This window comes from Arachis ipaensis, chromosome B9 (assembly GCF_059453495.1).
Source record: "Arachis ipaensis isolate K30076 ecotype BB chromosome B9, ASM5945349v1, whole genome shotgun sequence".
Taxonomy (NCBI): domain Eukaryota; kingdom Viridiplantae; phylum Streptophyta; class Magnoliopsida; order Fabales; family Fabaceae; genus Arachis; species Arachis ipaensis.
This window is the reverse complement of record NC_142444.1, coordinates 34059564-34130421: the sequence shown is the minus strand read 5'-3', so window position 1 is coordinate 34130421 and position 70858 is coordinate 34059564. Positions and strand designations below refer to the sequence as shown.

At 36.8% G+C, this 70858-nt stretch overlaps 4 protein-coding genes, 1 long non-coding RNA gene and 5 pseudogenes across 10 annotated transcripts; 5 read left to right on the top strand and 5 right to left on the bottom strand.

Moving 5' to 3' along the window:
* Positions 1–2786: 2786 nt before the first annotated feature.
* On the bottom strand, positions 2787–4960 carry LOC107615332 (pentatricopeptide repeat-containing protein At3g09040, mitochondrial pseudogene; annotated as a pseudogene).
* A 3657-nt stretch (positions 4961–8617) lies between these two features.
* On the bottom strand, positions 8618–11188 carry LOC107615333 (pentatricopeptide repeat-containing protein At3g09040, mitochondrial pseudogene; annotated as a pseudogene).
* A 6139-nt stretch (positions 11189–17327) lies between these two features.
* LOC110262413 (ABC transporter C family member 2-like) lies at positions 17328–25147 on the top strand (annotated as a pseudogene). Its single transcript, XR_015899645.1, has 19 exons — positions 17328–17497; positions 17584–17664; positions 18033–18057; positions 18192–18248; positions 18381–18446; positions 18711–18785; positions 19040–19147; positions 19506–19640; positions 19923–20029; positions 20125–20218; positions 20799–20966; positions 21214–21355; positions 21559–21759; positions 22368–22466; positions 22579–22730; positions 23255–23634; positions 23951–24131; positions 24340–24665; positions 24847–25147. The product of XR_015899645.1 is annotated as an ABC transporter C family member 2-like (transcript).
* A 967-nt stretch (positions 25148–26114) lies between these two features.
* On the top strand, positions 26115–27441 carry LOC110266816 (ABC transporter C family member 2-like; annotated as a pseudogene). Its single transcript, XR_015899326.1, has 3 exons — positions 26115–26254; positions 26387–26808; positions 27128–27441. The product of XR_015899326.1 is annotated as an ABC transporter C family member 2-like (transcript).
* Positions 27442–28344: 903 nt separating this feature from the next.
* Positions 28345–38860, top strand: LOC110262443 (ABC transporter C family member 2-like). 2 transcript variants are annotated; one of them, XM_021111554.2, is made up of 8 exons: positions 28345–28766; positions 29059–29161; positions 29266–29809; positions 31801–34814; positions 36970–37091; positions 37228–37473; positions 37606–38020; positions 38338–38745. In XM_021111554.2, the coding sequence occupies exons 4-8, from the start codon at positions 31859–31861 to the stop codon at positions 38433–38435; spliced, it is 3837 nt and encodes a 1278-aa protein (XP_020967213.1). In that variant the 5' UTR covers positions 28345–28766; positions 29059–29161; positions 29266–29809; positions 31801–31858; the 3' UTR covers positions 38436–38745. The 2 variants fall into 2 exon arrangements, with proteins under 2 accessions (XP_020967213.1, XP_088354343.1); XM_088498217.1 differs by lacking the exons at positions 28345–28766; positions 29059–29161; positions 29266–29809; positions 31801–34814 and adding an exon at positions 35655–36411 and having other exon boundaries at positions 38338–38860.
* A 9726-nt stretch (positions 38861–48586) lies between these two features.
* On the bottom strand, positions 48587–50560 carry LOC110266182 (uncharacterized). Of its 2 annotated transcripts, none has more exons than XR_015899837.1 (3): positions 50427–50560; positions 49188–49529; positions 48587–49092 (listed from the first exon to the last, which is right to left on the bottom strand). XR_015899837.1 is itself a non-coding variant. In XM_088499689.1 (3 exons), exons 1-3 carry the CDS (start codon positions 50491–50493, stop codon positions 48916–48918), a joined length of 543 nt encoding a protein of 180 aa, XP_088355815.1. In that variant the 5' UTR covers positions 50494–50560; the 3' UTR covers positions 48587–48915. The 2 variants fall into 2 exon arrangements, 1 of the variants encoding a protein (XP_088355815.1); XM_088499689.1 differs by having other exon boundaries at positions 49231–49529.
* On the top strand, positions 50046–54204 carry LOC107616509 (putative pentatricopeptide repeat-containing protein At1g17630). The gene is given in 6 exon segments (XM_088499688.1): positions 50046–51308; positions 51311–52242; positions 52245–52713; positions 52716–52998; positions 53136–53631; positions 53727–54204. Coding segments are annotated over 4 exon segments (2151 nt in total). The 5' UTR covers positions 50046–50665; the 3' UTR covers positions 52823–52998; positions 53136–53631; positions 53727–54204.
* A 370-nt stretch (positions 54205–54574) lies between these two features.
* Positions 54575–56385, bottom strand: LOC107616512 (uncharacterized). Its single transcript, XR_002353187.2, has 3 exons — positions 55799–56385; positions 55289–55372; positions 54575–54879 (listed from the first exon to the last, which is right to left on the bottom strand). It is a non-coding gene; the product is annotated as an uncharacterized LOC107616512 (long non-coding RNA).
* Positions 56386–57714: 1329 nt separating this feature from the next.
* LOC107616508 (putative boron transporter 2) lies at positions 57715–62222 on the top strand (annotated as a pseudogene). The gene is made up of 12 exons (XR_015899886.1): positions 57715–58131; positions 58275–58319; positions 58499–58625; positions 58938–59054; positions 59218–59383; positions 59523–59688; positions 59976–60149; positions 60292–60387; positions 60553–60687; positions 60878–61217; positions 61316–61563; positions 61723–62222. The product of XR_015899886.1 is annotated as a putative boron transporter 2 (transcript).
* Positions 62223–63203: 981 nt separating this feature from the next.
* LOC107616510 (uncharacterized) lies at positions 63204–66343 on the bottom strand. Its single transcript, XM_016318458.3, has 5 exons — positions 65963–66343; positions 64812–64887; positions 64653–64697; positions 63810–63907; positions 63204–63609 (listed from the first exon to the last, which is right to left on the bottom strand). Exons 2-5 carry the CDS (start codon positions 64863–64865, stop codon positions 63522–63524), a joined length of 285 nt encoding a protein of 94 aa, XP_016173944.1. The 5' UTR covers positions 64866–64887; positions 65963–66343; the 3' UTR covers positions 63204–63521.
* Positions 66344–70858: the final 4515 nt, after the last annotated feature.

Below are 70858 nucleotides of genomic sequence, written 5' to 3'. Positions count from 1 at the left end.
GTGCTCAATTGAGTGGATTTTATCAACTCTTTACCCACTTATTTATACTATTTGCATGGTTTTGCATTTGCCTTCCTAATTATGTGCTATGATTGAAAACATGCTTCTTTGGACTTATAATTGTTAATATTAATCCTCTCTTATTACCATTAGATGTCTTGATATGTGTGTTAAGTGTTTTCAGATATTATAAGGTAGGAATGGCTTGGAGGATGGGAAGAAAGCATGCAAAAGTGGAAGGAATGCAAAAAGTTGGAGAAATTGCTAAGCTGTCCAGCCTGACCTCTCTGCACTCAAACGGCTATAACTTTAGCTAAAGAGGTCCAAACAATGCGGTTTCAATTGTGTTGGAAAGCTAACATCCGGGGCTTCGATTTGATATATAATATGTTATAGTTCCCTTGACGCTAGACGACGCGACCGCGTGATTCATGCGGCCGCGTCGCAGTGACGAAAATCAGCGCATTAAAATTCGAAACCAGCGAATTCTGGACTGTTTCTGACCCAGTTTGTGGCCCAGAAAACACAGATTAGAGGGTATAAAGTGGGGAAATGCATCCATTCATAGAGAGGCTTACACATTCACAAATTTTAGGAGTAGATGTAGTTTTTTAGAGAGAGAGGTTCTCTCCTCTCTCTTAGGATTAGGATTTAGGACTTCTCTTAGTTTTAGGAATGACTCTCAATCCAGGTTCAATGTTCTTTTATTTATTTTTCCATGCATGTCTATGTCAGATTTAAGTTCTTTTGTTAATGCAATTTGAGGTATTTCAGTTTAATATTGCTTTCTTTTATTTACATGATTTTTGCTTCCCATCTGAAGGCATTCTTATTCCAATAGATTTACTTTTTCCCTTTTGGTCTTGGTTAAGAACTCAGTAACTCAGGAATTATCCAACTTAATAGCATAATTGTTAATTGTTATCTTGCCAATTGAGTTGAACTTCAATAATCCCAAGCTTTTCTTAGGAAATAAATAGGATTCGAAGATCAAACCAATTTGCCCCTTGACTTTCCTTTGCTTTAGTAAAGGTTAACTAAGTGGAATTAAGATTCAACTTTCATTGTTATTGATAAGGATAACTAAGTCTGGACTTCCAATTTCTTATACCTTGCCAAGAGATTTTATTATTATTATTTTATTTTACTTGTCATATAACATATTCCCACTTTACTTCCAAAACCCCCAATTTACAATCTTTATAACCAATAATAAGAACATACTTCCCTGCAATTCCTTGAGAAGACGACCCGAGGTTTAATACTCGGTTATCAATTTAAAAAGGGGTTTGTTACTTGTGACAACCAAAACGTTTGTACGAAGGGATTTCTGTCGGTTTAGAGACTATATCTACAACGCGACTGTTTTTATGACATTCTTTACTGGCAAAAATCCTAACGTCAGACGACGAAGGCGGCATGGGCCGTAGTGGCTGCACGACGGAACAGTTACTGGGTGGCTCCTCCAGCAACGCGTCTCCTCCCTCCTCCTCTCGGTGACAGAGGCGCGATTCATGGCTCTGTGGACGGGACGACCATGGCGGCGCGGATTGGGTAGCAGCAGCAGGTGATGGCGCGAGCAACTCTTCCCTCTCCCTTCCTTCTCTGTTTGGCGGTGCCAAGTTTCCCTTCTACTATCAATGGGTGTGGGATGCGCAGGGAAGAGGGTGAAGTGAGGCTGGAGCTGCTGTGTGTTTTGGTTTGAGGAAAGGGGGAGCATTTGTGTTGCTGCTGCTGGGTTGGGGGAGAATGTAACCGGGTCACGGGGTAGGGTTTCAGGATTAGGATTTCATTTTCAAAAATTAGGGTTAGGGACCTTCTGGTAATTTCACATAAAATTGAGAATAATATAATAATTAAAACCCACATTAAATCCAATACTAATTGCATATAGAAATTACTATTTGCTCACCAATTTTATAAATTATTTTCCATAAAATGCCCAAATCTAAAATTTAGAAATAATATAATTAATTTCTCTATTTTTCAAAATAACAGTATTAATATTTAAAATATTAATTATTTAATCCAAATCATATAGAAATCCTTATTATTTCACAACTACCAACTTTATAATTTAAATATAGAAAATAATCCAATAATTATAAAATTAGATAATAAATCATAACTTGTCTCAAATTCAATAAATCACAACTTGCCTTAATTATCTTTTATAAAATAATCTCTGAAATTAAGGCTATAAATAATTATATGATTTGAGACTTGATCATAATAAGAATTTTCAAAAGTTCTGGGTCTTACATTAGTCCATATAAAATGTTGTGTCACTAATTCACTATATGTTAATCTTATTATTTTAAAAGACTTAAATCATAACGCAAAAAATAAATTTTATAATCTTCCTTAAGGACTAAAGTAATAACATGGAAAGATAAACTTTGTAACTATTTCAAATCAATAGGTTAGGTACTGACAACAATTTTGAGGACGGTGACACTTACATTTTAGTAGTATCTTTTTAAATCATTACCATGCTTAGGTAATATTTATAATAGTTTTGTCCAATGATTTCACTTCCTCTTTGTCACAAACTATGCCGGCATAAATATAAGCATGTGGGGGCTTTGTTCACAAAATTTGGTGTGTCCCGTACTCCCTCATTGTATTATTTATTCCACAACTTGGATGTACCTTTTCTTAATATTTAATAAGAGACATTAGAGAAGAACAAAATAGAAGGAGACATCTTCAATAATAATATATATAAGATATGGCTCCTAATTATATTAAATCACCAATGTACATGTAGTGAGAAAACAAATAAATCAGTGCAACATCATAGTAACAAGGAGCTGTTGCTTCTTGCAGTGTGAGTCACAAATTATGTAGTCAGAAATTAAACCAGTCCACATAACAATGCTTTTAAGGTTCAAAAACTCTGAGAAAAGTAAGTTGGCATATGCAATCCTTGTTGAGTCCATATACATGCCCAATAAAGAGGTACCTAAGAACTCACAACCACATAAAAGACCCTTCTTAACTATAGCACAGTGGATCTGCAACCCTGGAATTACCTGAGAACCCTTACAAGCATCTATCAGGCTTGCAAATGTAATTTCAGATGGCTTGAGCCCCAATGCCAGCATCTCACTAAGAAGATTAATAGTTTCTTTTATATTTTTCAGGGCATATCCTAAAATCATAGCATTCATGGATACCACACTCCATTCAGGCATGCTAGAATAGATTTTTCATGCATCTACAATGGACCAGCATTTAGAATACATGTCAATAAGAGAACTTCCAACAAAAAGGTTTATTTCTAATCCCAACTTAACTGCCAGGCAATGGAACTACAATCCTGCTTCTAATAGCTTAGCATTTTCACAAGCGCTAAGTATGCTTGCCAAAGCTACCTCGTTAGGTACTATGCCATGTAACCTCATTCTGTTGAACATTTTGAAAGCATCAGTTTCCTCTTCTTCCTGCACATATCCAACAATAATGGCAATCCAAGAAATGTTATCTCGAGTTTTCATGTGCTCAAACTGTTTTCTAGGTTCCTTCAAAGCCCTAGTCTTGGCATACATATCCACCAATGCATTGTTCAGAAATAAATTGTTTGTAAAACTTCTCTTGATAACAACTGAATGCACCTAATGACCAATTCCTAAGCTTTCAAAATAAGCACATGAACTCAAAATGCTAGTGAAGGTAAATTCGTCCGGTTCAATGTTACGTCGTGTCATATCAAGGAATAGCTCCATTACATGATTGAAATAACCATTCTGTGCATAAACTCCTAGCATGGCATTCCAAGTGACCATATTTTTCTCAGACATGACATCAAATACTTGCTTTGCAGCATCTAACATTTCGCATTTCCTATACATACTGATCAAAGAACTTCCACATATATACTAGAACCCAAACCTTATTTGATAGCCTCTCCATGGACTAGTAACCCATAATCCAACGCAGCTAAGCTGGAAATCACACTAAGAACACTTGCCAGTGTGGACTTTAAGGACTTTATACCACACTTCCTCATTTCGAGAAAGAACTCAATAGCCTCCTTATGATGGCCCCTCTTAGCATGACCAGAGATCATCGCATTCCATGCCACAACATTGTTAGTGTGCATGTCTTGAAACAATTTACAGGTATCATCCAGCTTAACCAAATTCAGAAGATCATTGAGAACAGTCACAAAAACCACCGGGTCAGGAGAGCAGCCAGCTATCTGCATTTTGTCAAAAACCTGGAGGGCGTCCTGCGGTAGCCTGGCTCGAACATAACCGGAAATCAAAGCCGTCCAAGAAATAGTGTCCAAGTGGACTGCGGTGTCAAATATGGCGCTAGCATGGCGGAGAAAGCTGCATTTGGCATAGAGATCGATAAGAGCACCCTGGCAGAGCGGATTGAACTCAAAACCTGCCTTGATCACGCGGGAGTGAAGCAACCTGCCGAATTCAACATTTCTGAGCTTTGAACAAATAGAGAGAGCTATAGCGAGCATGAATTGGTCAGGCAACTGGCCAAAACGCATCATAGAAACTAAACAACGGAGTGCATTTTGGAATAACCCCTGCCTTGAGTACATGGAAATGATAGAATTATAAGCGAATAAATGTCTCTGACGAGGATGGAGCTGGTGGAAGAGCTTCTGAGCGAAAGGGTCATTGCCGGCAGCAGCGTACAGATCGATGGTGGCACTTGTGAGGAAGCCATCAAAGGAAATGTCGTGTTTGATGGCGTGTGCATGAACAACTTTGGCCATTTCCCCGTCGCCATGGTTGGGAATATTGTCGAACATTTGGTAGTCGTAATGGTGATGGGGATTTGTTTTAGTTTGTTGTAAGCGGAAGAAAATGCGGAGAAGGTCATCGTAGACTTGTGAGATGGAAGGAGGAGAATGGAAAGGGTAGTGCTGAACGGTTAGTGAATAAGGTCTTAAGAATAAGAAATCTTAGACTTGAGGTGCAACTGCAAGACGCATCGACAAACAAACAAAAGTACATTGTTAATGCTTCTATTGCATAGATGTGTATTGCGTGCTATGTAAATGAAAGAAAGAAATTGGGTAAGGGTCCTATTTAAAGAAAACTATTAGCGGCTAATCACATTTTAGTCCATATAAAATGTTGTGTCGCTAATTCACTATATGTTAATCTTATTATTTTAAAAGACTTAAATCATAACGCAAAAGACAAATTTTATAATCTTCCTTAAGGACTAAAGTAATAACATGGAAAGATAAACTTTGTAACTATTTCAAATCAATAGGTTAGGTATTGAGAATAATTTAAGGACTGTGACACTTACATTTCAGTAGTATCTTTTTAAGGAGTATCAAAAAAGGATGATACTAAAATAATTACAATAGAAGTAAAGTTAATCCCCTGTTTTATAGGCGCCAATGCAATTAGAACAATAATTTAGGCTTTAAAAAATATATTGAAAATGTGCATCTAATAACTTCAAAGTTCCACCAGACAATTTAAGCTTTAATTACAATTAATAACTTCAAACCTAAAGGTCAAAGAACTGAAAGAAGGAAGCTACTTCAAATGCAATTAGACCAAAAACTATAAAAAGCTTATAAAATTTATTCATGTTCAGTCTTTCCAAGTCCCACTTAAAATAAAAATTATTCCAATTTCCAAATGCAATTATTAGATAATGTAACCCTATTACAAGTACTTTATAAAATTTTTAATTTTGAGACATTACCATGCTTAGGTAATATTAGTAACAGTTTTGTCCAGTGATTCCACTTCCTCTTTGTGACAAACTCCGCTAGCATAAATATAAGTATATGGGACCTTGTTCACAAAATTTGGTGTGTCCCATACTCCCTTCCTATATTATTCCCCATTCTTAATATTTAATATGAGACATTAGGGAAGAATAAAATAGAAGGAGACATCTTCAATTATATATATATATATATATATATATATATATATATGGCTCCTAATTATATTAAATTACCATGTACATGTAGTGAGAAAACAAATAAATCAGTGCAACATCATAGCAACAAGGAGGTAAGGAACTGTTGCTTCTTGCAGTGTGAGTCACAAATTAATAAGATTCTAACTTATTTTATGTGGATTGTTAAAGTGTTAAAAGTCAAGAAAAATATAGATAGGAATAAAATTAGAGGAGCTTAATCCAGGTAACGTGAGAGCTTACTTTTTATTTATCAGGTTCTAACCAGAAACTTATATTCAAACACGTGAATACGCATAACAAATTGACAACAAATAGTTCATAAGTAATGCAAATAATAATATAATGCTTTCCATTTGCCAGTAAGCAGGAACAATGGAATATATGTACGATTTGTTGTTTGTCAGAATGCAAATCTGAGTTGATTGTTTAATTTTCTCTTACTGTGAAAAATTAAATTTAACCAATAAATAAAATTCTATCATCCTAGAATCTGTTGTCTCTTATGAGTGCTGTCAAATGCTTCAAAGAATGTTAAATTTTAGCATAATTAGGATGTGATATATCATCTGCAACAAATGAGTTTGTCTTTTATCCTACAACAATCCAGCTACACCCAGACATCTTTTGGATTTCTTTCTGTATCATAGTTCTCCTCAAGGATCTAGCTTCATTCCAATGTCTTGATGCAGCGTACATATTAGAAAGCAATACATATGGGAAAGAATTATCAGGTTTTAACTTAATAAGGTTATTAGCTGCTCACTCTCACCTTATGTCATCACCATGAATTCGGCAAGCTCCTAATAAATTGGCCCAAATCATAGCATTCAGTTCGATATTTAGATTGTCGATGAACTCTCCACCTTCTTTAAGATTACCCCAGCGACCAGGAACACCCACAATGCAAGCATAGTGATCAACCATGGGTTCAATGCCATAACAGTTCACCATGAGATAAAAAATTTGACGGCCCTTGATGAGCGGATAATTTATACGCTTTTTGACACTGTTTTTAGTATGTTTTTAGTAGGATCTAGTTACTTTTAGGGATGTTTTCATTAGTTTTTATGTTAAATTCACATTTCTGGACTTTACTATGAGTTTGTGTGTTTTTCTGTGATTTCAGGTATTTTCTGGCTGAAAGTGAGGGACTTGAGCAAAAATCAGATTCAGAGGTTGAAGAAGGACTGCTGATGCTGTTGGATTCTGACCTCCCTGCACTCAAAGTGGATTTTCTGGAGCTACAGAACTCAAAATGGCGCACTTCTAATTGCGTTGGAAAGTAGACATCCAGGGCTTTCCAGCAATATATAATAGTCCATACTTTGGCCAAGAATAGACAACGTAAACTGGCGTTCAACGCCAGCTTTCTGCCCAATTCTGGCGTCCAGCGCCAGAAAAGGATCCAAAACCAGAGTTGAACGCCCAAACTGGCACAAAAGCTGGCGTTCAACTCCAAGAAGGACCTCTACATGTGTAACACTCAAAGTCCAGCCCAAGCACACACCAAGTGGGCCCCGGAAGTGGATTTATGCATCAATTACTTACTCATGTAAACCCTAGTAGCTAGTTTATTATAAATAGGACCTTTTACTATTGTATTAGGCATCTTTTGAACCATCTTTGATCAGTGTAAACCATCTTGGAACGCATTGTTCTTAGACCATGGGGGCTGGCCATCTCGGCCATGCCTGGACCTTTCACTTATGTATTTTCAACGGTAGAGTTTCTACACTCCATAGATTAAGGTGTGGAGCTCTGCTGTTCCTCAAAGATTAATGCAAAGTACTTCTGTTTTCTATTCAATTCATCTTATTTCGCTTCTAAGATATCCATTCGCACCCAAGAACGTGATGAAGGTGATGATTATGTGTGACGCTCATCACCATTCTCCCCTATGAACACGTGCCTGACAAACACTTCCGTTCTACATGAAATAAGCTAGAATGAATATCTCTTAGATATCCTAACCAGAATCTTCGTGGCGCAAGCTAGAATGATGACGGCATTCAAGAATCCGAAAAGTCTAAACCTTGTCTGTGGTATTCCGAGTAGGATTCAATGATTGAATGACTGTGACGAGCTTCAAACTCGCGAGTGCTGGGCGTTAGTGACAGACGCAAAAGGAGGGTGAATCCTATTCCAGCATGATCGAGAACCGACAGATGAATAGCCGTGCCGTGACAGGGTGCGTGAGTATATTATTCACTGAGAGGAGGGGATGTAGCCACTGACAACGGTGATGCCCTTGCATAAAGCCAGCCATGGAAAGGAGTAAGACTGATTGGATGAAGATAGCAGGAAAGCAGAGGTTCAGAGGAACGAAAAGCATCTCCATTCGCTTATCTGAAATTCCTACCAATGATTTACATAAGTATCTCTATCCCTATTTTATTAATTAATATTCGAAAACACCATTATCAATTTATATCTGCCTGACTGAGATTTGCAAGGTGACCATAGCTTGCTTCATACCAACAATCTCCGTGGGATTCGACCCTTACTCACGTAAGGTATTACTTGGACGACCCAGTGCACTTGCTGGTTAGTTGTATCGAAGTTGTGAACCATGGTATTGGCACCATGTTCTTGGCGCCATTTCCAGGGAAAGAAAGAGCCATGAATTTTACATAATTAAAGTGTAATCACGATTACGCGTACCAAGTTGCTCACGTTGCCAGGGATTCGAGCCTAGATATCACAATTTCGTGCACCAGCCCTCGAAAACCCACCCTACATGGCTGCAAGCAGTGAGCACTCCAAAGAATGTGACATCATCTGGTGTAACACATGAGTGAGCCATCTCATTGAAGACCTTCAGAGCGCTTTCTGCATGACCCCTTTTTTGCAAATCCAACTATCATTGAGTTCCAAGAAATCACATCTTTTTTAGTACCCATTTCTTTAAAAACTTGCACAACACTTTTAACATCCACACATTTAGCATACATATCTATGAGTGCACTGCTGGTTAACTCATCCAAGTCAAAGCCAGTGTGGAATATTAGAGAATGTATATCTTTCCTATCTTGCAATGCCGATAAGAGAGCACAAGCTCGAAGAACTGAAACAAATGTTGCTTGGTCAGGGAAGATACTGTTGTCCCGTATTTCTCGGTATGAATTTATGGCCTCGTGATAGCAATCATTTTGAGTATACCCGAAAATTAAAGCAGTCCACATAACAATGCTTTTAAGGTTCGAAAACTCTGAGAAAAGTAAGTTGGCATCTACAATCCTTTGTGAGTCCATTTACATGCCCAACAAAGAGGTACCTAAGAACTCACTACCACATAAAAGACCACTCTTAACTATAGCACAGTGGATCTGCAACCCTGGAATTTCCTGAGAACCCTTACAAGCATCTATCAGGCTTGAAAATTTAATTTCAGATGGCTTGAGCCCCAATGCCAGCATCTCACTAAGAAGATTAATAGCTTCTTTTATATTTTTCAGAGCATATCTTCAAATCAGAGCATTCATGGATACCACACTCCATTCAGCCATGCTAGAATAGATTTTTCGTGCATCTTCAATGGAACAACATTTAGAATACATGTCAATAAGAGAACTTCCAACAAAAAGTTTATTTCTAATCCCAACTTAATTTCTAAGCAATGGAATTTTAATCCTGCTTCTAATAGCTTAACATTTCCACAAGCGCTAAGGATGCTTGCCAAAGCTACCTCATCAGGTACTATGTCATATAACCTCATTCTGTTGAATATTTTGAAAGCATCAGTTTCCTCTTCTTCCTGCATGTATCCAACAATAATGCCATTCCAAGAAATGTTATCTCGGATTTTCATGCGCTTAAACTGTTTCCTAGCTTCCTTCAAAGCCCAAGCATTGGCATACATCTCTACCAATGCATTGTTCACAAATAAATTGTTTACAAAACTTCTCTTGATAACAACTGAATGCACCTGACGACCAATTTCTAAGCTTTCAAAACAAGCACATGAACTCAAAATGCTAGAGAAAGTAAATTCTTCCGGTTCAATGTTACGTCGTGTCATATCAAATAATAGCTCCATTACATGGTTGAAATAACCATTCTCTGCATAAACTCCCAGCATGGCATTCCAAGTGACCATAGTTTTCTCAGACATGACATCAAATACTTGCTTTGCAGCATCTAACATTTCGCACTTCCCATACATACTGATCAAAGAACTTCTCACATATATACGAGAATCCAAACCTTGTTTGATAGCCTCTCCATGGACTAGTAACCCATAATCCAACGCAGCTAAGCTAGTAATCGCACTAAGAACACTTGCCAGCGTGGACCTTGAGGACTTTATACCACACTTCCTCATTTCGAGAAAGAACTCAATGGCCTCCTTATAATGGCCCCTCTTAGCATGATCAAAGATCATCGCATTCCAAGCCACAACAATGCTAGTGTGCATGTGTCAGAACAATTTACAGGCATCATCCAGCTTACCCAAATTGACAAGAGCATTGAGAACAATCACAAAAATCACCTGGTCAGGAGAGCAGCCAGCTATCTGCATTTTGTCAAACACCTGGAGGGCGTCCAGTGGCAATCCGGCTCGAACATAACCAGAAATCAAAGCCGTCCAAGAAACAGTGTCCAAGTGGACTACGGCGTCAAATATGGCGCTAGCATGGCAGAGAAAGCCGTATTTGGCGTAGAGATCGATAAGAGCACCTTGGTAGAATGGATTGGACTCAAAACCTGCCTTGATCACATAGGAGTGAAGCAGCGTGCCGAATTCAACATTCCTGAGCTTTGAACAAACAGAGAGAGCTATAGCGAGCGTGAATTGGTTAGGCAACTGGCCGAAACGCATCATAGAAACGAAACAACGGAGTGCATTTTGGAATAATCCCTGCCTTGAGTACATGGAAATGATAGAATTATAAGCGGATAAATGTCTCTGACGAGGATGGAGCTGGTGGAAGAGCCTTTGAGCGAAAGGGACATTGCCGGCAGCAGCGTACAGATCAATGGTGGCACTTGTGAGGAAGCCATCAGAGGAAATGTCGTGTTTGATGGCGTGTGCATGAACAACTTTGGCCATTTCCCTGTCGCCGTGGTTGGAAATATTGTCGAACACATGGTAGTCGTGATGGTGATGGAGATTAGTTTTTGTTTGTTGTAAGCGAAAGAAAATGCAGAGAAGGTCGTCGTAGACTTGTGAGATGGAAGGAGGAGAAGGGGAAAGCAAGTGCTGAATGGTGAGTGAATAAGGTCTTAAGAATAAGAAACCTTGGACTTGAGGTGCAACTGCAAGACGCATCAACAAACAAACAAAACCACCTTGGTAATGCTTCTATTGCATAGATGCGTATTGCATGCTGTGAAAATGAAAGAAAGGAAATGGGTAAGGGTCCTATTGAAAAAAGAGTTTGTCTAAAATCAGCTCAAGTATTTTAAGTTTATCTAATGCACCATAAAATTTAACGCATTGGATTAGATTAATAATTGTTCTAATGGTCTAGATTTAATTTATTTATAATTTATTAAAAATTACCATAAAAGATACAAATTTTTTATATTTTAAAATTACCCCCATATAAACTTGAGAACTAAACCTAGCTGCTTGTTGCCTTCTTCCTCTTCGTGATGGCCCTCCACTTCTTCCCCTACCCTCTTTCTCACCAGATACCTTCATGTTTCAATTCAATTTCTCGATTTCATCCAAATTCCTTTGAATTCGTTTCAGACGCGATGCCTCACCACAACAACAACCACCTCTCATCCCTCAAATCCTTCTTCATCCCTTCTTCTTCCGCCCAGAATTGTCCATAATGTCTGGAAAGACATAATCCTAACCCCCTCTCAAAGAGACCCACCTCACCATAAGCACCACCCGTTCGAAGAAATGACCCTTAAGGCTCTCCTCTCAAAAAATGCTGCCGTCATTGGTGACGACGTCATCTCTATTGTTTCTCTTTATAATCATCATCCTGTTCCTCATCGGTTCCTGCAGGTGCCCGCCGTTGAAAGCTCATCCTCCTCCGCAGCTGCTTGGTCCAGGGAACGCAAACAGGTACTTATCCCCTTTTTCAAAATTTTTTTAATAAAGTTTTATTTTTTTATATATTTTTATTTGATGTTTGAAAAATGAAGATTCTTATGTGGTAAGTGAGATTCACTATTCCTGGGAATCTCACTATTGGGGCTCTAATTGTTAAGTTGGAGGGAACAAGAACTAAATTAAAGTTGAGATTTTTCAATCTTATCTCTATAACTTTAAATTACTTGTTGCATAGCTTCTTGAGTTCATCATTCCAGTATCTGATGAATCCATATTTAATGTTATTTATTTGCTCTATTTGGGTGGATTTCATCAACTTTTCTTGCATTTATCCATTGAAATAGCATAGTTTCATGATTTCTTCCTAAATTGTGCTTGAAAGAGAAACATGCTTTTTAGACCTTTTAATTGCTAAATTTTATTTCTTTTAATCCCATTTGGTGCCTTGATGTATTTGTTAAGTGATTTCAGGTTTCCAAGGCAAGTATCGGTTGAAGTAGTGAGGAAAGAGCATTCAAAAGAGGAGAAATCATGAAGAAAATGGAGTTTAGAAGCTGCAGCACGAATGCGTATGCACAGCGATAAGTGCGTACGCACAATTGCAACCTCGTGCAACCATGTGTACGCGTAACTTTTGGTGCGTACACATAATGGGAATTTTGCGCAACCGTGCGTATGCACGGTAGGTCGTGCGTACGCACGAGTGCATGCACGTGAGGTCATTAATTGCAATTTGCTGGGGAAAAATTCTGGGCTTCCAAAGCCTAATCCAACTTATTTCTGAAGTTATTTCAAGCCAAATTGAAGAAGGGTGAAGAATCTGCGTTATTACATATAATTTGCTGAGTTAAATCACATTCCCTTCCATATTTATTGATGAGGATTCGAGTCCAAAGGGAATCTTGGTCTTGGTTAAGTCTCTAGAGAATCTTCATTAAGAAAGCTTTATTCAAAGCATGGAGTGATTTAAAGCCCATGCCTCCCATACTTCTTGGTTTACATAGCAGTTCCCAGCTAATATGGTGCATTTTTCGTTGCTCTCCTACCTCCCCCCAAATAAATTTATGTTGCAATTTTTCAATTTCATTGCATATGCCAGTGGGAATCATGGAATACGTGGCTAGAGAAAGATGAATCCCTTCTCCATTATGTCATCAGACCGGTTGAAGAAATGCTGCAAGACATGAAAGTTTATGAAGCAAAGTTAAATGAAGACTCTTGGAACATCCTGTTTCTTAGACAATACCTTGATGAGGACACCATTAGAAAAATTCAAGCTATCCTCCCCCAACAGACAGTCTCGGACAAGATAGGAAGAAATGAAAGTTCACTCAACATAGAAACTTTTCAGTGGCTAGTGCTTACAAGGCTCTGAAAAATGATGCAGGGATTAAAGATTGGATTTAGAACAGTGTGTGGAAATGGCAAGGCCCCGAAAAGATTAAATGCTTCACTTGGATGGCTACCCACCAAAAATTACTCACAGCACAAAGGAGAGCGCATTTCCTTAGTTTGGACTCTAGCTGCCATCGATGTAAAGGAGTGCCTGAAACTATACAACATGTTTTACGAGATTGCCCAACGACATCCAGGTTATGGGTAAGAATCATACATCACACTCATATCAACTTTTTCTTTAGAGCTCCCTTTGATACTTGGGCTTCGTTGGAACCTCACAACGAATGCTTGAATCGCCACCAACCAAGAAACTTGGAAAACTCAATTCCTTGTTTCATGTTGGTGACTTTGAAAATGGAGGAATAAAGAACTCTTCTCACCACCCTACCAAACATCCCACAATGAACATGTTATAGTTCTGAACCATGCTTATACTATTAAGATAGCTTTCGAAAAATCTGGCCTAACCCCTCAAGGAAGAAGGCACAGAAAAGTCCATGTAGCGTGGAGTTACCCACCTGAAAATTGGATAAAACTTAATATGGACGGTGCAGCATCAACAAATCCGAATGCAGGAGGATGCGGGGGTGTTATTAGGAATGAGCAAGGAAGATGGGTGGCTGGTTTTATGGCCAATCTAGGATGCTGTTCGGCATTTCGGGCAGAAATGTGGGGCATCTATCATGGATTAAAAATTGTTTGGGATCTAGGCTTAAGAAGGATTATAGTGGAGTCAAATTCAACAACAGTAGTCACTATACTTAACAAGAAGGAGGGGTTGCACTCCCATCCTAAACCTCTTGTGAGAAGCATTGCGAACTTGATGCAAAAGAATTGGGAACTAAGAATAGAAAATATATACAGAGAGGGCAACAGATGTGCGCATTGGCTGGCCAAAGAAAGTTTAAAATCACCATCAGGATGTCAGTTTATTGATAGTCCTCTTTATAATCTTAGATTAATCCTAGATGATGATTGTAGAGGGTAACCTTACCTCGACTTGGTTCTATTTTGTAGTTTTCTTTTGGGTTTAGGCCCCGGCATTTTACCAAAAAAAAAATTGAAGAAGGATGAAGGGGGGAGCACTTATGTTTATGTTTTTACATGTTTTAGCTTAGTTTTTCTAGGGAGAGAAGCTCCCCCTTCTCTCTAGAATTTAGGGTTTCTTAGTTTAATTTCTCTTTAATTTCAGCCTTTAATTCTTATTTTAGTATAGTTTTATTTACATTTTCATGTTCTTTTGTCTTTCATCTTAGTTTACTTTGTTAATTTCTCTTTCATGCTACTTTAGTTTCATGAACACTCTTGTTACTTTTAATTTCATTTAATGCAATTTTGATGTTTTATAGTTCTTTAATGCTTATTTGAGTTGTTATTATCATTTTATTGCAATTGGTAGTTATAGATTTTATTTTTAATACAATTTATGATATTTTTTCTTTTATACATGCTAGGTGTTTGATAAAATATCTCTTATAATTTTTGTATAATTTTTCACATTCTTGGCGTGGAATTGGGTAATTAGGTGAACTTGAATTATGGATGTCCATTCTACATTGTGTTAGGATTGTTAGTTGATTTAGTTTCCACTAACGCTAGTCTTTCACTAAGTTAATTAGTGAGTTGATTAAGACTTGTGGATTGAGATCAATTATACCCTTTTGACTAATTCTCGATGTTAGGATTGACTAATTGAGATTAATTCTACACAATTACCATGTTTGTGGTCTATGATTATGATAGAATCTTAAATTCCCATATGTCAGTCAGATACACCATATGTCAGTCAGATACACCCATAGATCATTCACATACACCCAAACCGATTTCATAAGTATTTAATGAGATTAGTTCAAAATGATGTTCAATTCACTCAAACATGGATAAATATACAAGCTCAAGCAATATTACAATGTGTCAATGTCAAGCAATATATACCCAAGGACAAGCAATATTAGAACAGTTGCAACAGTTGAGTATATTAAATTATATGAGTTCAGAAATATACACTGAACAAATTACGCGATATACACCCAACAATCAACCATATACACCCAACACATTACGCCATATACACCCAACAATCAACCATATACACCCATATAAATTACGCTATATACAACTAACAAATTAAGCAATATACAGCGAAAAATCAGTTACGAGAAAAACTAGAACAAGAAGAACAGTAAAATCTAGAACCACTTAGAAGAATAGTAAAATCTAGAGGAACTTAGAAGAAGAGTAAAACCTATAATAAGAAGAACAGTAAAAACAGTAATATGAGATTTAGAACAAGAAGATCAGTAAAACCTAGAAGAACATTAAAACCTAGTTCTTCGATTTCGAAATCAGAAACAGAAATGTGGAAAATCTACAAGATGAGTAAAACAGTAACGTACCTTGAATAATATTTCTTCGTTTTTTCTGGAGATTGTTGATGGAGAGTTCTATCTTTTGTTGATGGTTTCTGCTAATCTTCGCAACGAGTTCGAACATCTCTTCAGTTTGGAATGTTCCTCGAAACTTGACGGTTTGTGTTTTTTTCGAAGGAGAAGAGGAAGAGTGCGCCATAACGAGCGCTTTTTGCGAAGCGTAACCGTTGAGTGACGCGCGTGGGATTGACGATCCATTCAAAGAGAGTGAGTGCGCGTAGATTATTTCTGGGCTGGACCAACTTGTAAGGCTTGTAAACTTTATTTGCTTGTATGTGTAGGACCCCTTTTTAAATTTGGATCCGATTCGATCCGATCTACACATTTGCATATCGAATCTCGAATATATCCGTAAAAATATATAAATATTTTTAAAATTATATTTTTATTTAAAAAATCAATAAAATACTATTTTTCTATTCTTTTAAACATGTATACTCTTAAAATATTATTAAACATATTTTTTTTTAAATAATAAAAATAAAATCATACAACATATACATAAAAAAATATTTACTTATTTATTTATTTATTTTTACAAATTTGTGAATATACTGATCAAATATACAAGGATCGATATCCGCAATTTCTAAATCAAATTCGGATAGATACCTCGAATATGCTGTTCGAATCCCATGAATGAACACCCCTATGACTTCGCACGAACCACCACCCACCCCCTCCCCCACGTTCATATTTCCTCTTCTTCCCTCACGTTCAACTTCCCCACCGTCAACCACCATCATCACTCAACCTCCACCACCACAACCACCGGCGACCACCAAGTGCCGCCACCCGCACCCCGTTTCCTTCCTTCTTTCTCTCCCTCTCATCCCTTCTCACACCCCCTGCCGTCACAACCGCCGCGGCATCACCGTAGCCGCCGGCGTCCCCTCCACCCACCACCACCTTTCACCACATCCCCTCCCCTTCCACCACATTTCACTCACATCATTTCCATTTCCCTTATTCTGTTCGAGGGAAGAACAGGGGCAACCCCTGTTTCTCAACGCGGCGCTACCGAGCACCAACGCCGCTTCTGTTTCTGAGCACCACCGCTGCACCACTGATTGACCCGCCGCCTCTTGGCCGGCATTGCTTCGCCCCACTTTCCTTCCCTGTCCAGTTCCATTTCTGTTTCTGCTTCTCCCAGGTTCGACCCCTGTTTCCATTTTGTTCTGGTTTCTTTAGTTAATTTCCTTTGATTTGTTAAGTTAGGATTGATTAATTAGTTTAATTTTTGTTAAATTAGGTTAGTTAGAGATGCATGTTTAGTTATTAGGGTGTTAGAGAATCTGGACTGGATAGTTGATTTAGGTCTGTTAATTGTGATTGCTGCTGGTGTTTGGGAATGGAAAATTTTCTTTGTTTGAAACTGGATTCTTGATGTTGCATAGTGTTTATGTTGCTTTGTTCTTGCTGAGGTCTGTTATTTGATATGAGCAATTTCTGCACTGTGTTGCAGCGATGACAATTTTGTTGTTGCTTTATTCTTGCTTTAATGTATGAATTTAAGTTGTTATTGCTGCTCTATACTTGCTGTTGATGCTGAATTCCTTCTTTGCTAATCTGGATCGTCCCCTGCCGCTGTGTTCTTATTAATTGCCGCTGTTTGGGATGAGTATGTTCTAGATTTTAATCCTTCTTTTGATATACGGATAAGTTCAGAAAGACCCCTTACAGAGAAAGGTATATGGAAGTTAGATACATGGGATTGGACTGAGACGCTGAATGAAAAGTATGAGTTTTCGCTTTACTTAAGCTTTCTTTTGGCATTAATTGTTGTATTTCATGTTTGCTTTATAGTGCCTCTTGATTCTGTAGGTTCCAGAGATGTTGGGTAGAAGAATCTCGGAGGTTGAAACCTTGGCTTTTAAGAGCATTGAATGCAAGCCTTGGTGGGAGGTATGACCGATTTGTGTTGAACATGATAGAGTGTAGAAGATAGACAATGGTTTTTGGTGTTACTTTATGATCACTTGCATAAGTTGAGAGTTGAGACCATCAATAATGGCTCATAATGAGAGGGCAGATATTGAAGTAAAATGGTGCTTGGCACTGATAAGTTAATCTTGGCCGACAAACTTAGACTCCTCTATCTTCTTCTGTGTAGTAAAATTAGTTCGTGATGATGAAACCACTTATTGTACAATATATAACTGAATGTTCTTTGCTTCTTTTTTTTCCCCGACTTTGTTTATTTTTGTTCATGTATCTCATTTGTGTTTATGCGTTCATATATCTTTGTGCTTCGGTTTTCTTGTGCTTTACAGGTTTTGGTGGGGAGGATTTTGGAAGGTAATGTTCTATTTCTTCTGTGGATATAATCATTTCATTTGGTCGCTTTCAATATTTACATGTGTTAAACTTTGCTGTATGTCAAAATGCATTGTCAATTTTAATATCTTTGTTAATCTGTTTACAATATGTAGATTGGAAATGATCTCTCCCAGTTTTTGGGCCCACTAATATTGAATCAGCTGCTAGAGGTCAGTTACTGTTTTACTGAAATCACTGGTTAACCACCTCTAGTACAAGTTATAGTGCTCTAACAAATTCTTCATTATTATTTTGTTCTAACAATTCTCTATCACTTGATGTGTCCTATTAATTGCCTGCAGTCTATGCAAAATGGTGATCCAGCCTGGATTGGATACGTTCTTGCCTTCTCAATATTTGTTGGAGTGGTATGATACAAAATCTGATTAAATTGTAGATGATAATGTTGTATTCTTAATTTTCTGTGATTAATGATACCGCAGGTTGCTTCATATTCAACGATTTAAATTTGAATGTATTTCTTGTACCCCTTTTCTAATTGCTCTGCATAGTTGGATTGTTCATAAACATTGAAGACGCCATCCGTTTTTTGAATAAACTGGGGCAAATAATTTAAAACATGTAGATTTTACTAATTAGGATTCTTTCCTATCTGAATTTCTGTTTGATAGGTCTTTGGGGTGTTATGTGAAGCTCAATATTTTCAGAATGTCATGCGTGTTGGATTCCGGCTAAGATCAACACTGGTAATTTTATTATTGTTTCATTTCTTTGTGTCTTACATCTTTAATTCCCACCTAGTAGGTTGTCAAAGAATTGCTTGACCTAAAAGCTTAACTCATAAAGTTAGTTGCCAACGATGATTTTATAAGTGAAATCCCAATAGGCTTGGAACAGAATGTCTTACATGCTCAAACAAGTAGAATTCATTGGTCACTCAATCACACTCAAAATACTGATTTTGTTATTCAATTTTTCCCTTTTATTTTCTTCGTTGTAGGTAGCTGCTGTATTTCGCAAATCATTAAGGCTTACCCATGAAGCTCGAAAGCAATTTGCATCTGGAAAAATAACCAACTTGATGACTACTGATGCCAAAGCACTTCAGGCATGGTTTCCTTCTATTGTTTGCTTGCTGTTCATGTAGTTGCTGCTTAAAGGTGTCAAAGAACTACTTGAAAGTTATTAATATGGGACCAATACTGGATTTGATAACAGTAACATGCCCTCTCGAATAAAAGTTTCTTCGTTTGTACCTAAAATCCAATTATTTAAGGTTAAATGCTATTTTAAATTGGGTGGCAAGGGACAGACTCTAGATTATTTAGTCACTGTACTATTGTAGCTTAATTCTAGGGTTTATGCATTTTCTATATTCTTATGCCACAAACATTCTCTGAATATGTTTGATGTTTTAATACTACTGTTTTGCAATTAACGTCTGGATTTTTTTTTTACCCAAACAGCAAATATGTCAGTCACTTCATACTCTGTGGTCAGCTCCGTTCCACATTACCATTGCCATGGTTCTTCTTTATCAACAACTAGGAGTTGCTTCCCTTTTGGGCGCTTTGATGCTAGTCCTTATGTTTCCATTACAGGTACAGGAGTTCACCTGATTTCTCTAGTTTGTTTTACCCCTACACTGCTTTGAATCTGTTAGTTAAAATGCACTCTTATTACAATTTACGGCTTCTGTTCCTCTCTGCATATCTTTTATTCTCTAGTCTCTTTGCATTAATGCACTGAGGTGGTAATGGATATAACCTTATTTTTTAAGAACTTCATTCATAAGCTAATAGTCTGGGTTGTTAACCATATTGAAAAACTTGAATTAATTTTATAAGATTCCCTGAACTTAATGTTGCATTTTGTGGGAGCAGACATTTATCATCAGTAGAATGCAGAAGTTGTCTAAGGAAGGATTACAACGTACAGACAAGAGAATTGGCCTTATGAATGAAGTTTTGGTAGCTATGGACACTGTAAAGTATGTTCTTTTGAACTTTATAATAATTTTTTTCTAAATTTAGTTAAATATCAAGTTCTAACCATTCTGTTGTTGGCTTTTCTGACATGGCTTAGATGTTATGCATGGGAGAGTAGTTTCCAGTCTAAAGTTCAGAATGTCCGAGATGATGAATTATCATGGTTTCGAAAAGCATCATTACTTGGAGCGGTATGACACAAAGCCAATATTTAATATTCATGTTCCAATCATTTTTTGGACTTCAGCTTATTTATCTTGGCTCCCCCTACGAAATTCATGTCTGTATTGCATTCATGTGCATCCATTAAGATAGTATAATAGAACGAATGGTGGCCTGCACTGTATTAAGATATTGAAAGTAAAAGGATAGATTTAACTCTAGCCAAATCTATCAATGTTATACTTTCTAATTTAAATCAAGTACAATACTACTACTAGTAGACACTTAAGTTCACTGGTAACGGCTGTCATAAACATAGTAGAATTCAACTGACCTCATGATGCACTTTTTTAGACTGACCTTTCTAAATACCTGTCAGAAACTAGATAGCTACTTGATGAATGTGGTCACCATTTTATTTAAATCATATTATGTCCAATCATCATGAACAAAAGAAAATGCTTTATTTCTGATATTTGGCTTTGCACTGTTTGAATTTTTCTTGAAATTCAAGTGTTGAGCATGGAAAACGTAAATCCAATGTTACAACTTTTTCTCATGTTCTTACTGACTCCAGCTGTTTTTGTTGTAATTTTTCTTTTTTGGCAGTTAAATGGATTCATACTGAATAATATTCCAGTTTTTGTAACTGTGATTTCATTTGGAATGTTCACCTTACTTGGAGGGAATTTGACACCCGCAAGAGCTTTTACATCACTTTCTCTGTTTGCTGTGCTTCAGTTTCCTCTTTTCATGCTTCCTAATATTATAACTCAGGTTATTCTCCATTGTAATTTTCTTTTGTTTTGTTGATTTACCAGCAGGATAATGACATAATGCACCCTTCATTCTTGTAATATCCTCTATTAGTGTTTGCTTTTCTATTAAATACTTATTGTTGTTTTGTTTCTTCTAAAATAGCAGAAAGAGTGTTAGTTTCTCTAGTTTATAATGGCCAAAGCGGGTGGAAACTTGTTTAGTATTATTGTTGCTGATTGAAGACTGATTTTTCTTTTGTTTTAAGGCGGTTAATGCAAATGTATCATTGAAGCGTTTGGAGGATTTGCTCTTAGCAGAAGAGAGAATACTTTTTACCAAATCCACCGCTTGAGCCAGGATTACCAGCCATCTCAATCAAAAACGGAAACTTCTCCTGGGATTCCAAGGTCCATGGTCTTGTCATTGTATGCTTGCATATTTCATCATTCTGCATAGTTGACTTGCACAAAGGACATCTGTTCATCATTACGTTTTTGCTGTGTGCAATTTTTATCTTCTATGGCCAGAATTGAAATGAATTGTATGATATTATTGTACTTGTATTATATATCTTCCCGGTAGCTCTAAATCTTTTGTTTTCTTTATTCAGGCAGAAAGGCCTACATTGGCAAACATAAACTTGGATATACCTGTTGGTAGCCTAGTTGCAGTTGTTGGAAGTACAGGAGAAGGGAAAACATCACTAGTATCTGCAATGCTTGGAGAACTTCCTGCAGTTGTAGGTTCAACTGTTGTTATGAGAGGGACAGTTGCTTATGTACCCCAAGTCTCTTGGATTTTTAATGCAACTGTAAGTTAATAGTATTCATAATCACGTATAGTGATGAACATGCTTAATAATTCTTAATTTTTTTAACAGAACATATATATCTATTGCTATTGGTATGCTCAGCTGATAATTGACTCATACAACTGTTTCTTCAGATGCATTACAAATGACCACTTCCACAAGCACTATAACTTTTCTCATTGCTGCTACTATAACCTTTTAATTTGGAATTATGGTTTGCATATGAATTAGGTTAAAAAAGAATTATGGACAGATAATATATTTTTCAAGTTTATTTCAAGCTATCTTTTGTGTAAGTTGTTGGGAGGAGACATTGGAGAGCTTATCCAAGAGATCTTGCTATCTTTATGATAATTTCGTGTAATCTTAAAATCCAGCGATATAGCAAGATGATTTGGACAGGGCTCTCACTTTTCTGATGCACGTGGAATAATTTGTGTTCCAATTCAAAAAATATAAAATTAATGAAGTCTGAAAAAATTTAAAGTCGCGAAAAATTTCTTACTAGTTATGAATTGATTTTATGGTTTTGGTAAGGGTAACAAGGTTCAAGGCTGTTAGCATGCCATTATGATATGATATGTGGCTTATAAAAGTTATTTCTGCAGGTGCGGGATAATGTTTTATTTGGTTCTGCCTTTGACCCAATAAGATATGAAAGGGCAATAGATGTGACTGAACTACGACATGACCTTGAGTTACTGCCTGTGAGTATATGCACTACTTATTGCATTTAAGTGGAATATAATGTGTCAAATTCTTTGTTAAAAGTTGGTGGCATTTGCTTGTCCTTTCTCTAACATGCCTATCAATGACTAGGGTGGTGATCTTACCAAAATTGGAGAAAGAGGTGTGAACATCAGTGGTGGTCAAAAGCAAAGAGTATCCATGGCTAGAGCTGTTTACTCCAAATCCGAGAGTACATTTTTGATGATACCCTTAGTGCTCTAGATGCGCATGTCGCTAAACAGGTTATGCTGAGTGATTCTACTTTACATACCCGCTGTTATTAACAGGAATGTTTTCTATACACAAGATATGGTGCATATTAACATATACATGTTTGTACTTTGCAAAGTAACACATTATGAATGATGCATGTGATTGACATGCTTCAGTATTGCCTTTTAACTTAGTCCACTGATTCTCTAAATCCTTCTTAAAATTCCTCCAATTGTTACCTAAAGGTATGCTAGGCACGTGCCTCCAACAATAAAGAAAACGGAGAGAGAAAAAGACAACAGTGCTGCTAAGGTAGAAAAAAAACATTGCCTCATGGAAGAGGCACACCTAAACTATCCAAGTCGCAAAAGCCTTGCAATGCCTAATCTTAGTACCTTTGATCATACTTTCTAATAGCGAAATAGTTGCTGACCATGTTCTGATAGTTGTTGGGTACTGTATGCAATTGATCCCCCGTTTATTGCTGACTGTAAACTGGGTTCCATTTATTATCTTAACGTTGTGTAGTATTTTCCACTGCATGTCATTTCAGGTTTTTGATAAATGCATCAAGGGAGAATTGAGAGGGAAGACCCGAGTTCTTGTTACAAATCAACTGCATTTCCTTTCACAGGTGGATAGAATCATTTTGATCCATGAAGGTACTGTGAAAGAGGAGGGAACATTTGAGAAGCTCTCTAACCAGGGGCCATTGTTCCAAAAGCTTATGGAAAATGCTGGAAAGATGGAGGAGTGTGAAGAAGAAAAGGTAGATACTGAAACTGCTGATCCGAAGTCCTCTTCAAAACAAGTGGCCAATGGAGAACTTGATGATACTGCAAAGAGTGGTAGTAAGGCAAAAGAAGGAAAATCTGTCCTTATTAAACTGGAAGAACGGGAAACAGGTGTTGTCAGTATGAAAGTTTTAGCAAGGTAACATGATTCATGCAAATAGTTTTGTATTGATTGCAATTTAGTGGTTTGTAATCATTTACTAACAACTGGGTGTCTCCTTTTGATACCCCGTCAAATTATTAGATGTGCTTATGTACATGCACAAACATTTACATTGTGAATATGCTTCTTTCTCCCCACTGCCATGCTCTGCTTATGCATAATCCTGATGGAAATCTATTGAAAAGTGTATTATTTTGCAAATTTATGTAGTGATCCTGTTTTCTTGGTCTTTTTTCCCCATTTGCTCCTCCTTTTTATCATACTATCTTGAATCTTATTGTTGTCCTTTCAGATACAAGACTGCATTAGGAGTTCTTTGGGTGGTTGTAATACTCTTTGGATGCTATTTCTTAACAGAGGTGTTACGAATTTCAAGTAGCACATGGTTGAGCCATTGGACTGATCAGAGTGCTTCAGTGGGCTATGATCCTGGATTTTATAATCTGATATATGCAGCTCTATCATTTGCTCAGGTATAGCTCTCTTGTAACATGACTGAAGAATATGGTGTAATTATTCCTTTTGCATAAGTTCTCATTCATTTTCTGTCACATCTGTACCAGTGCAGTGTCTGCTTTTTGTCCCATGAGAATCCATATTACTCTAAATGACTGCATTCCTACTGAATTACATCTGTGGAATATGATAATTTGGTATTTTTCTCATTATTTTCCCTTTCAGGTTATGGTGACTTTAACAAATTCTTATTGGTTGATCATATCAAGTCTATATGCAGCCAGAAGGTTGCATGAAGCCATGCTTCACTCCAAATTACGAGCTCCTATGGTTTTTTTTTTCATACAAATCCACTTGGAAGAGTAATCAACAGGTTTGCAAAGGATTTAGGTGACATTGATCGTAATGTTGCCCCATTTGTCAATATGTTTCTGGGTCAAGTGTCTCAGCTCCTTTCAACATTCGTCCTGATAGGGATTGTCAGCACAATGTCCTTGTGGGCAACAATGCCGTTGTTGGTACTGTTTTATGGAGCATATCTCTACTATCAGGTATTAACATTGTTTTCTTGCTTGCACTGGCTTCTATTTACTTTCTGAAACCCTAAACGGTATCCGGCATTAGATAGTAGAACGTATGGATTTGAAGTCTGTCTAAATATACTTTGCTTATATGCTAGTTTTCTGGCTGAGAATAGTCTAAATGCTGTTGAGCGTGTTGGCACTTATATAGATTTGCCTTCAGAGGGACCATCCATCATTGAGGATAGTCGCCCCCCTCCAAGCTGGCCCTCATCTGGATCAATCAGATTTTAGGATGTTGTACTTCGATACAGGCCTGAACTTCCTCCTGTCCTTCATGGGGCTTGAATTTCACAATTTTTCCAAGCGATAAGGTTGGCATTGTAGGAAGGACAGGAGCTGGAAAATCTAGCATGCTTAATGCTTTATTTTGAATTGTGGAATTGGAAAGAGGAAGACTATTAATTGATGATTGTGATATTGCAAAGTTTGGGGTCTCTGATTTGTGTAAAGTTCTTGGCATTATACCACAGTCCCCTGTTTTGTTTTCAGGTATATTTAAGATATGATATTTTCCATCGTATTTTCATATTGGCAACTTAGGCTGGGATTCTGTTATTTTGTTTCCAAGTTACCAACTGACCAGAGGGAAGAGTATGTTGAACAATAATGTTGTAAGAATGGACTTATTTCTTTTTTTATTATTATTATTATTTTTACTTATAGTAAAATGGACTGTAGATCTTGAATTTTTTAAAGCTGATTAGCTGAGAGATCTGTTTTGGCAGGAAGGGAATTCTAACTCCTTTTAGAGCCACATATTAAAGGTTATTGATAATTTGATTTTTATAAAATACAGTAAGGGAAAAAAACGAATGAGAAAATAAGGATAAATATGTTAACATGAAAGTTAAGAAATTCGTTGATCTACTTGAGTGAAGATTGGAATACTTGTGATGTCAAAACTGGAAAGCAATAATAAGTGATGTTTTGCTTTGCTAGATATATGATTGTGTTGTTGATTTTTATAATTTTTACTCTGTAAATTGTGAAGCATATTAATCTTTGAATTAATGTAATTGTATTTATATTAAGCTTAATTTAATTTTTTATAGGAACTGTAAGGTTTAATCTTGACCCTTTTAATGAACACAATGATGCTGACCTCTGGGACTGGGAGGCTCTGGAGAGGGCACATTTGAAGGATCTCATTCGGAGGAATTCTTTGGGGCTGGATGCTGAGGTAAATTATGATTTCTTGATTACACAGTGGCTTTTTTTGTACAGAACCATTTTTATTGCTGAGTATTTTTACAATGGTCAATAAGTGATGTTTTATTGAAAGCAATATAATATTTATGAAAATGTACTTTGTTTAGGTCTCTGAGGCAGGCGAGAACTTAGTGTTGGGCAGAGGCAACTGTTGAGTCTCTCTCGGGCATTATTGCGTAGATCAAAGATATTAGTACTTGACGAAGCCACTGCAGCAGATGTTAGAACAGATGCCCTCATACAGATAACAATTTGAGAGGAATTTAAATCGTGCACCATGATCATCATTGCTCATCGTCTTAACACCATCATAGACTGATCGGATTCTTTTGCTTGATGGTGGTAAGGTAAGCACTGTATTTAAATGGTACTGCTGGTTAAATCTTATAATATGGTTATCCTTTGGCACTAATTTAAGTAATATTAATGCTAATTATACAACATAAAATAATACTGATGCTAGCTTCTTATGTTTAAAGGTTCTTGAGTATGATACCCCTGAAGAACTGCTATCAAATGAAGGCAGTTCGTTCTATAAGATGGTGCAAAGTACAGGAGCCGCATATGCCCAATATCTACGCAGCTTAGCATTCGGGAGTAAGTCAGATAGGGAAGAGAGTAAGCATAATGATGGCCAGAAAAATGGCTTGCTTCGTCTCGCTGGGCTGCTGCAGCTCAATTTGCCCTTGCCGTCAGTCTCACCTCATCACAGAATGACCTGAAAAGATTGGAAGTGGAAGAAGAGAATAGCATACTCAAGAAAACAAGGGATGCTGTGATAAATTTGCAGGGGGTTCTGGAAAGGAAGCATGATAGATTGATAGAGAAATCGAGGAATCTTTAGACTGATACCAAATATCCTCGGACAGTTGGTGGTCATCACTCTACAAGATGATTGAAGGTATGTATAACTTTGTGCCATCTTTTACATATCCTGCCCTTGCAGTGAAATTTTTGAAAAATTAAATTCTGAGACCACTTCATGTTTTGTCCATGAACGCATTATCCCCCCTCTCCTTTCTTCTTTCCCTTTTTTCTCCTATATATTTTGTCTCAAATATTTCTAAGTTAGTGGTAATCCTGGAAGATATGGTATCATAGCTAAATGAGCTTAAATTTCTAAGATTAAAGAATCTCAGGATTTTCAATGTGGTTGGAGATGAAGTGTAAGCTTCTCACTGTGTAGATGATGTAATTGCATGTCTTTTTCGTTTTTGTAGGTCTTGCAATGATGAGCAGACTGGCCAGGAGCAGGCTTCATCAATCAGACTTTGATTTTGACGATAGATCAATTAACTTTGATCAAGTTGATATGTAGCCAAAGCTGCACTGTTATATATTACCTCTGCTTCAAAATAATTGTTCATTTGGACAAACAATTATTGTGAATTGCAGGGAATATAACATGTGCCACAGTCCCACCAACTGATTCACATACCCAAGGTTGTGCTAACTCTATTTTTGGCAATGTAGCTCCATCACTCAGCCATGAGACATGAGTTCGAAAATGCAATAAGTTTCATTTTGATCTTAATCCAGCAATTAACCCAATTTCCCTTATCATTTGTAATGTAATTTTTATTGCCCAAAATATATTAGAGAAAAAAAAATATATCTTTTAGGTCTTGAATACTTGTGTTTGGATTTTGGAAAAAATTCTCTAAAACGAAGTGAGAAAATAAAATGTTGATTATTCTTAAATCAAGGTAATAAGATTTACATACGCTGACAATTATAAATTCAGTAGTGATTAAATGTTTATTTATTTATTTTTCTAATTTTTTTATTTTAGAAAAAGTTCCTTTTTTGATCCTGTTATGCCACAATTTTACACTAGTACTGTTATATTCAACTATTCCAAGCATCTTTCAAAATCACAAATTCTCGTCAATCAAGCAATTATACTCAAATGTCTTACATGGAATAGAAGACGAAAGAGAGTCTCTTGCTTTTAGACCCAGTATGTGAAAATTATCTTTATATTTCCATTTTTAGAAGAACCATATCATCTTAAAATTTGTTAAACGCTAGTGTTGTGTAACTTACTTTATTATTTCCTAATAATACAAAATAAAATAAAATAAAATGAAAGAATGAGTTTATAGATAAATTAGTCTTTGAAGAATGGATTATTTTTTAAATTTATCCACGATTGAAACGTTAATTATTCGAACATAAACAACAATCAGCCCAAATAAAATTATGGTTTTTAAAATCGAACCGGACCGGTCAGTTCAACCGGAATAATCGGAAATCAGTCATCTAATCGGTTCACTCGACTATAAAAATCGTTTGGTAAAAAACTGGCCGAACCGACAGTTAATCGGTAAATTAGCAAAACCGGCCGGCTTTTTTTAGAGATTTCCGGTTCTGTGGCAACCTCAAAACGGTGCCGTTTAAGTTTTTATAAAAAAAAAAAAAAAAAAACCATTCCCTGCCCCACCCGTATTTGCCATCCCAGACCCCACCCCTCTCTTTCTCTCTGAAAATTGGAGAACTCTAGTCCCCAAACGGCCAAACTCTTCTCCTCCGAACTTCGAAAGCAGCCCGTAGCCACCATTTCTCTTCGAAGTCATCGCCACTCTTCTCCTCCGCACAGACGGTGGGTGCGGTGTCGCGTGTGGAAGGCTGGAAGCTCTGTTCGGCGGAAGTTTGTACGCAGCCCGCAACCGCCATCCCTCTTCTCATCCTTCCTCATTTCGCCGCCGTTGTAGGAAGGTCTCCTACTCTCCTCTCCTCTCCTCTCATCGTTCTCGGTCATCGTCTCCTCTGTTCGAACTCTCTCTCTCTCTCTCTCTCTCTCTCTCTCGTAGTTCCCGCTCCTCCGTCACCGTCACTTCCTTTCCTCCCTCACCGCCAGTAAGCACTGTTGCTTGGAATTATTTTTGCTTGTTTTGTAATTTGCACTGTTATTATAATATTGAATTGCTGAATGATGATTTGCAGATTTTGTTAATACTTTTGTTAATTTGCACTGATTTTGTTAATACTGGATTTACTGATTTTGTTAATTTGAACTGGCTTTACTGATTTTTTGTTGCTGAATGATTCTGTATTTTTTTCTGAGTTAATTTTGGTCATGTTTTTGCACTTCAGGCTCTCATGTTTTTGCTTTTCTTTTGTGTTGATGTTGAAAATGCAATTCTCACAGTGGATAGAGTAAGTTTCTAAACCCAATAAGAAAGCAGTTAATAAAGCATTGTTAGGTGCAAAAGAAGCTATGCTTGGGATTAGATGAGGCTGCAGGTGTTCCTGTAAGTTCTTTTCATTGATTTTACACTTATTATTATGCTTCTTCTGTCTGAATGATGTTGATTATAAATGGTATCTGCTGCTAATAACTACTGTGTCTTTGCAGTTCATGCAGATTGAACCAGAATCACAAACAAAACTTTTAGATGCTACACTGAACTTGGAAGGAGTGTTGTTGGCTGGAGTTCCAGGAGCAGGAGGATTTGATGTTGTCTTTGATGCTACTTTGGGAGATTGAAGCAGCAATGTGAAAAAAATATGGAGCTTACTCAATGTTATTTAATATTTAATTAAACCGCCCCTGGTTGAACCTCGGTCGAACCGTTGAACCAGTGAACCAGTCACCTTACCGGTTTGTTGACCGGTTCGGTTTTCACAACCTTAAAGATCAGCTCATTCCCAACCAACCAACCAACCCAGCAAAGTTCAAAATCACCCAACCAAACACTAGGTTCTCCCTGCAACGGTTCTGCCGTACTGCCACCGCCGTCCATGCTGTCGGCGCCTCCACGTCCTCTCTTGTAGCCCAGGCCCTCTCTTGTAGCTCGGCGTCCTCCTTCCCGCTGTCCCCGTCCTCCCTGGCTTCTCTGTTCAAGGCTTGGAGCAGCTCGCCGTCATTTCACCAGTCGCCGTCCGTGTCTCCGTCGAAGGTTAGTGGCATTGCTTTCACTTCTTCAGTTCTTCCCTTCCTTTTATGCTCTGTTTGCTGATTTGTGAATGGATTAATGAAAATCAAATAATTGATTTTGTGCTGCTGCTCTTTTTTTAATTCCTAAAATTTTTGCTGAAATTTTCTTGCTGCTGCTAAAAATGGATTAGGGATTAGGGATTAGGGATTACTTGTTGCTATTTTGTAATTAGGGATTATGCTATGTTAGCTTTATTGATTTCAGGTTTAGTGTGATTAGGGATTACTTGTTGCTGTTTTGTAATGTTTGTTGCCGAATGCTAAAATGGAAATCAAATTAAATGCTGTTTGTTGCTTCCATATATTTTCTTTGATAGTATTTTTCCGATTATAAATTCTGGTTTTGAGTCAAAACTTTGTATTTGTTTTGTTTGTAGTTTGATTTGAGATCATTAGATCTGATCCGATCCTATTAAGTTCAAACTATGCCTTTGGATTTTTGGTGTAGAATTGTTGGTTACCTGTTTGAAGTTTGTATTTCTTGTAATTGGATCTGTTTTGAACTGGATTGTGATTTTATGCTGCATTAGGTGTTGTTGGGTGTAGTTTTGGGATCATTTACTTGTTAATTCTCGGACATTCAGTTTAGTAAGGATCTTCTTGTACAAATTTGTTATCTTTCTTTAGGTTCCTTATAGATTTATTGGTAATAAATTTATATAAATGCTGGATCATTTTGAACATGTCTGTTGGTGTAATTTCACTTTGTAGTATATATCATTATATCTTAAATGGTCTCTAAAGTCTTATCTTTGAACGAGGTGTTTTTGTACTCTTTTATTTTTAGTTAGGCCATTTTCAAGATGGAGTATTAATTTTTTTTCTTTTCAGTATATATAACATTATTAGCTGTTTTTATCTCTCTAGGTGGCCACAAGTCCACAACTGAAGGAGTATATAGGTTATGTAATATTTCTAAAGAGATTTAGGCATAAATATGAACAAAACTTCTATTGGAATAGCATTTCTTGTCTTTTATTTGTCTATAGAGATTCAGACATAAATATGAACAAAATTAATATTTGATTATTATTATTATGTTTGTAAAGACTTACATTTTAAATTTTAATACATAATTTTAATTGTATTTATATAATTTTATAATTTTTTTTTAACTATGACCGGGTCAACCGGGTGAATCAGTAATCTACCGGTTGAACCAGTGATTCGGTGACCCAGTCATATGACCGAATTGATTGCCGGTCTGATAACTATGGACAAAACTATTATTATTACCTAAGCATGGTAATGACTCGATTGAAAATTTTATAGAGTACTTGTAATAGGGTTACATTATCTAATAATTGCATTTGGAAATAGGAATAATCACTATGCCCCTTTTTTTTGAGTATTTTTGTGTTTTTATTTTAAGTGGAACTTGGAAAGACTGAATATGAATCAATTTTATAAGCTTTTTATAGTTTTTGGTCTAATTGCATTTGAAGTAGCTTCCTTCTCTCAGTTCTTTGACCTTTAGGTTTGAAGTTATTAATTGTAATTAAAGCTTAAATTGTCTGGTCGAACTTTGAAGCTATTAGATGCACATTTCCAATATGTTTTTTAAAGCCTAAATTATTGTTCTAATTGCATTGGCGCCTATAAAATAGGGGATTAACTTTACTTCTATTGTAATTATTTTAGTACCATCCTTTTTTGATACTCCTTAAAAAGATACTACTGAAATGTAAGTGTCACCGTCCTTAAAATTGTTGTCATTACCTAACCTATTAATTTGAAATAGTTACAAAGTTTATCTTTTAATGTTATTGCTTTAGTCCTTATGGAAGATTATAAAATTTGTCTTTTGCGTTATGATTTAAGTCTTTTAAAATAATAAGATTAACATATAGTGAATTAGTGATACAACATTTTATATGGACTAAAATGTGATTAGCCGCTAACTGTTTTCTTTAAATAGGACCCTTACCCAACTCTTTTCTTTCATTTTCACAGCACGCAATACGCATCTATGCAATAGAAGCATTAACAAGGTGGTTTTGTTTGTTTGTCAATGCGTCTTGCAATTGCACTTCAAGTCCAAGGTTTCTTATTCTTAAGACCTTATTCACTCATCATTCAGCACTGCCCTTCCCCTTCTCCTCCTTCCATCTCACAAGTCTACGACGACCTTCTCCGCATTTGCTTCCGCTTACAACAAACTAAAACTAATCCCCATCACCATCACGACTACCATGTGTTCGACAATATTCCCAACCACGGCGACGGGGAAATGGCCAAAGTTGTTCATGCACACGCCATCAAACACGACATTTCCTCTGATGGCTTCCTCGCAAGTGCCACCATCGATCTCTACGCCGCTGCCGGCAATGTCCCTTTCGCTCAGAGGCTCTTCCACCGGCTCCATCCCCGTCAAAGACATTTATCCGCTTATAATTCTATCATTTCCATGTACTCAAGGCAGAAGTTATTCCAAAATGCACTCCGTTGTTTCGTTTCTATGATGCGTTTTGGCCAGTTGCCTGACCAATTCACGCTCGCTATAGCTCTCTCTGTTTGTTCAAAGCTCAGGAATGTTGAATTCGGCACACTGCTTCACTCCTGCGTGATCAAGGTAGGTTTTGAATCCAATCCGTTCTGCCAAGGTGCTCTTATCAATCTCTATGCCAAATGCGGCTTTCTCCGCCATGCTAGCGCCATATTTGACGCCACAGTCCACTTGGACACTGTTTCTTGGACAGCTTTGATTTCTGGTTATGTTCGAGCCGGGCTGCCGCAGGACGCCCTCCAGGTGTTTGACAAAATGCAGATAGCTGGCTGCTCTCCTGACCAGGTGGTTTTTGTGACTGTTCTCAATGCTCTTGTGAATTTGGGTAAGCTGGATGATGCCTGTAAATTGTTCCGAGACATGCACACTAGCAATGTTGTGGCATGGAATGCGATGATCTCTGGTCATGCTAAGAGGGGCCATCATAAGGAGGCCATTGAGTTCTTTCTCGAAATGAGGAAGTGTGGTATAAAGTCCTCAAGGTCCACGCTGGCAAGTGTTCTTAGTGCGATTGCCAGCTTAGCTGCGTTGGATTATGGGTTACTAGTCCATGGAGAGGCTATCAAACAAGGTTTGGGTTCTAGTATATATGTGGGAAGTTCTTTGATCAGTATGTATGGGAAGTGCGAAATGTTAGATGCTGCAAAGCAAGTATTTGATGTCATGTCTGAGAAAAATATGGTCACTTGGAATGCCATGCTGGGAGTTTATGCACAGAATGGTTATTTCAATCATGTATTGGAGCTATTCCTTAATATGACACGACGTACCATTGAACCGGACGAATTTACCTTCACTAGCATTTTGAGTTCATGTGCTTGTTTTGAAAGCTTAGAAATTGGTCGTCAGGTGCATTCAGTTGTTATCAAGAGAAGTTTTGCAAACAATTTATTTGTGAACAATGCATTGGTAGATATGTATGCCAAGGCTGGGGATTTGAAGGAAGCTAGGAAACAATTTGAGCGCATGAAAACCCGAGATAACATTTCTTGGAATGCCATTATTGTTGGATACGTGCATGAAGAAGAGGAAACTGATGCTTTCAAAATGTTCAACAGAATGAGGTTACATGGCATAGTACCTGATGAAGTAGCTTTGGCAAGTATACTTAGCGCTTGTGGAAATGTTAATCTATTAGAAGAAGGATTGCAGTTCCATTGCCTGGCAGTTAAGTTGGGATTAGAAACAAACCTTTTTGTTGGAAGTTCTCTTATTGACATGTATTCTAAATGCTGCTCCATTGAAGATGCACGAAAAATCTATTCTAGAATGCCTGAATGGAGTGTGGTATCCATGAATGCTCTGATTTCAGGATATGCTTTGAAAAATATAAAAGAAGCTATTAATCTTTTTAGTGAGATGCTGGCATTGGGGCTCAAGCCATCTGAAATTACATTTGCAAGCCTGATAGATGCTTGTAAGGGTTCTCAGGTAAATCTTGGGTTGCAGATCCACTGTGCTATAGTTAAGAGGGGTCTTTTATGTGGTAGTGAGTTCTTAGGTACCTCTTTGTTGGGCATGTATATGGACTCACAAAGGATTGCAGATGCCAACTTACTTTTCTCAGAGTATTCGAACCTTAAAAGCATTGTTATGTGGACTGCTTTAATTTCTGGTTATACTCAAAATGATTGCTGTTACGAGGCCATAAATTCATACCGAGAAATTCGGGACAACAGTATCTTCCCTGACCAAGCAACATTTGTTTCAGTTCTTCGAGCTTGTGCTCTCTTATCTGCATTGCGAGATGGGAAAGAGATACATTCTCTAATATTCCATACTGGTTTTGACTTGGATGAGTTAACCAGCAGTGCACTCATAGACATGTATGCTAAATGTGGGGATGTAAAAAGTGCTGTGCAAGTTTTTGAAGAAATGGGTACCAAAAAGGATCTGATTTCTTGGAACTCAATGATAGTTGGATTTGCAAAAAATGGTCATGCAGAAAGCGCTTTGAAGGTCTTCAATGAGATGGCTCACTCATGTGTTACACCAGATGATGTCACATTCCTCGGAGTGCTCACTGCTTGCAGCCATGCAGGGTGGGTTTTCGAGGGCCGTCAAATTTTTGATCTCATGGTGAACTGTTATGGCATTGAACCCAGGGCTGATCACTATGCTTGCATTGTGGATCTTCTTGGTCGTTGGGGTAATCTCAAAGAAGCTGAAGAGTTCATCGACAAACTAAATGTCGAACCGAATGCTATGATTTGGGCCAATTTATTGGGAGCTTGCCGAATTCATGGCGATGACATAAGGGGAGAGCGAGCAGCTAAGAACCTTATTAAGTTAGAACCTAACAATTCTTCCCCATATGTATTGCTTTCTAATATGTATGCTGCATCAGGACATTGGAATGAAGTTAGATCTTTGAGGAGAACTATGATACAAAAAGAAATCCAAAAGATGCCTGGGTGTAGCTGGATTGTTGTAGGACAAAAGACAAACTCATTTGTTGCAGGTGATATATCACATCCTAATGATGCTGAAATTTCACATTCTTTGAAGCATTTGACAGCACTCATGAGAGACAACAGATTCCAGGATGATGGAATTTTGTTTGTTGGTTAAATTTAACTTTTCACAGTAATAGGAAATCAAGCAATCAACTCAGATTTGCATTCTGACAAAGAACAAATCGTACATATATTCCATTCTTACTGCTTTCTGGCAAATGGAAAGCATTATATTATTATTTGCATTACTTATGAACTGTTTGTTGTCAATTTGTTATGCATATTCATGTGTTTGAATATAAGTTTCTGGTTAGAACTTAAAAAATAAAATGTAAACCCTCACGTTACATGGATTAAGCTCCTCTAATTTTATTCCTATCTATATTTTTTGTGACTTAAGATGGTCAACTTTTGTGTAGTGCTGATAAGCTGAAGTTGACATATAGTTTTTAGTATCCATCATCAATAACTATGAAGCAGTTTGGTCTAATTACCTTTTATATCATAAACCATTTGTACCTTTTGCAATTATTATTATTATTATTATTATTATTATTATTATTATTATTGCTTTGCCATGGATGATTGTTACTAAACCAGCGTTTGTACCTTACGCAATTTTGCTATGGATGATTGGTTTAATGCACCCAAATTCTGACCCTTATGTGAGTTGAAATAATTTCTAGATTAGGACTGTTAACCACGAAAATATTTTTAGTAGTTTCTCACTAATTGTTTGATTTTTTTTCTGGTTTTTCACAAATTTCAGTAGTAGAATTTATTATTCTGTTTGTGAAATTGAATTTGAGCAACTCATGTGAGCATCATTTTATTCATTTGTATAGAGCACCGCCCATGAAGTAAAGTGCTTAGATTCAATTAGTAGATCCCCTGTTTATGCACAATTTGGAGAAGTACTTAATGGCCTATCAACAATTTGTGCTTACAAAGCTTATGACGGCATGGCTGATATCAATGGAAAGTCGATGGACAACAACATACAATTCACTCTGGTGAACATGAGTGGAAATCGATGGCTTGCAATTCGATTAGAAACGCTGGGAGGTCTCATGATATGGTTTACTGCAGCCTTTGCGGTAATGTAGAATGGGAGGGCCGAGAACCAGCAGGAATTTGCATCCACCATGGGTTTACTACTTAGTTATGCTTTGAACGTTAACAGTTTGCTTACTGGTGTGTTCAGGCTTGCTAGTTTGGCTGAGAATAGTCTAAATGCTGTTGAGCGTGTTGGCACTTATATAGATTTGCCTTCAGAGGCACCATCCATCATTGAGGATAGTCGCCCCCCTCCAGGCTGGCCCTCATCTGGATCAATCGGATTTGAGGATGTTGTACTTCGATACAGGCCTGAACTTCCTCCTGTCCTTCATGGCTTGAATTTCACAATTTTTCCAAGCGATAAGGTTGGCATTGTAGGAAGGACAGGAGCTGGAAAATCTAGCATGCTTAATGCTTTATTTTGAATTGTGGAATTGGAAAGAGGAAGAATATTAATTGATGATTGTGTTATTGCAAAGTTTGGGGTCTCTGATTTGTGTAAAGTTCTTGGCATTATACCACAGTCCCCTGTTTTGTTTTCAGGTATATTTAAGATATAATATTTTCCATCGTATTTTCATATTGGCAACTTAGGCTGGGATTCTGTTATTTTGTTTCCAAGTTACCAACTGACCAGAGGGAAGAGTATGTTGAACAATAATGTTGTAAGAATGGACTTATTTCTGTTTTTATTATTATTATTATTATTTTTACTTATAGTAAAATGGACTGTAGATCTTGAATTTTTTAAAGCTAAGAGATCTGTTTTGGCAGGAAGGGAATTCTAACTCCTTTTAGTGCCACATATTAAAGGTTATTGATAATTTGATTTTTATAAAATACAGTAAGGGAAAAAAACGAATGAGAAAATAAGGATAAATATGTTAACATGAAAGTTAAGAAATTCGTTGATCTACTTGAGTGAAGATTGGAATACTTGTGATGTCAAGACTGGAAAGCAATAATAAGTGATGTTTTGCTTTGCTAGATATATGATTGTGTTGTTGATTTTTATAATTTTTACTCTGTAAATTGTGAAGCATATTAATCTTTGAATTAATGTAATTGTATTTATATTAAGCTTAATTTAATTTTTTATAGGAACTGTAAGGTTTAATCTTGACCCTTTTAATGAACACAATGATGCTGACCTCTGGGAGGCTCTGGAGAGGGCACATTTGAAGGATGTCATTCGGAGGAATTCTTTGGGGCTGGATGCTGAGGTAAATTATGATTTCTTGATTACACAGTGGTTTTTTTTGTACAGAACCATTTCTATTGCTGAGTATTTTTACAATGGTCAATAAGTGATGTTTTATTGAAAGCAATATAATATTTATGAAAATGTACTTTGTTTAGGTCTCTGAGGCAGGCGAGAACTTCAGTGTTGGGCAGAGGCAACTGTTGAGTCTCTCTCGGGCATTATTGCGTAGATCAAAGATATTAGTACTTGATGAAGCCACTGCAGCAGTAGATGTTAGAACAGATGCCCTCATACAGAAAACAATTCCAGAGGAATTTAAATCGTGCACCATGATCATCATTGCTCATCGTCTTAACACCATCATAGACTGTGATCGGATTCTTTTGCTTGATGGTGATAAGGTAAGCATTGTATTTATATGGTACTGCTGGTTAAATCTTATAATATGGTTATCCTTTGGCACTAATGTAAGTAATACTAATGCTAATTATACAACATAAAATAATACTGATGCTAGCTTCTTACGTTTAAAGGTTCTTGAATATGATACCCCTGAAGAACTGCTATCAAATGAAGGCAGTTCGTTCTCTAAGATGGTGCAAAGTACAGGAGCCGCAAATGCCCAATATCTACGCAGCTTAGCATTCAGGAGTAAGTCAGATAGGGAAGAGAGTAAGCATAATGATGGCCAGAAAAAATGGCTTGCTTCGTCTCGCTGGGCTGCTGCAGCTCAATTTGCCCTTGCCGTCAGTCTCACCTCATCACAGAATGACCTGAAAAGATTGGAAGTGGAAGAAGAGAATAGCATACTCAAGAAAACAAGGGATGCTGTGATAACTTTGCAGGGGGTTTTGGAAAGGAAGCATGATAGAGAAATCGAGGAATCTTTAGACCGATACCAAATATCCTCGGACAGTTGGTGGTCATTACTCTACAAGATGATTGAAGGTATGTATAACTTTGTGCCATCTTTTACATAGCCTTCCCTTGCAATGAAATTTTTGAAAGGTTATATTCTGAGACCACTTCATTTTTTGTCCATGAATGCATTATCCTCCCTCTCCTTTTTCTTTCCTTTTTTTCTCCTATATATGTTGTCTCTAATATTTCTAAGTTAGAGGTAACCCTGGAAGATATGGTATCAGAGCTAAATGAGCTTAAATTTCTAAGATTAAAGAATCTCAGGTTTTTCAATGTGGTTGGAGATGAAGTGTAGCTTCTCACTGTGTAGATGATGTAATTGCATGTCTTTTTCATTTTTGTAGGTCTTGCAATGATGAGCAGACTGGCCAGGAGCAGGCTTCATCAATCAGACTTTGATTTTGATGATAGATCAATTAACTTTGATCAAGTTGATATGTAGCCAAAGCTGCACTGTTATATATTACCTCTGCTTCAAAATAATTGTTCATTTGGACAAACAATTATTGTGAATTGCAGGGAATATAACATGTGCCGCAGTCCCACCAACTGACTCACATACCCAAGGTTGTGCTAACTCTATTTTTGGCAATGTAGCTCCATCACTCAGCCATGAGACATGAGTTCGAAAATGCAATAAGTTTCATTTTGATCTTAATCCAGCAATTAACCCAATTTCCCTTATCATTTGTAATGTAATTTTTATTGCCCAAAATATATTATGGAAAAAAAAATATCTTTTAGGTCTTGAATACTTGTGTTTGGATTTTGGAAAAAAGACTCTCTAAAACTAAGTGAGAAAATTAATTGTTGATTATTCTTAAATCAAGATAATAAGATTTAGATACAATGAAAATTATAAATTCAGTTGATTAAATGTTTTATTTATTTATTCTACTAATTTTTTTATTTGAGAAAATTTTCCTTTTTGATCATGTTATGCCAAAAACTTCCACTAGTACTGTTATATTCAACTATTCCAAGCATCTTTCAAAATCACAAATCCTCGCCAATCAAGCAATTATACTCAAATGTCTTGCATGGAATGAAAGCCGAAAAAGAGTCTCTTGCTTTTAGACCCAATGTGTATTTCAATTTTTAGAAGAACCATATCATCTTAAAATTTGTTAATCGCTAGTGTTGTATAACTTACCTTATTATTTCCTAATAATACAAAATAAAATAATAAATTAATAGTTAAATTAATCCTTTAAGGGTGGATCATTTTTCAAATTTATCCACGATTGAAGCGTTAATTATTCGAACATAAACAACAAACAGTCCAAATAAAATATAAAGATCAGCCCAACCAACCAATTGTTAATTCATTCTATTTTGTCTTATTCTCACATAATACATTCTTCTAGAATGAAACTCACTATTTTGTTAGCATACAATTTTTACTTCCATTCTCCTTTCTTCTTTGGTTTTAATAAGTTGAACTAGACGCTGATAAAATATATTTATAAAAATTTATTAAATTAGTTCATTTATCTAATTACATAAATTTTAATCTCAATTTAATAAATTAATATATTTTTATAATCATATTTGATTAATGTCTAACTAAACATGTTAGATATTATATATATCTATTATCAGTTGACGTTTTATATTATTAATTAACAAAAAATTATTAATAGAATAATAAAAGAATAAATATAATTAATTTATAATTTTTTGAAGACTAATTTAATTAACAAAATTTATTATAAATAAAATAAAAAAATTTTTAGAAGTTCATTTAACTATTAACACGTAAATAATAATACCAAGCTGAATACTATAATATCTTTTAGCTAAACCATTACTAAAAACAGGTGCAAAAGCCAAAAATGACGTGGAATAGACACCAATCTTTCTTATGCTGAGGGGATCTTGTTATCAATATCATCTTTATTTAACTTTCTTTCTCCCTTTTTTATGACTCACTTAAGGGTGTGTTTGGCAAACACGTTACAAGAGAAGAAGCACGTTTAACCTTCTTGAAAGCTTCAATTTTTGGTTTGGCAAATTTTTTATTCATGAACGCAGAAGTGATTTTGCTTTCAAAACTATGGTTTTCAAGAAGTTACAATTTTAAGCTTTTGCGTTTTATCAACGGACTTCTAGCCATCAATACTCCATCTTTATTTACCTTTTACCAACTTTATCCTTTATGCATGTTATTATATTATTTATGAAATTCTTATTATTTTTGTTTACATGAACTATCTTTTTTTATTATTTATTATTTTTATTTTTTATTAATTATTTATTTAATGTTATACACTTTTATAATTATAATTTTTTGTATTATTTTTATTATCTTTTTATAATATGATTTATTATTCCATTAGGTAAAGTAAATTAAACAAAAAATTAATTATAAATAATAATAATAATAATAATAATAAATTATAACATACTAAAAAAAAGTACTAAGAGTACTAAAATATACTATATAAAAAATATCATAAATTTTTTTTTGATTTATTTCAATTACTACCAAGATAAATATTTAATTTTTTTAATTATTCTTAGTACTCTCTAAAATTTATATTTTATTAGTTTTAGTTAAAAATATATTTTGCCAATTTTTATATATTATTTTTATTTTAGTGTATAAATATTAATTTTATTATAGAATTAATTAATAAGATCTATTCAATTATCTAAATTAAAATGATAAGATAATATACAAAAATCATTTAAGTTGGTATCTATTTTAGTAATTTTTTATCTAAAAGTGATTTTGAGTAGTATAATCCAAACAACATTTATTTTACTATAATTCATTTTAATGCAAAGATTGCCAAACATAAATCACTTTAACATAAACTTACTTTTCATCAAAATCAAGTTTGCAAAATCAATTTTATTTAAACTCCTATTTATAAACTATAATCCAAACACACTAGTGGTTCACTTTTCAAGTTTCTCTTTTGGGTGCACACCATTTGCTTTTTGTCTCGTCTGGTCACTTTCTAAGTTATTTTTGGAGAAGCTACCCATCCAACGATCCAACCATCACAAGCTCCAAAATATGTTGGATCACTGAGCCATTAGTCGTTTATTTATTTATATTGTTGTAATTAAATTTGGGGACCAACGTAATAAATTAAAAAGCACCTAGGAAGATAGAGCTTGAACCATTTATGTCATGAATTATTAAATTACTTGTCCCCTTGAATACTTCATCAACTTTCTTTTATAAAGTACTCCCTTCTTGATTTTTAAGTTTGACTTGTCAATTTATTTCTTTGGACCAATCTAGTATTTATGGCAGTGCACATTTTGCAATTTCTCTCTCTTAAAAATGAAATCCAATTCAATTTCGGAATGAGTTAAATCTTAAAGTGGTCTCTGAAGTTATACTCGAGACTCATAGTAATTCTTGAAATTAATAGTTACTCATATTCATTCTTGAAGTTGCACTCCTAGATTCAGATTTGTCCTTCCGGCACATTCCATCTACTTGGTAACCGCTAGTTGACGTGGATTAGTAAACTTTTATGGTACAATTTTATCCCTAAATCAAAATAAAAAATTTTAATTCCCAAATTTAATTATCATTCTCTTCTCTATATTAGTAACCCCTCTCTTTTCTTCTCTTCTCTTCTCTTCTCCATAAAGATGTGAACGAGACTACAAATTACAACTTCATTGAAAGCACGCATATATTTTGTTAATTAAAAGTCACATACTATATGTTTGTATTTAACATTTTATGCACTCATTTAACTCTAGTTTAATTAAAATGTTTTACAAAATTCAATTTTATATTTTTATATGATTTTACAAAAATCTATCTCTTGTATTTACGAAATTAAAAAGTTACATCGTTATTATTATATACTACATTACATTTCCTTTCGAATCCTGTTCCAAAATAACCATGCACCATGCTACAACATAATAACTTAGGATCATGTATATAATTTTAATTATATATAGTGGCCATTATAGATAAATTATTCAATTTAATTATAGAAGTGATACTTAGTTTTGTAACTAAAATTTTTAGTAATTGTCAAAATAGTCATTGACTTTCAAAAATAATCAAATTGATCCTTAAATTTATAAATAGTGAATCTTTATTTTTTCCTAATTTAACTGTCATTCACATAATATTAATATTGTTCCTGTGTAGATACCTGAAGGGGAGCTCGACTTCTGGGAGTCGGCGCCGAGTTGTTATCTTCGGTGTCGATCTATGAGACTTGAGAAAGTCCGAGCTTCACGCCTGGAGAGATGTCCCATCGTGCAGAGTGTGAACAAGAAACAAGGGGGAGTGTACCTGCAAAGACACTTCAAAGCTTAAGTTAGTATTGAGAATTCAATCTGTTCTAAGGATGAGATATCATACCTTTATAAACGGAGTAGGATAGGTCGATTATACTGCTGTTGGTCATATGCATTGAAGAGTAGTCAGTAGAGTTTAGTGCATGGTCAGCGTGTCACGAAGGAGTCCAGATCAGTTTTCCGGTGGTGCTAGGTGGATGGAATGTGCCAGAAGAACGAATCTGAGTTTCGGAGTGCAATTTCAAGGACAAATATGGGTAACTTTTAAGTTCAGGGACTACTATAAGACTCGAGTGCAACTTTAGAGACCACTTTAAAACTTATCTCATTAAGAGCGCTTTCTAACAAGTTCCTCTTATCTTAACTCCTCCCATTTATTATTGTCTCTTGGCTTTATTTGACTTCTCTATCATCATTTCCCTTCCTTTCCTTTCCTTTCCTTTTACTATTACATATACTTTCTCTTTTCCTAATAGCGCCTCACTATTTCTCCTATTCACTATCCTTTGTTAATTTGAAAAAATAATGGATCAAAGTGCAATTATTTCCCCTCTACCCTCAAAAAATGTTAGACGTGTTGTATTGTAGACTAGCTAGCTATTATCAGATTTTGCCATTTTGGTATTCTTTGTTTTTGGGATTTGTTCTCTGTTATTGTCAATTTTAAGAATAATTAGAGAGGTAGGACATGCATATTCAAGAATAATTTCAATTCACGATGATCAATTATATATATCATTCCACTCTAATTATTATCGGAGTCCTTTTTGCAAGTACTCCAGACTGCTCGGACGAGGCTTGCAATTGGTGGTACGCTCCTTAGCCAGAACAACCGTGTAGGCACCTCTTGAAGCCACCACTGATCTAAACCTCGGCTCGAGCTCTTGGCAGGAACATTTGGCGCCCACCGTGGGGTCGAAGAGTTTAACTTCACCCACCTCATTATTTTAATTCCTAGCATAACCATATCTGCCTTGTACCTCCTTCTTTCTTTACAGGAAGGGAAGCATAACTGATCTCTCAGAGACTCAACAACACTCATGAACCAATGCCGACCTCATGGCCGCTAACGCCGCCCTCCTAGCAGAAAATCAACGGATGGCTGAGCTGTTAGCAGCAATACAGAACAATGGGGAACGGAAGGTCGACAGCAAAAAAACAAATGCCGATCATCACGAAGAGCATCACTCAGAGTCCAACGGAAAAACAGGGAAAACATCCCCCAAAACCGGAAGACGAAAAACAAACCCGTTTTCCGAAGAAATAATGAGCTTCAAAATGCCTAAGAATTTTACACTCCCTATGACTTTAAAACCGTATAAGGGGATCGGAGATCCTAAAGTCCATGTCAAAAAATTTGAATCTATGATGTTTCCCAATAGCGACTCCGATCCCATACTATGCCGATCTTTTCCAACTTTTTTAGATGGAGCTGCCTTATTATGATTTTCTAATCTGCCTACAGGATCTATAACCAGCTTTGACGAATTCGCCAAGATGTTCATCAATCATTTTGCAGCATCCAAGATCTATGTAAGAGACTTGGACTACCTCAGCACAATTAAGTAAGGACAGCACGAAAGCCTAAAAGACTACATGACATGCTTCACAACAGCAGCCGTGGAGATCCCCGACCTTAATCCAGAGGTGCAGTTACACGCAATCAAGAGCGGCCTACAACCTGGAAAATTCCAAGAAGCCATCGCTATAGCAAAGCCGAAAACATTGGAGGGATTCCGAGACAAAGCCACCGGTCACTCGAGATAGAAGAGTTGTGCGAAACTCGGAGAAATGAACGACCACCGTTCAGGAAAGAAGACGACAAACCCTACAGGTCCCAGAGCAGAGACCCTAAGAAACCTTTCAAACTAGCCCCGAAGTTTGACTCATACACTAAGTTTAATACTAAAAGGGAAGACATAATCAAAGAAATCCTCCACAACAAGCTGATAAAACCGCCGAGCAGAGCAGGTACATACCAAGACCAAAGGTATGTCGACAAAATAAAGCACTGTTCCTTTCACCAAAAGTTCGGCCACACCACGGATGAATGCGTGGTGGCTAAGGACACACTAGAAAGGCTGGCACGACAAGGGTTGCTAGACAAATACATCGGCAGGCAAGTACGTAAAGACCCGTCAACCTCGGCCGAAGTAGAACACCCACAGACAAACGACAAAAAATTCCAATGGCAGAATAGTCAACCACAAAAAAGGCATCAATTAGATTTCAAGAGGGTTCACATGCGGTGGAGAAACAAGCTCGGCCAGGAAAGGAAGCTACAGGACTACGCTAACAGTACAGGACGAAACACACCCTGACGTACCTATACCCAGAATCCCCGACATAACGTTCACAAGCAAAGACTTCGAGACTAAAGCTCCTAACCTCGACGACCCTGTCATCATCTCGGTAACAACCGGGGACCTCCTAATTCAGAAAGTCTTATTAGACCAAGGAAGCAGTGCCGACGTCATGTTTCTATCAACCTTTAAAAAGATGCAACTGAACGAAAAAGTGTTACAACCATCTTCCGGTGAATTATTCGGATTTTCAGGGGAAGGAATCCTTGTTACAAGTTATGTCTGGATGAGGAAGACCCTAGGGGAACCCCCTCACTCAAAAACTTTGGACATCCAATATTTAATTGTTGACTGCTTCAGTCCCTATAATATTATTTTAGGAAGACCATTTTTAAATGCTTTTGGAGCCATAGTCTCCACTATTCACTTGTGTGTTAAGTTTTGTTAAGAAAAATGAGCTATAGTAACAGTGCACTCAGACAGAAAAAGAAGCAAGACAATGCTACAACGCAGGTCTCAAAATACAGCAGACATCGGCAAGAAGGATAAACTCAGTATACAACGCCAGCGATATACCAGACTTTGTCGAATTGGACCCTCAAATAAATCATGAACAAAGACCAAAACTGGCAGATGATCTACACAAGGTAAACTTGATAGAAGACAAGAACCAATCCACTAACATTGGTTCTACTCTACCTGCAGGATACAAACAGCAGATGACAGACCTACTCCAAGCCAATGCCGATCTGTTCGCATGGACCCCGGCCGACATGCTAGGGATAAACCCGGAGGTCATATGTCATAGACTGGCACTCGACCCTAAAGCTCGACCAGTGAAACAAAAGAGAAGGCATCTCGGGAAAGAAAGGACGAAAGCATCAACAAAGTAAACACAAAAACTGATAAGCGCAGGGTTTAATCGGGAAATACAATTCACATCTTGGTTGGCAAACGTGGTAATGGTAAAAAAGAACTCGGAGAAATAGCGAATGTGCGTGGATTTCCTTGACTTGAACCGAGCATGCCCAAAAGACTCTTATCCCTTGCCGAACATCGACAAGCTCATAGACAACACCTCTGGCTATCAAATACAAAGCTTCATGGACGCGTATTCAGGCCATGCACCCCACTGACGAAGATAAAACAGTCTTCATAACTGACCAGGGCAACTTTTGCTACAAGGTCATGCCATTTGGCCTAAAAAACACAGGTGCTACCTACCAACGTTTAATGGACAAAGTTTTTCAGAGACAAATCAGAAAGAACATGGAGTGTACGTGGATGACATGGTAGTCAAGTCAAACACCAAAGAGGAACACCTAGCCGACCTAAAAGAAGTGTTCGATCAATTGAGAAAATACAATATGCGGCTCAATTAAAAAAAATGCGCATTCGGAGTTCAATGAGGTAAATTTCTAGGATTTATGTTAACACACAGAGGCATAGAGGCAAACCCCGACAAGTGTAAGGCAATTTTGGATATGAAGTCGCCATCAACAATCAAAGAGGTGTAGCAACTTACAGGAAGACTAGTCGCCCTGTCAAGATTTCTACCAACAATGGCAGCAAGATTGGACCACTTCTTCAACACACTATGAAAATCAAAGAAGTTCGAATGGACAGAGAAATGCAAAAACGCATTTGCCGAATTCAAACAAATACTCTCATCTCCTCCCATACTGGCAAAACCAAAACCTGGTAACCCGTTATATCTGTATCTTTCAGTATCTGCTAATTCAATTTTATCTGTGCTTGTAAAAGAAATAAGTCGGCAACAGAATCCAGTATACTTCGTTAGCAAGATTCTGCAAAACGCAGAAACACGGTATCCGTCCATTGAAAAACTGGCATACGCCCTAGTAATCACAGCGAGACGACTAAGGCACTATTTTCAAAGCCACAAGATCATAGTACGGACAAACCAACCACTAAGGCAGGTGCTGATAAAACCCGACCTCGCTGGAAGACTAATCAAATGGTCCATCGAGCCGTCAGAATATGATATGGAATATCAAACTTGGAGCTCACTAAAATCACAAGCGTTGGCTGACTTCGTAGCAGGACTAACATCAAACGAAGACATACACCCAGAATGGGAGCTGTATGTGGACGGAGCAGCCAATGAGGACGACAAAGGAGCAGGTATAGTCCTCAAAGATAAAGATGGAATCTCAACCGAGCAGTCAATAAAGTACATGTTTCCGGTTAACAACAACCAATCTGAATACGAAGCACTCCTAGCCGGCATGCACCTAGCAAAAGAGTGCGGAATACAAAACATCAAGGTCTACTGCGACTCTCTTTTGGTAGTCCAACAGGTAAACGACGTATTCTAGGTATGTGAACCTTCCTTAGAACAATATTACTCACAGGTAAAATATTTAGCTCAACATTTCAAACATCTAGAAATAATGCATGTAAATAGAAATGGCAATAATCGAGCCGATGTGTTATCTAAACTAGCTACATCTAGAAAAGTGGGAATACCACCTAGTTTGTCACACATAACATTAGAACAACCTAGCATATGCAACAACCTTGTCATGAGCATGTCGCAGGAACAGAATTGGAGAACACCCTACATCAAATTCTTAAAACATGGAAAATGCCAGAGAAGGAAAAAGCCCGAGGCTCTTTTAGAGGAAAGCAAGTTTCTTCACCATCATAGGAGACGACCTTTACAGAAGAGGCTTCTCCCGACCTTTGCTCAAGTGTCTAGGAGATGAAGAAGCCACCCTAGCAATGGAAGAAACACACGAAGGGATTTGTGGCACACATATTGGAGGCTGAAGCCTTGCAACAAAAATACTAAGAGCAGGGTACTATTGGCTGTCTCGAGAAGGTTCGAAAATGTGACAACTGCCAAAGGTGCTCACCAATTATCCATAACCCAGCCAAGACTTTACATACCATAGAGATCGGATGGCCCTTCCATAGATGGGGGCTTGATATACTCGGCCCCTTTCCCAATTGCCAAGGGACAGGTGAAATTTTTGTTAGTAGCAATCGACTATTTCACAAAATGGATAGAGGCCCAACCACTAGCCAAAATAACGTTGGACAAGGTAAAAGGTTTCGTTTGGAAATTTATCATATGTCGGTATGGACTGCCATGGACATTGTCACTGACAACGGTAGACAATTCACTGATAAAAAAATAGCATCTTTTTTTGCAAAATTTAAACATAAAACACCATTTCTCCTCGGTTGAGCACCCACAATCCAATGGGCTCGCCGAAGCGGCTAATAAAGTCATTTTGCAGGCTCTGAGGAAAAAGTTGACAATAGCTAAAGGACAGTGGGCAGAACTGATACTGAAAATCCTCTGGGGTTACAACACCACCCCACAAAGCTCGACTAAGGAAACACCTTTCAGGTTAATGTTCGGATCCGACACAATGATCCCGGTCGAAATATCCCAAGGGTCAATCAGAACGAATCATCTTGATGAAGACACAAACAACCAAACCAGGAAAACCGAGTTGGACACACTGGGTGAAGTACGAGAAGAATCAAGGATAAGACATGAGGCGATTCAGCTCATGATCCAACGCAAATACAACACAAAGGTCAAACCTCAGATGTTTCAGCAAGGGGACCTCGTTCTCCGACGCCTAGAAGACGTCTGAAAACCACCAGGAGAGGATAAGCTTGCCGCCACTTGGGAAGGCCCTTTCCAAGTTATACTGGTTCATGGCCGAGGTGCATATTCGTTGCAAACCCTAGAAGGAGAAGACCTACCAAATACTTGGAATATTGGTTCATTACGATTGTATCACACTTGAACATTTGTAACCTTTTGAAGATTGGGAGGTACTCTTTTTCCTACCATCGAGGTTTTTCCCATGACAAGGGTTTTATTCGGGGAGGTTTTAACGAGGCTGATCACTTCAAAATCAAAGAAACAAGTCTACTAGACGTCATTTAAACATGCTATCTAAACAAAACAAGCATGCATTCATACTAAATAGAAAGATATGTTGCATACAAAGTCTTACACATTCTCATAACCAAAATACAAAATGAACAATCCAAAAGCTTTAACAAAGTCTACAAAGATAAACTAACATTCATTTATCATTTACATTTTCATCCTGGGCTTCATCCCCATGTTCATCATCAACCAAATTTCCCCGAACAACTATTTTTGTAACGTCAAATCGACTGACATCAAAGTCAGGAGCAAAAAGCAGACACCTAACTCACAGCACAGTCAAACCCGGCAACAAACATTACTATGCCTCCATCCTCTAACTCATGAATTCAAGCAGTCAGCATACCTTTTTCCAAGTCAAACTCCTTCGACTGCTCCTGCAAGGAGCGGATCTGGTCCTATAAACACCTAACACCATTTTCCAAATCTTTCATCCTCTTAGTCAAATCAATAATCACTTCATCTCTCTCAAAAAGCGATTTCTTAAGACGCTTAATTTTCTCAGCATCTTTCCTTTCCTGAGCACCCAAGAGCTCATCACTACGACCAACACAAAGCAGCCTAGTAGCAATAACCTGCCAAAAAACAATATCATCAAAACACCAAAATTTTCCAAGGAAAAAAATCAAATATAAACCAACCTACATATATTGCCCGACAACCTATTTACCAACATCTTTCAAAAGCTAAACATCATGAGCATTCTGGCCGACCTTATCCGACAGGGCAGAAAAAGGAAACTGATCACTAAAAACAGATTCCGAGGAACCCCCGGGTGCAAAGCCGTGCAGTGGCATTTGCCTTCTAACCCCACTCCTGACCCCAGAGCCGGCAGCAACATCGAAACCAGAAAGAATTTTCAGTGAACCTTTCGGCTCAGGACTTTTCCCACTCGACTGAGCGACATCAGCATTATCTTCTTTCAAAACCTTACTCGCAGAAGCATCTTTTCCTTCCTTCTTCTCCAAAAACGACCTCATCTTCGCCGAGGACAAGCTCGGAACCCTTCTACCTAACAGCAAAAATAGAGTAGAAAACATCATCAGCACAACATAAGAATAAACAACACAGGACAAACCCAACGAAAACACTCACCAATGTATTCACTCAACCTATCAGAATCCGTCTCAAACCTAAGAAGCTCGGCAATGGACAGTAACTTCCCAGAAGAAAACACACTAATCAGATACTCCAAAATCAAATCATCCTCCTCTGATCTTTCAAAGGCATCAAGAACTTGCATAAACTCAGGACACCAATAAAGAGGAAACATCTCACCCAATTCATCATTAAGAAAAAAGGAATACTCGATCTCAGAAGAATGATTTTTTACAAACATTTCTTTAAAACTTTTGAAAGAAGATTTAAACAAGAAAAACAAAGCGCACCTTGGATAGCTGCTCAAATTTATCTAGAGACCTCTACGAACTCCTTTGAATTGAAAAAGCGAAAAGAACAAGTTCAATGAGGGAATGTGATTTAAAAACGACATTAGAACCTCAAAACCATGAAAAAAAGGCCCACGAATTAAGATGGAGCTGAGATGGGACACAGTTCAACTGAGCCAAAACCATGCATTCGTAGTTGGTGAAGGGAAGCTTTAAGTTCAACTAAGAAAACAGACAAGTATAAACATAAAAATACGCCCAATTTCCCCTTTTTATCACAGACCCTCTCTTCCCCATTACAAGCAATCAGCTCAATGCCACAACCAGCGTTCTTGCGAACTCAGTCCGAAGCATTAAGTGAAGCAAGCATTTTCAGGTTCTGATAAAGAGACGCATGACACTTAACGTCAGCGTGAACCCATTCATAAAGATCATCTTTAACCTCAACCACTTTATCCTCTTGTTTTTTCATTTTGACACACAAAAGAAAAGAAAGAAGACTACAAGCAAAAGACACTAACCTCTGGATGCCATCTCCCTTTCGCAGAAGTACAATGAAAAAACACAAAAGCCCCAATAGCGTAACATGAATCTCGGGAGCAGTCTGGGATTTAGTCGTCAAACTTAAGTTGGTTTCTACTTTCTCCACATAAATCACCATAGCAGGGGCCTTAAGAAGATAGTAGGATAGGATTGTTGCTACAGCTTCCTTCATTGTTTTCACCTGCGATGGCATCATCTGCCATTGGCTAGGTCCGTGATGCTCAATGCTGTGTCTGATTGCTTGTTCTCTCGCTCCTCACGTTTCCATCGCATTCTTCTTTTCAAACCTTTGATATCTTACCACCATTTCCACACTTGCGTCACCCACCACTATGAACTTCTCGGTTATTTCGATTCTCTTCTTCAGCAATCCCTTACTCTCCAACAAGCTCGCCAAATCCACTCCCAAATCTTCGTCGCGGATGCTCATCATTCCCCCTTCTTGGCCTCCAGGCTCATATCCCTATATTCACGCTTTGGGCTTGTCTCTGATGCACGCAAAGTGTTCAGTTTGGTCCCTTTTGACGAACTCCAGAACCTTCTTCTATGGAATTCCATCATCAGAGCCAATGTCACTTATGGGTATTATGAATTTGCGGTTCAGCTTTATGTTGCCATGCGAAAGCTTGGATTTTTGCCCGATGGGTTTACTCTTCCTCTGGTAATTCGAGCTTGTTCCAATGTTGGTGCCACTGGTCTCTGCAATATTGTCCATTGTCATGTTTTGCAAATGGGTTTTTGGAATCATCTTCATGTGGTTAATGAACTTTTGAGCATGTATGGGAAGCTTGGGAAAATGGAATATGCGTGCCACCTGTTTGATAGGATACTTGTGAGAAGCCTTGTCTCCTGGAATACCATGGTTTGAGTTGCGATCCTGTTGGTGCTTCTAGGATCTTTAAGAGGATGGAGTTGGAAGGTTTGCAACCTAACTCTGTGACATGGACTTCACTGTTGTCAAGCCATGCTAGATGTGGATTTTATGATGAAACCCTTGAGTTGTTTAAGTTGATGAGAACAAGGGGGGTTGAAATCAGTGCTGAAGCATTAGCTGTGGTGTTATCTGTGTGTTCTGATATGGTTGATGTTGACAGGGGCAGTGAAATCCACGGGTATGTTGTTAAAGGTGGATATGAAGATTATTTGTTTGTAAAGAATGCACTGATAGGTGGTTATGGGAAGCATGAACATCTTAGGGATGCTCATAAAGTGTTTTTTGAGATGAAGGCCAGGAACCTAGTAAGCTGGAATGCTTTGATATCAGCTTATGCTGAATCAGGATTGTGTGATGAGGCCTATGCATTGTTTATGAAGATGGAGAAATTGGATAGTTATTTGCTAGTGAGGCCTAACGTCATAAGTTGGAGTGCAGTAATCTGTGGCTTTGCTTCTAAGGGCCGTTGTGAGGAGTCACTTGAACATTTTAGGCAAATGCAGCTTTGCAGAGTAATCACCAATTGTGTGACGATTTCCAGTGTTTTATCAGTTTGTGCAGAGTTAGCAGCATTGAATCTTGGCAGGGAGCTCCATGGTTATGCTATTAGGACTCAGATGGATGACAATATTTTGGTGGGAAATGGTCTGATTAACATGTATATGAAGTGTGGTGGTTTCAAGGAAGGGCATTTGGTATTTGATGATATTAAGGGTAGAGATATAATCTCATGGAATTCATTGATTGGTGGTTATGGAATCCATGGACTTGGCGAGAGATCATTAAGAACTTTTGATGAGATGCTTGAAGCTGGAATGAAGCCAGATAACGTTTCTTTTGTTGCTGTTCTATCCGCTTGCATTGCAGCCATGCTGGATTACTGGATGCAGGTCGCGGCCTTTTCAATCGGATGGCCAGTGAATTTGGGATAAATCCTAATGTAGAGCACTATGCATGCATGGTTGATCTCCTTGGTCGCGCTGGACTTCTGCAAGAAGCAAGCGACATTGTTAGAAACATGCCAGTTGAACCTAATGACTGCGTTTGGGGAGCTCTTCTAAACTCATGTAGAATACACAGAGACAGAGACATTGCAGAATAAACAGAATCAAACATTCTGAACCTGAAGTCAGAAATAACTGGCAGCTTCATGCTGCTTTCCAATATTTATGCTGCAAGTGGAAGATGGGAGGATTCAGCAAGGGTTAGGGTCTCAGCAAAATCAAAAGGGTTAAAGAAAACACCTGGGCAGAGTTGGATTGAGGTGAGAAAGAAATTTTATACATTCTCAGCAGGAAGCATATTGCATTTGTGGCAAGATGAAACTTATGGATCCTTGCGGAATTGACACGTCAAATGACAAGTATAAATAAACGATATAGCTGCCTTAGTCAGCAATGTGTTGATGACGAATCAGAGCTCTTGCTTGTTACAAACTAGTTAGAGGCAAGAAGATTATTTATTTTTTGCACTGGGTCCTCACAGTATATAGTGGAGTTCTTGCTGCAGTGACAATCTCAGTGATCTAATCCGGCTGTGGGTGACTGCATCAACGTCGAATCCAATGATTTCGCCAGCGACAACTCCAGAGATCTGATCCTCATATGATCTTCCAGGTGATTACACCCCTTATCTTTGTTGTGGATTCTCGGGAAATATTTAATTAAACCGGTTGAACCTCTGAACCATTTATCGTATATTCGTCAAAATTTAAATTTGTCTCTCTGAATTTCTTTGTCACCGCATCCTTCAGTCTCGTCAATTTCCATTGGAAAGAACAAACTGTGGAGTTGGAAACCCTCACTGGCGACCATCCCAATCCAAACCATGTTGAGTCTCCACAATGCCACGAATGTTGTTCTCCGCCTTCGTCAAAACCTTTCCGTAAGTTCGCAAGGCTCTTCCACGGAATCACATTCACCATCTTATGATTTTTCAAGGGTTTAGGGTTCTTGTGAGTCTACTTCTAAATTTCTCAATTGGAATACGATTTCGCCAATTTTGTGTTGGTGCAAGTTTGGGGCGTGCGTGCACAAAATATAAACATAGGAGGTGGTGTTGGAGGTGAAATCCCTGATCAGAATCGCCTCCAGTATGCTCTTCAGCATATCCATGGCATTGGGCGTTCCAAGGCTCATCACATTGTCTGCGAGCTCGGTGTCGAAAATAAATACGTTAGAGATCTTAGCAAGAGAGAGTTGTACTCCCTTCGCGAATTGCTTTCCAAGTACTTGATTGGGAATGATTTGGTACCCAATAATCAATGATCTTTGTTATTACTTGTTAGTTATTTAAATGAATTCTTGTTAGTCAGATAGTGTTAACATTTTTTGTTTGGCAACAGAAAAAGTGTGTTGAAAGAGATGTGGGGAGGTTGGTGGGCATTCAGTGCTACAGAGGCATCAGGCATGTCGATGGCTTACCCTGTCGAGGCCAGCAAACTCATACCAATGCCCGCACCAGGAAGAGCAGGCCTACTTGGAGGGGAACAAGATGAAGATGAATATTGCTGCTTGTGATCAATCAACAGATGAGTTGTGTTTTAGTCTTTTAGCTCGGCTATGAAAGCTAATTGAATAAGTTCTTATTTTTATGGAAGTTGATTAGTAACAGTTTATTGTCTTTAAGTTGGTACTGTCAATCATTTGTGCTGATTGCATAGGTGTTTTTTCTCTATTTCCCTATCTGCTTGAAGAACTATGAATCATCTTGAAGTGGAATTTGAGTTCCTACCAATTTATGAAGGTTCAACTTAGAACTTCTTTTGTGTCTGTGGTTCCGAATATTCCAGTTCATTGATCGAGTGCAATTCTATCTTTTCATATTCTTCCTATATGCTGGTAATCCAAAGTAATCCTTTTTATTTTTTTACTTTTTGTGTTCTTATATCTTGTGTTGTAGAATTCAACAAAGTTATGGCAATTGAAATTGCTACCGAATACCCCCAATTGAGGTTGGTTAAACATAACCTTGGTTAATAGACTATCAAATGAGGTAGCGGATGGTGCTAATATTGTTTTTTGGTGTTCTAGATATTGAAGAACTATATTGAGATCCATATATTCTTGAGCTGTATGGACAGGGTATACTATTTTTTCTAGTGTCAATAAGTGCAGTTATATGATCGATCACATGGAGTAATAGTAGGGATCAGTGTGACCATGAAATAGTAGTGCCATGAAGAGCCATGTATCACTCAAGAAAAAGAATGCACTTTTATAATTTTCACCGTATTTTGTACTTTAAAGTTTAAACCATTTGATAGAACAGAAATGCTTTTGCGGACACTCCCCATAGGGGATTCCAATATGAGACAACCGTACAAATGACGAGAGGTGTATATTTCAGTTTTCAATGCGAGTCACACTTCCTCAACTAACGAAATTTTGCATCAGAAATGGAATTTACATGAATTCTGGTTGACCCGAACTAATGAGTTTCTTTACACTATCCTGAGCAGCCTCATTCTGATCTCTCCACCATCTCTGGAAAAAGGCCTGCATTGAGGAAAGAAATATTTCAAGAAAAAGTTTGAAAAGGGTCTATTTCATCAAATGAACATGAACATACAGTCACATGGCATGTTCAGGTATAAAACAGTGGCTTAGTTTAGGTGATAACTGATAAGCAACCTTGACTCTCAAAATTTGAATAATCCTGCATGAATAGACTACATACAAAATAAAAATAAGAAATAAAAGTTATATATATAGCCAGTGCAGAAAAAGGGATGAATAGAAAACTTGTAACAGCACTATGTTGGACCTAAAAAACCAACTTTTTCCAGTTATATATTTTCCTCTAGGAGGAAGTAGATGCAGCAATATAATCCAAAAAGACATAGTCACATGAGCAAGAAATGAAGTCACACACACATACAAATTAAAAAAATATATATTAGCTTACTTGCTCAACGTAGATAAACTTTCGATTCTTATCAGCCAAAAGAGCTTGAACAACAGAATCCAACACATTTTGCACACAAGCCCCCTACACAAAATTTGTTTAAAAAATTACTCAGAACAACAGAGTGATCAAGGAGATTAAATTCAAACAAAATAACCATCCTCTAATATAAGCATTTGGTTTTAGACTATAGTAGTTACTGCCACTCTAGTGCAAAGATTCTAACATACACATACGCATTCATTTCAACAAATATAAAAAGGCTAAACAACAAAACCAGATATTAGATAACTGGATAATTCATAAAATGCATTCTGTGATGAGTTTAGCCATAGGTTTATTTAATATTCACTGGATTCTGAGGTTGATATCATTCTGTAGAGAAATATGCTAGCACCTTTGATTATTTTAATCAGACTTCCAGTACTTTAAATTAGGGAAACATTTTTAATTTCTTGAAATGTGCTGAATAGATTATCGATGGAACAATCAATGAGAATGGGTGCTTACTGATTAAAGCTACACATGTTGGATCAGATACTTCACTTTCTCAAATTGTTCAGCTTGTAGAAATCGCTCAACTAGCTAAGGTACCAGTTCAAAAGAATGGATTAAAGGGATAGAGTGTTATCAGGAGACGCTAGGTTTCGCTTCGGAATTGAAATAAACTTTTTTTCCTTAACGCTCGCAATGGTGAATCAATCATTCGATCTCTTTTTCCCTTTCCTTTTGTTGCGAAATCAGTTTCAATCAACAGACACATTCTTCAAAAGTTCACTGGAAAAAAAAAATAAAAAAAAATAGAAGTACCTGAATTGAATTGTTAGAACCAACATAGTACTGATCAACGGTATTCAACTAACCAACATCGTCGTGTGTATGAGCAACGAGATGAACGTTGAGCTTCCCAGGCACCACGCCCTGCGAGGTGTTATACGCTATGTACTTTGATTCCACACACAGGAACAGTATTGTTCCTAGAAACAAAATTAGCAGTTCGTTCGCCATCGGAGATCGTGCCACTGCTCATCAAACTCACTTCTGTGTATTCTCGAAGAAGGGTTTAATCAGTTGAAGGAAGAGTTCATTTGACTTCATTTATGTGTGGTCTGTGGTTTCTGTCCTTTTTCTAATATTATTTTTTATTGAAAAAAATTAGAGAAAAGGACAAATAGGTTCCTGATCTTTTGTTCTGTGGACATTTTTGTCCCTGACCTTCACAAAACTTGGACGGATCAGTCCCTGACGGAGGCATTTGGACGGAGGGACTGATCTGTCCAAGTTTTGTGAAGGTCAGGGACTTAAAAGGTATTTTTCAATGGTCAGAGACAAAAATGTTTGCAGGACAAAAGGTCAGGGACTTATTTGTCCTTTTCTCAAAAAATTATTAGTTTGCCTTTGTGAAAAACTCAAAACTGGATAAGGGGCCGCGGCCAGGGTAACTTAACGGTAGAGTGTTGTTGGTCTCACCTATGAAATCTCACACTTGAAATTCAAACTTTAGAGTATAGTTGTTAGAACCGAACCGGTGATCAAATCGATCAGGTTACTGAGTTACTGGATTATTGATTTAATCGGTAGGTTACTGGTTGAACCGATTGACCCGGTCCTATGTAAATAAAAAATAAAATATAATAAAAAAATTAAAATACATATTTTCACTATCATTTTTAAAATATCTAACTATTTTAAAATAATATAAAACAGAAACAATAAGTATTTTGTTAATTTTACTCTACCATAAATATTTTTATTTTTTTTATATTAAAATAACTATTATTTTCGAATTTTAATAATTTATTAATTAGTTTATATCTATTATACTATTATATACTACAAGTATTTATTGAAAAATAACATTAATAGATATTATATAATTATAAAAAAAATAAATGAATTTATAATTATTGTTAAATAAAAATATAATTAATTTAAGAATGAATGAGTTTATAACTAAAATTAAAATAAATTAAATAAAAATAAATTATTTGCTGAAAGATATTTATATATATTTTAATTTGCATATATATTGATAACAAGTTTAACAGCCTGGTGGTTGTGAGTATCATGTTTTTTCTTGATGAAGGGGGTTCGAATCCCAGTTTGTTTGATCGATTTGCACCGATTCATTATCTCATCCGGTCAAATCATCGAATCGAATCGGTTTAAGATTCGGTTCATCAGTTTTTTGGTCGAATCGGTCGGTCCGATCCGATTTTGCTAACAATGCTTTAGAGGAGACAAATTCTATTCCTTTTAGAAGTTATTTTTATTAGCAAAATAAACTTTTGGTTATCATTTTCTTAGTTTACCCTAATTTTTTATGATTGACTGCCTGTCCTTGGTGAAAATGTTGTTAACTCTTTCTTTTTCTGTTTTATTGTTTCTTCATTTTTTTTCCTTTTCCTCAAAGTTGGTTCGTTTTGCAATGTTTAACTGCATTTCTTTCCATCCCTTTTGAAATTCTGTGTCGCGCATTACCCTCTATATATTTGAAGTTTCCCCCTCAAACTCTGTCTCAAAGTTTCTCTCTTTTTCTTCTTTTCTGTTGCTGTGTTCATTTTCCTGTTGAAGTGTTTGGTGTTCTACTTGTCCATTCATTGTTCAGTGTTAATCTCATTGCACTTGATTGAGATAACACAGTTTTCATTTTGGTTCTGTTGAATGACCCCATAATTTGTTCTTGTGAAACTATTAAAGCATCAAAGGAAATTTAGCTTCTTTGGTTATTATTAAGCCATGGAAGAGATATTTGTTCCATTTCGTGGAATAAAGAATGATCTTCAAGGAAGATTCATGGGTTACAAGCAAGATTGGATTGGTGGTCTCAATGCTGGTTTCAGGTGCTTCTTTCTTGTAATATAAAGATTCTCGCTTTTATTTTATTTTATTTTATTTTATTTTATTTATTTATTATACTTTGATATTTTTTCTGGGACAAAAATGGAATGTTAACTTGGTACTACATACATATTTTTTGCTTCAGCAATTCCAGATATTTCATTTGGAGAACAATTGGAAAGAGATACAGGTACATGAAAGTCCTAGTTACGTTTCTATTGATTTTCTTACTGATCTCATATGTTTGTTGGATTTGATCCAAGTGTGGAGTCTTGTTTAATGATAGCTGAATGGATTAATTAAGAAAGATTAATGCGGTAAGCTGTAAGCCTCAAGTGTGATCATGTGCATTGTTCCAACAATTTCCAGATGGAGGCCAGCCTCTGTTGATTCTCGGAGTTGCGGAACCAACTGTGATTATGTGTACATTCATGTTCAATTTCGCTAAAAGTAGACCGGATTTGGGTTCTTTGCTCTTTCTGGCGTGGAGTGGATGGTATAGACTTCTTACTTTGTGATTCAAAAGTGTTTGTTTAACTCATTTTGTCATAAAATCACTTTCTTTAGCTAAAAGAAGTTTGTTTTCACATGTTTGGATGATTTTCTTTCTTCAAAAAATATTGAGCTAGGAAAAGAAAAATCTTTCAGCTTCTTTTGCACGAAAAAATAAGTTTTCGGCTTTTTCAATCATATGGAAGATTTGAGCTGTACCTTTTCAGGTTCTCGTCAATCATTTATGCTCTTTGTTTTAACTTTTCCCGCAAACACTCTTAAGCTTATTTGCCTGGTGAATTCATTGTATGTGCAGGGTATGCTTGTGGACAGCAGTTTTCTTGTTCCTGTTGGCTATCTTGGGAGCTTGCTCCATCATCAACAGGTTTACGCGCATAGCCGGGCAATGCTCTTCATGCAAGAGGCTATTAGGGTAAGAGGCATAACTTTTCTGCTTTCTCAGTATCTCAAATAAAATTTTTGAGGTCTAATGATTATGTACTTGTTGAGTATAGTAATGGAAAATAACATGCTATGTGATACATATGTATTTGGATGGCAATTGATTCAAGATGCTGTCTAATTTGGCTTAATAGGGACTCATAAATGAGTTTAATGTACCGGAAAGAGCAAATCCAGCATCACCTGAGTTTCAACCCTCATGGAGATCTGGAAATGGCATGTTTGCTTTGGTTCTGTCCTTTGGCCTACTGCTTACAGCATTGAGAAGCCGAAAAGCAAGGTCTTGGCGGTATGGTTCAGGTATTGATTTTCTTTTCTGTATAGTCAATTTGTGGATTGTTGACAGAAAGTTGCAAGAAATAGTAAGCACTTCCATTAGGATATTCTTTAATCATGTTTCAATTAGTTCTTATAAGATTTATTTTCCCTCTAATTGCAGGATGGTTAAGGAGCTTTATAGCAGATTATGGTGTCCCATTGATGGTTCTGTTATGGACTGCTGTTGTTATATACCAGCTGGTAGTGTTCCAAAAGGAATTCCTAGCCGTCTCTTAAGTCTGAATCCATGGTCCCCGGGTGCATATGAGAACTGGACTATCATAAAGGCATGATTACTTGAAAATCCCAGTTTTTTTGCTGCTACAATATGTGATTCAATTAGCCACTAATGCATTTATCAAGTTACGCGAGATGCTTATGCATTAGACTGCCCCTTTTAGAGTTTTACATTGACATCTAATTACATGTTGTCCGTTTTAGATAGCGTTTGGTGTCGAAATTAACTGCTTTTGTCTAATTAGATGTTAGCTTAAAAGAGTTTCTACACTAACTCAGTTCATAGAAATTTACCTAACATGTCTATATAAATTTGCTCACAAAAAATCACCTACAGGATATGCTGGATGTGGCAATTATGTATATCATTGGAGCATTTATTCCTGCAACAATGATTGCTGTGCTTTATTATTTGATCATAGTGTGGCATCTCAGCTTGCTCAGCAGAAAGAATTCAATCTAAGAAAGCCACCTTCTTTCCATTATGATTTTACTTCTTTTGGGATTCATGGTACATTATCCTCCTTGCTCTTTTCATCTCTTACATGTATTTAAATTCTTTCAGTTCTTTGCTATTTATCCTAAAGCTCTTCGCTTTCGCCTTGCAGTCAGATTCATTTAGATTCCATTTGAAGTTCTTTAATGTATGAGAGGTTATATTATGTGGTCTAATTGGAATTCCCCCATCAAATGGTGTGATTCCACAATCTCCAATGCATACCAAAAGCTTAGCTACACTAAAGCACCAGGTAGATATGCAGCTTTCCAGTTTTCTTGTATTGTAGAGCTTTAGCTTCACCATGATTAGGAGTAAAATGATAAAGCAAAATCAGAAGCAGAATATATAATGTTTTCTTGATATCGTTTCGTCATGTTTGTTACTTTGTAGTGATAATCATTTTGGTGATTGTCAGATACTTAGAAACCAGCTTGTCGCAACGGCTAGAAGTTGTATAACAAAGAAGTCAAGCTTGGGACAACTATATGAAAGCATGCAAGAAGCTTACCAGCAGATACAAAGCCCTCTAGTTCACCAGGAACCTTCTCGAGTATGCAGAATTGTTGTCTTTTGTTAGTTACCCTTGCTGTCTCACCAATGGCATGAATAATCTTCAATTCTGGACATATGGAAGTTGATAAAAAGTTCTTGGGCATTGGATTCTTAATTTCTGCCATGTGGTTTGAAAATTCCCTAGCCTAAGATGGATTCAATAGATCTTCATTTTATTGTTTTGACAGGGGTTAAAAGAGTTGAAAGAGTCAATGATTCAATTGACATCAAGCATGGAGAGTATGAATGCTGCAATTGATGAGTCAGTATTTGATGTCGAAAAGGAAATCAATGACATGTTGCCTATCGAGGTTAAAGAACAACGAGTGAACAACTTACTCCAATCTTTGATGGTAGGGGGATGCATAGCAGCAATGCCAGTCCTGAAAATGATTCCAACTTCTGTACTCGGGGGTTATTTCGCTTTCATGGCCATTGAAAACTTACCCGGGAACCAGTTCTGGGAACACATTTTACTAATTTTCACTGCTCCGAGCAAAAGATCCAAGTATTGGCCTAAACACCATTTCAACTCCCCAGAAAATTCATTTGAGTTTCATTCTCTAACTTGCTTTTTTGCTCTTTTCTCTTCGGTTTTTTTTTTTTTATTTTTTTCAATAAAGACACAACTTACATTGAAACAGCACTGTTCACAAGAATTGCAGCATTTACGATCTTCCAGACTGTGTACTTGATTGTTTGTTTTGGTATCACATGGATTCCAATTGCTGGGGTTCTGTTCCCTCTTATGATCATGCTTCTTGTTCCTGTAAGACAATACATTCTGCCCAAGTTTTTCAAAACCGCGCACCTCCAAGATTTAGATGCTGCGGAATATGAAGAAGTACCCGCCACACCGTTCGACCAAGCCACAGTAAGATTTATCTCTATCATCATACTGCATTGAACTTAAATGATTCTTGCATTGAAATGGCGAAAATTGCATACCAATATGTGTGAAATGGCTTTCTTGTTGCTTTTGGCCAATCTGTGACATAACCTCATGTATTCAATGCTTGCTCGGATTCTGCAGGAGGGAGACTTGGGCAAGACAGCTTCCTTCACAGATGATGGAGAGATTCTAGATGGTCTAATTACTCGAAGCCGGGGTGAGATAAGGTGCATTTGCAGCCCAAAGACAAGGAGCTCCACTCCACCAACTGGAGAGATGGCAAATTTTCAGAGAAGTTCGAGCTTGCCAGATAGAGTATACAGCCCTCGGATAAGAGAATTAAGAGGAAATCACAGCCCTCAAGGTGCTGATGGAAAAGGACCATTTAGTCCGGCTGAAGCAAGGGACTCCGATCTGAGTAACGGTGGTTGAATGCTATAGGTCTAGCTACATAACACATTCAATTGCAAGGATTGCTTGGAAAGCTGGCAAGATCCTTGTTCCATGTAAACATCTCAATCTTGGCAAAGCCAATTGTTGTTTCGGATTATTTAGTTGGGATATTGTAAAAGTCATTCTTTCTTGTCCTATCCCTTTTTTTTTTTTTTTCAATTGTAAGGCAAGAATGGTTAGTATCTTTTTTTTTTGTTAGTCCTTCAGTCTTGTTCTTTTACATTATGTTTGGTCTAAGGAAAAATAATTACTTTTTATTTCGTTTGGATGATAAAGAAAATAGAAAGGAAAAAAATTTTGGTGTGATCTCACTAAAAAATTTTCATCCATTATAAGCAAGAAAACAAGGAGGAAAATGTTATTTTTTGTGTATTTATAATATTATCCATAGTTCTATTATTATTAATAATTATCAATATAAATTTAGTTTTAATAGTTTTAATATATTATTATAATAGAAATTTACATTTAAACATTATATATGTATTAGATAAATAATTTAAATCAAATATATAAAATTATAACATTTTACAATATTTATAAAATACAATAAAACATAAACAAATAAAAATATTTATACTTTATTTTATTATAAGAGTATTAATATAATTTTATATTATTATGGTTTCTTTTTTTTCACTTTTTTTTCTATCTAAACAAAAGAAAATTTTCTTTCTATCTATTTTCTCTTTATTCAAACAACACACAATTAACTCTACATTTTCTTCTATTTTCTCTTCTCTCATTTTCTTTCCTTCTATTTTCTTTTCTATATCCAAACAAAGCCTTAAAAATGGTGACTCAAGCATGGGCTGACTGCTGAAACCTTCGTTATTTCACAAACTAATTTCACTCAAGTCCCAATAGGCTAATACCCCGCATGCAAGGCTTTGGTCTAATGGTCAATCATGTATGCCTTGTAATAAGTGCACCTAAGTTCAAGACTTAGCTAGGCTAAGTAGTGGATGGAATCCTTATGTATTGTATGTGTGTGGTGTGAGTGAGTTTGTAATGCTGAGGATTGGAAGTTGTCCAATTCATTTGACCAAAAAAAAATAAAATCCCAATACCCCATGCTTGGTTTCACATGATAAAAAAAAGTACAAATACAACAAAACATTCTAAAATCTAAACCATAAAGACCAGTATCAATTAACCACCTAAACTATTAGAAATCCAGAAATAAAAATGTCATACATTGGAACATAATGCCACGATATCTTGAAGGAGACTTCACCTTGGGAATCTTTTAATGTATAATAGACAAGGTCATTTGACAGAACATAAAATGTAAATTTAAGAAACTTTAGAACTCGACATGAATAGCACAAGTAAAAGAGAAAAAACCACCATGCTATTTTCTACAATTTTATTTTATTTTTTTCACGAATATAACAATCTCTCCAGCCCTTTGGAAGGTTCGGCCAATGGATGATCTGCCAAACCTTGCATTGATGAAGGGATTGAATCATTAAGAACAGAGCCAACTAAACTGCTTTAGGACTCTTGCTAAATTTACGACCAGATAGTTGCTCTGACTCATATAGTATGTGGTTGATAAGTCCCCTTGCTGCACTGCAAAACCAAGGGAAATAATATATCATTTTGCACCCAGAATCACTGGTGGTATGCATATCAGTAATAACTCCCACATTCATGTTCATGTTGATATCAGCCGTGTATTATCTGCTGGAATTAAAGAAGAAAAAAGCGAGGAATCTAGAATACTTGCTCAACAGTCAACATGGATACACTATATTAAAGCACATCCTTACTTATCCTTTAACTGCTGAATCTTTTCAGGATCTGTCTCGTGCATGTTTTGCTTAAACTGTTGTCTCACCATATCAACAAGAAGCTGTGTGTTATGTTGCTGCAATTGCATGCAAATACACAATGTAATCAATTTCATAAATCTTATCTTTCTAACATGCATATTAGATATCTAGCACAAATCTGGAGGGAGTACACTACTAGCCGTGAAAGGACGTTAACCAGTATAAACAAGAATACCATGATCATAGGTAATGTGAATGAAAAAAAGAAAAACGGATGAAACATACATGTGTGATGCTCATTAAGCTTTCATCAGAATTAAAATTGTGCACCTTTAAAAGTACAATCGCACTTCAAACTCAAAGAAGACAAATTTCTTCAGACATACTCCTATTATCCTATTTACTTAACGCATTAAATATTAACAAGACGGATCAGTTATATGAATGTATTAAATATAATACTCAACCAACAAATATGCAATCCACCGTTGATGTTATAATTTTCTTTTGCTCAACTACTCTCATCATGGGCTAAATACTATGTGATGTGAGTTCCCTTAATGAAAAAGGTAAAGCATCTCATATGTTTAGAAGCCACATAATACTAGTACTATATTACTTTCTTCTTCTTTGAATAACCACGAAGATTATATACTGAATCAACATGCAGTCATCCTACATGTTGAATCTTTACATACAATAGTAGTGAGCATCAAATAAAATGTTTTTTGAAAACATAGATCGCAAACTTGAGACACTAATGTTAATTTTCCTCAGCAATAAAATTCACCATGGCTACACAAGAAACCCATCATTTCTAAAAGCGAGAAGATCACGTACCCGATGGCCAATATACTTAGCTCTTCGTAGGCATTCACGGTAAAGCTGAACAAACAAAAAAAGCAGATATTTTTATCAGCAAAGAAAAAGGTCCCAAATTTCAAACACAAGCACATAGATTCCACTAAAAAGGAAGCATCAGAAAGTTTAGTCAGTGACCCTAATGGCATTGTTGGCCAGCTCAGGAGGCAGTGCTGTTTGAAGAGACGGCATTTTCGGCGAAAACTACCCAACCCTGCGAAACGAAACCAAACAAGTTAAGTCCTTCAACGTCACATAAACCAAGAAATTTTAAACGTATATTCCAAGAAATGATGAATAAACCAAACGTGAGAGCGGTTTTCACATAAACTAGAAGTTAGTGGACAGAGTTACATAATATAAAGCTGTCAAAATTATTATGACAACTACATACATCAACTAAGAAGTAAGAACTTTAACCCTTTAGCCCCAAAACAATCAATTAAATATAATTACAGTTCAATGAAGCCCTGTTTGCATTACAATTATTTACAAATGTTGAGTAATAATAACATGAAAAGATAGTTACTAGCTAATGAAGTCGAACAGAGAAGGCATGGTAGATTGGTAGTAGTATCACTGTAAATGTTTTAGTACATCCGGTGGCCACAAAATCTTACTGGAATATGATGTGTAATTATATAATTATATAATTTAACAGCATGAGAAGAGGATGGCCACAAAAAACTTAATTTCAACTTCAAATAGTAGAACTCCCCAAAAGAGTTGTTACTGACAAATTTGGTACCAATTTTATGTACCGGTTCATCGCCAAACCCCAATTTTTCCTCTCTCCCGATTCAATCCCTTTCCAACTCTCACATACCCACAAACCAAAGGTTCCAAAAGTTTCATCTTTTTCATCCAATCCTTCAATGCCCTAAGCTCTAATCGCTAACCCCATTTTCCCCTTTTCTTTTGTTACAGAAATTCAGTGGGTTTCGTCTGTTCCCATTTTTCCCTAATCACACTGAACCTGAAATTTCAATAGCAACAAGTAATCCCTAATCACACTAAACCTGAAATTTCAACAAACATTCCAAAACAGCAACAAGTAATCCCTAATCCCTAAACAAAAATTTCAATAATGATTTCATTTTCATTTTTATCAGCAGCAAAAAAATTTCAACAAAACTTTCAGAAATTAAAGAAAAAGCAGCAGCTCAAAATCAGCAAATTAGCAATTTCACCATTTCACATTAAAAATCAGCAAACAGAGGCTCTAGGGAGAGAAGACGGAGACACGAACAAGAACCGAAAAAGTGAAAGCACAAAGCAGTGACACTAACCTTCGACGGAGACACGGACGGCGACCAGGGAGACGTCGGCGAGCGGCGACACGGCGGCAAGCTGCTCCAAGCCAACAAAACAGAGAAGCCACAGAGGATGGACGGATGAAAGGGGAAGCAGAACGCCGAGCTACAAGAGAGGGCCTGGCCACGGACGGCGCCGACGGCACGGACTGCGGCAGAACCGTTGCAGAATGCAGAGAGAGCCTAGGTTAGTGTTGGGGGTGACTGGGTGGTGAGTAAAGGCAACGTTGGTTTTTTTTTATATTTAAAACGGCGCCGTTTTTGGAGACCCGTGGTCCGGTCAAACCAGCAGGTTTCCGGCCCGTTCAGAGGTTTTGCAGTGGTTCGCGAAGGGACAGTTTTTAGAGGATGACCGGACCGTTTTAACGCCAGTTTCCAATTGAACTATTTAAAAGATAAAATCAATATAATTTATTAAAATTTGGATTATATTGATTTCATTTTATTTTTCAATCGAATCAATTTTGATTTAAATGATAAGAATTTGTATTGTATTAATTTGAATTTATTTTTTCATCCAATCTAATTTAACTATTGTGATTTAGGTTTGATCAATTTATTGACATTTAAAAAAATTATTGAACATTTTAAATTACAAAATTTTAAAAATTTAAAATTTGGATGGACATAAACCAATCAAATTTCAAAGTTTTGAATTTTTGTAATTTAAATTATATTGTATACAAATTTTAAATTTTAAAAGTTTTTTATTTAAACATTTTGAATGATGTTTTTTTTTTAAAATTGAATCAACTAATCCAATCCAATCCAAATAACAATGATTTGAATAAGATAGGAGTAAAAATTAAATTTAAATTAAATCAATACAATAAATATCATTATCGTTTGAATAAGATTGAAAAATAAACTAAACCAAGATAATCCAAACTGTATTGCAAATATTTTTTTAGTTTTCAGAAGTAAATAATAAAGTGCAAAAATGTAAATAATTTGAAAAACATAAGTAAAAGTATAAATTTCATTTATTTAAAAAAGTCACTTAATAGAATATTTATAGAACTATTTTTTTTCAAAAATATTATGTGTATATAAAAATCAACAGTAAATTACTTACATAAAATAAAGGGCGAAATACTATAATAAGCCAACATCAATCCAAATTTACCTATATGAGCCAAAATGAAAATCGATACAGCAATGAGCTAGATCATATTTTTATGTAATTCGAACCAGGCTAGTTCGAACTTCATCTTCAAATAATTCGAACCAGAGCAGTTCGAATTTCAAAGAAAAAATTGAAAGTAAATCGAACCAGGTTGGTTCGAACTAGGAATGCAAGTAATTCGAACCACGCCAGTTCGAATTATGGGTAAATGAGGTCATCATGTAATTCGAACCACCCTGGTTCGAATTACACTTAAGCTAGGTTGTTAGTAATTCGAACCACCCTGGTTCGAATTACTAGTGATTGGGCTATATAAGGAGTTCGAATCAGCCTCATTCGAACCATTCTCACCTTCCCCTGCCCCACCAAATCTCAGAGAAAACGACCCAGATTCTCTCCGAGAAAGACCTGAACGGAATACTCTGCTCATGGGGGACGATCCGGCACGGTTATATCGCTTGGACGGAGTCGCCCATATAGCTGGGGTCATCAACGAAGAGGTTAGTACGGAAATAACTTTGTTTTACCGGTACATGTGAGTTTGTGGTTTGGCATGCGAGTTAGATGTTGGTTTAATTGTTGGTTGATTTTAGTGGTTTATGTTAGTGATTTCTGTTAATGGTTTATGTTAGTGATTTTTGTTAGTGGTTTATGTTGGTGGTTTATCTTAGTGGTTTATCTTAGTGGTTTATGTTAGTGGTTTATCTTAGTGGTTTATGTATGTGGTTTATGTAAGCGGTTTACGTTAACGGTTTACGTTAGTGGTTTATGTTAGTGGTTTATGTAAGCGGTTTAGTTGTGGTTTTATAATGTTAGATCTTTCATGTCAGTAGCCTATGGTGGTTTCTAATTTAAGTTTCTTATGCAAATGGTTCTCGTTCTTGGATTTTTAAGCGGCTATACATAGTAAGATTTTTTGGTTTATCAATTATCGTGTTGATTATGTTTGTCACCGGTAATTAAGCTGGTTCTAATAATGCGGTTCATTTCTTCCGCAGCCTCAGCGATGCATCAGGAGCATGCGGCGGCAGCAGGGCATGGTCCTGGATGACAGATACGTTCCGTACCTGCAGATGGCTGGTCTTTACCATCTTGCAAGGCTGAACAATAGATGGTTCCGGTTGGACGAGGCCCTTGTCAGTGCGTTTGTTGAGCGATGGCGTCCGGAGACGCATACGTTTCATATGCCGTTCGGAGAGTGCACGATCACACTGCAGGACGTGGCATACCAGCTGGGTTTGCCAGTGGACGGGCGTTACGTCAGCGGCTGCCTATCAGAGTTCCATACCAGCTGGGTTTGGTTCGAGGAGTTGCTTGGAGTGGTACCTCCTCCTAGCCAGGTTCAGAAGTACGCGGTCAACTGCAGCTGGTTTCAGGAGACGTTTGGTGAGTGCCCGGAGGGAGCTGATGAGGATACCGTGCGTCGTTATGCCCGTGCGTACATCATGATGTTGTTGGGCACGCAGCTTTTTGCGGACAAGTCGGGCAACCGCGTTCACATCAGATGGCTTCCGTTTGTAGCTAGGCTGGAGGAGATGGGGACCTACATCTGGGGTTCTGCAGCACTGGCATGGTTGTACCGGTGCATGTGCCGTGTGGCGAATAGAAATGTTATCAAGCTAGCGGGCCCACTTCAGCTACTTCAGTCATGGATTTTCTGGCGATTTCCTCGATTTAGGCCTGCAGGATTTGAGACGTTCAGCTGGCCATTGGCCTCGAGGTACTTTACTAATCTTTGTCTATTTCAATTTACTACACATAACCGCGTGTTCATTCATAATGTATTGGATACCCTAAGCACACATATAAGTAGCGGTAACACATGTGCATGTTGCAGGTGGTCAGGTTACATCCCTTCGAGTAGCGAGAAGGGTCCTAGAGTTCAGACGTGGAGGCTCTGGATAGACCGGTTGCAGGATAGAGAGGTCAGAATATCAACTGATCCTACCACGTCGTCCTCCTCTACATCACCCAACACTCCGTCTCCGACGCCAACCGGTGGAACTCCCTGTAAAGCGTTTGGCAGAATATCAACTGATCCTACAACGTCGCCTACTCCATCATTCAGATCAACAGCAAAAGACGGGGAGGCGACTGGTTCGACCGCTGGCTCGTACACAGGGACGGATGAAGAAGCAACGGCAGGCCTGGAACTCGAACCGGCTGCCGCTGCTTCAGTGGTGGCATTCCGGTTCGAACCCCCTGAGCTGGATACCACATCAACCAACTTTGCCAACAACTCTGGTGTCCTCACCTTGGGGAACTGCCTCCGACATAGAAACATTACTTGCAGGTCCTCATCACTACCAATCGTGAAGCAATCATACTTCACCGTATCCTGCAAGACAGTGATTGGAATGCGATAGAAAAACTTCTTCACTCGCTTCGCACCTTCCAGACCAAGTTTCATCAGCACAGATCTAACAAGATCATCATAGCTCGTCGTTGGTTTCACGACAATACAGAGAGGATCCTTATCTGTAAACTTCACACCGGAGCGAGTTTTCCTCTTAATGGATCCTCTATGGTGAACCAAAACCACAAAACTCTCCTCACTAGCCATATTACACCCTCTATGAGAGCAACTCACGTTTAGAACCATATATATACTGCACTGTCTACCACTAAATCGAACCGGACTGGTTCGAATTCAGTTTGTGTAATTCGAACCAGCCTGGTTCGAATTACTTGATGCAGCGTCTCCCCATATAATTCGAACCAGCTTGGTTCGAATTATGTGCTACGTTTTCCTCCCAAGTAATTCGAACCACCCTGGTTCGATTTACTTGAATGAATTTCTCTCTTAGTAATTCGAACCACCCTGGTTCGAATTACTCATGAATAGAGTTCGAACCACACTGGTTCGAATTATATAAATATAGGGTTTGGCTCATTGCAGAAACGAATTTCACTTTGACTCATTTAGGTAATTTGCAACTTCCCTTAGTTTATTCTAGTTTTTTGCCCTAAAATAAATCTCCTCCAATATTATCCATCTATAACTTTTTTAAAAAGCTTATATTTCGCTCCTATTTTTTTATATAATTTCTAGAATCTCCAGCATATTCAAAACATATACATGCAACCTTATATTTCAATCCTGTTTAATTCTATGTAATTCATAGAGTCTCCAACAAATTCAAAATATATACATAAATTATGAGACTTTGGCATGATTTACACATAAAGTAAAATACAATATAAATTATGTCAGAGTCTTATAATTTATATGTATATTCTAAATTCTTGTTATATAATTGAATTTAATTGAATGTATGGTTAATATTTGGTAAAATATTTCCTTTTTATATACCATCAAATTAAATTAAGCATATGGTCATTTAATAATTAATACCATATCATTAATAAGTAAATAAATTATATTTAGGCCCAACAATTTATATATCTTTTTATATTTTTACTCAAATATTAATTAAATTTTAAAATATATTATATATTAATTATTTCATAAGAAAATGTCCTTCTAATTAACTAAAAAAATACAAAAATATTCTTTTTATTATATTGCAAAAGAATTAAAGTACCTTTTTCAATACTTTAATTAACCTTTCAGAATTAATTTTATATCTTTTTAAGTTAAATATTGTTAAATTGTAGTGGGAATTAAAATTTGAATTTAATTTTATAAAGACTAAAATATTCACATAATTTATCATAAGTGGCTAAAATGCCATTTTAACACTAAAATATTCTTATCTACTTTTAACATACAACAAATAGTAAAA

What these genes read in the sequence shown, in the direction of transcription:
- LOC107616510 (XM_016318458.3), bottom strand. Translation starts at nt 64,865, where the DNA reads ATGCCGTCTCTTCAAACAGCACTGCCTCCTGAGCTGGCCAACAATGCC. An exon ending in TGGCCAACAATGCCATTAGG is followed by an intron (nt 64,698 to 64,811) that starts GTCACTGACTAA and finishes TTGTTTGTTCAG; the next exon opens with CTTTACCGTGAATGCCTACG. An exon ending in ATTCAGCAGTTAAAGGATAA is followed by an intron (nt 63,610 to 63,809) that starts GTAAGGATGTGC and finishes TTGGTTTTGCAG; the next exon opens with TGCAGCAAGGGGACTTATCA.
- LOC110262443 (XM_021111554.2), top strand. Translation starts at nt 31,859, where the DNA reads ATGCGTCTTGCAATTGCACTTCAAGTCCAAGGTTTCTTATTCTTAAGA. An exon ending in CTTTGGGGCTGGATGCTGAG is followed by an intron (nt 37,092 to 37,227) that starts GTAAATTATGAT and finishes TACTTTGTTTAG; the next exon opens with GTCTCTGAGGCAGGCGAGAA. An exon ending in ACTCTACAAGATGATTGAAG is followed by an intron (nt 38,021 to 38,337) that starts GTATGTATAACT and finishes TCATTTTTGTAG; the next exon opens with GTCTTGCAATGATGAGCAGA.
- LOC110266182 (XM_088499689.1), bottom strand. Translation starts at nt 50,493, where the DNA reads ATGTTACGCTATTGGGGCTTTTGTGTTTTTTCATTGTACTTCTGCGAA. An exon ending in AAGGGAGATGGCATCCAGAG is followed by an intron (nt 49,530 to 50,426) that starts GTTAGTGTCTTT and finishes TTTTGCTGTTAG; the next exon opens with GTAGAAGGGTTCCGAGCTTG. An exon ending in TTTCTGCCCTGTCGGATAAG is followed by an intron (nt 49,093 to 49,230) that starts GTCGGCCAGAAT and finishes GTTTTTTGGCAG; the next exon opens with GTTATTGCTACTAGGCTGCT.